The sequence below is a fragment of the Aegilops tauschii genome, chromosome 3, assembly GCF_002575655.3.
Source record: "Aegilops tauschii subsp. strangulata cultivar AL8/78 chromosome 3, Aet v6.0, whole genome shotgun sequence".
Taxonomy (NCBI): Eukaryota; Viridiplantae; Streptophyta; class Magnoliopsida; order Poales; family Poaceae; genus Aegilops; species Aegilops tauschii.
Genome location: NC_053037.3, coordinates 613490789 through 613562877, shown reverse-complemented (window position 1 = coordinate 613562877; position 72089 = coordinate 613490789). Strand labels below are relative to the sequence as shown.

The window sequence follows — 72089 nt, the reverse complement described above, 5'->3', positions numbered from 1 at the left end:
GCGCGCGGGGGTTCTTTGTCGCCCCGTACAGGTTCACGACAGCGTGCCGGCCGGTTCCTCGTCGGCGTTCAGCCCGCATGCCGACTTGGCGTGCGCGGTGGTCGGCGTGTACGTTTGGTTTGGCTGAGGCCACGTACGTCCGTCCGTCCTTCTGCATGCATGCATGCATGCATGAGGTGCATCGCTTGTGCATGCGTCGAACAGCTTGTCCAGCGAGTAGGATCAGGGCGTCGTTGATGCCGTCGTTCGGACGAGCACGACGAGGCCACGCCATCGGCCTTCTTGTTCCGGAATCACGCCTGTCGAGTTGCAAAAAAGAAGAGTGATCGACCGTACTGCATGCACAACATGTTGTTTACTGGAGTAGCTAGCTAGAGGGAGTGGGTGTGGTGGTGGATACAAGGCGGTCCCTCCGTAGGACACGTGACGCGTACGTTCTCATTGCACAGTCCGCGCGTGGCATACACCCCACGCATGCACGTCTTTTTTCTTCCGTTCCGGTGCTGTCACTTCTACCGCACTACAGTAAACGCGTCCGCTACTACTGGAATAGTAAAACAGTCAAGAATTCTACATCTACTGTAGTAGTAACAGTGAATGGACTGGAGCAGCGCAGATGTGCTGCACTACTGTTGCGTGTATACTACGGTCCTTCCTACTTTTTGAGAGAGAGAGCTAGAGAGAGAGAGAGAGCAAGTAATGGACGATGGGAGGAGCTGAGAAAGCCTGCTGCCACCTTTGGCAAGAGTGGAGAGAGAGAGAGCACAATTGCTAAACCTCAGTCGCTGAAAATCCAATTTGGGTTAGTCGATTTTCGCTATAAGGAAGAAGGCACCAGAGGGAAGGAAGAAGCCGCCGGAGTGAAGGAATGAATTCGCTGGAAGGCTACCCCGTCATCTATAGTTAGGGGGTGGCAGCACAATGGTGGTGGGGGCGGCAGCATGGGGACGCTGGTGCAAGTTCGCCGGAGAAAAAATCGTCCTTGCCGGGGCTAGAGGGATGGCCGGCGGCTAGGCGGTCGAATGAGCGCCGCCGACCGCGGGTGATGGTGACGGTGTCGGTGTCCTGGTTTGGGGTGTACTCACCACGTCGGCCTATCATTCATGGCCCAGGCCGAGGGCCACCGACAACCGAAGAATGAGCACGTAAGCTATGTCCCTCGGTATACTCAAGATGGAATCCTCCGAAGACTTGGCGTATACATCAAGGCATATTCAAATATTCGGCATGTTTATCTCTAGATGCAACCGACCATGTGTAACCCTAGGTACCCCTCGGCCCCTATATAAGCCAAGGGTTTAGGTCAGTAGAGGCGAGTTAGATTAATTCATACGATCTCGAGGTAGATCACCCTGTACTTTGTACCCATCCAATATCAATGCGATACAAGTAGGACGTAGGGTTTTACCTCTTCGACACTAGTAGAAAACAGGGCTTTGGTCACAGGGCATTATTCACATTAATCCCGGTTCAGTCACGAACCGGGACTAATGTGAGCATTGGTCCCGGTTCGTGCGGCTAAGGCATTAGTCCCGGTTCACCTGGGCCCTTTAGTCCTGGTTGGTGCCACGAACCGGGACTAAAGGGTGTGATGCCCATTAGTACCGGTTGGTGGCACCAACCGGTACTAATGGGACCTTTAGTCCCGGTTGGTGCCAACCGGTACTAATGGGACCTTTAGTCCCGGTTGGTGCCACCAACCGGTACTAATGGGCTTTGAGGCATTAGTACCGGTTCGTGGCACGAACCGGTACTAAAGGTCCCATTTTCAAACTCTACCACGCCCCCCCCCCCCCCCCCCGGACCGCCTTTTCAGTTTTAGAAAATACAAAAGAAAATGATGGAAATGTCAAAAAAATAAAATAAAATAAGTTTCCCATGTGATATGTGGTCTAGTTGTTAGGAAAATTTACAAATATGAATTTTGACTTTATTTGCAAAATATCTCTGGAATTTGTAAAATGGGCATAACTTTTGCATACGAACTCGGATTAAAAAGATTTTTATATGAAAAATCATCTACTCGAAAAGTTACATCCGAATTTAACCGGGGGAACCCCGTTAAACATTTTCAAAATCCTCAAAAACATAACAGAAAAAAAGTTACGGGGCTTTTAAGATCTAGAGTGGAAAAAAATCGAAAAAATTTCGAACTTACTAGTGGCGCACCATTAGCTAGGTGCGCCACTAGTAACAGAAAATAATATAGTTTCAATTTTTTTTTGGAAAAAATGTGGTCAAATCTGGTCAAACTGTGGTCAAATTAATTATTCTAGAATATTAGTGTTACTAAATAATTATTTCAGTTTTTTTGAATTTTGGTCAAATCTGGTCAAACTGTGGTCAAACTATGGTCAAACAATGGTCAAACTAATTATTCAAGAAATATTAGTGTTACTAAATAATTATTGTTTTTTAAAACAATAGTTTCAAACTCAAACAGTAAAATGTGTCACTTCATGCTCAAGCTAAATTCCTGAGGGTTAATAGGATTGACAACTTACTATTGTCAGGAAAACAACAAGTGCAGACTTGAAAACGAGGGAGAACAGAACCCGAAAGTTAAGCGTGCTTAGGCTGGAGTAGTGAGAGGATGGGTGACCGTCCGGGAAGTTAGATGATTTGAAATGATGAGGGGTGATTACAGATTAGAGGATAAATAAATTGAGCAGTGATGAGGGGTGGTGATTAGAGATTAGTGGTTAAAATAATTCATAAAATTTTCTTTAGTCCTGGTTGGTGTTGGTGTTACCAACCGGGACTAAAGGTGGAGCTCCACGTGGCCGCGGCCTTTAGTCCCGGGACTAAAGGGGAGAGGCATTAGTAACGACCCTTTAATCCCGGTTCAAAAACCGGGACTAAAGGGCCTTACCAACCGGGCCAAAAGCCCCTTTTTCTACTAGTGCGAGGAGGCCCGAATACTGTATCTCTCTACTTCCTTGTACCATCAAGCCGAAACCACCAGATCGGGACCCATACACGAGATCTGCCTGATTTAGCTCTGACATTGTTGGCCTATACAAGTACCGTTGTGTGGTCACGGAGGCTCGATGGAGGTATCGGTTAATGATCATACCCACACTGGCGTAATCTCTACGCCGGAACATCAAAACCTCAGCTCAACCAAGACACAGGAACATTTCGACACTCCTACTCATCTTCTGGACATGAAGCCCGACGTTTCAAATCTGGCTATCGGATCCATGCTGTATCTTTGGATCTGGCCGAGGATCCTCAAGTGGTCGCCAACCGGGACCTAGTTTTGCACTTATCAATGGATAACCGTCACACCTGGTCGGGCCTAGCCTGGAGCTCGCACCCAAAGACTCGTCACTGCAACCCAGTCGACGTGGCCGCGCAGTCCGTCCCAAGGCCGACATTAAGCCCGCCTCGGGAAGACCTCTCCGGGAAACCAACGTTAGATCGGTACGGGATGAAATTTTCTGTCCCCCCCACATGGCGTACTACCCCGATAACTCAGGGCCGACCGACGTCAGGGATTTAGCTTACGTTACAAAAAAAACCAAAAGAAACCATTCTGGATGAGATTCCTATTCGTATAGAACAAAATCCCGGACTGCTGCGATGCGGAGGCTTTAGCAGCGTTCTGATTCAATGGCCAAGACGCAGGAACCGCAAACACTATGGCACGGAGACGCGTTAGAACGTTCCCCGAGCTATCGTACATCGCAACAAGACACTACGTCATGGAAGACGCCTGGCTAGAGGACAAAGAAGAAAAGAATTCCATTCAGGATCTATCAGATTCTGGCGATGATAGGCGCCCGCGTCTCAGCCGACGCCAAAAGCGCTCTAGAGTTGACAAGGCAGTCGATCAGCCGAAACGTAAGAAGAAGAAGCCGGGCAAGGGACCCAAGTCTGCACTGGATGCAATCTTAGATGAACCATGTGCAATGAGGTAATAGCACCCCAGATACCCTAACTTGCATAGAATGTGACGATTTAGTCCCAAACTTGCAAAACTTGACTCGACCATACCCCAACTTGCACTAGATGTGATGATTTAGTCACCGGCCTATCACAGCTCGACAAGTGGCAGCCAGGTGGCTTGACTAGTCTTCATCCACACTTTTGCAGGAAACACCCTGCGGTCTTCTCTAATTAAGGAGATCCTGCATGTATGTGCTTTGCCTTCCTGCTAAGTGACAAAGCTGAAAGTGTGCTTTCGGGCCTACCAATGGGACTTGTTCCTTCCTAGTTCCTTGCTTCCTTCTTACTCATCAATTCTTTCCAGCTGCCATATTTTCCTGCAATATCAATTAATTACCTGCAGGCAATCTACAATGAGAAAGTGATTTATGCAGGGGGTAAAATATATCATTATAGAACATCTTTAGGATATAATGTCGGCGCAGTCAAATCATCCGACTGGCAAACCCCTCAACAATTCTAAAGTAATCCCAAGCACCAGCCACCAGCGCAGCATTACTTGGCGATCTTACTTGTACGACATAGCAAACTGTAATCAAATATGTCCTCTCAGTTGATGTCAGGGATCATGATGTCAATGCCACCTAATCCGTAAGGGATTTCGACGAGCGTCGTCTTCAAAATCAAGGAGTTGCATATAAAAAGCATGCTTTCACAGAGAACTGCACACTAAGTAACATAATGGATAGGGTCAAAGTTATAACGCGGTAGATCATAAACAAAGGAACTGATAAATGGAAACAACATGAAGGAAAGATGGATAGAGACACACACCAGCTGAGCACGGAGGGCAGAGGGGATCGAGACGCGTGTTTAGAAGGTTCTGCAGAAATATAACTCAGAAAAGTTGAGACTGTGACCCAAGACAGCAATGGGTAACTGTGCACAGGACAATGTAACTGGGAGAAAAGAATATGAAATGGGTCTTCGGAGTGAAACAAATTCACTTGAAAATGAGAGCCGTTCAGATACAATGAAGGCGAATGAACTGAAACAGTGATAAGAAGTGATTCCTCTAACTCATCACAATGTCGCACCGCCAAACAATATTATTGTCGCATTGGTATTTAACAGCGATGGCCAGGGGTGACGGCGCTAGGCCTAGTAACTGAATTTGATTTCAGTTAACTGACGCATATATAGGTGCTCCTTTTACCCTTGGCGTGGTAACTGATTCCCCTTACCTTGCACTGCCAAAACTTTTATAATCTGATCTGAAAATTTTAGCCTTGCCTGAAGGGAGTAAATCTGCAAACGTACCCACTCTAGCCTAGTCTAGCTTGCAAAGTAAGCAAGGTATCACAAGGCCAGGGCCAGGGGTGACACAAACATGAGGTGGAGCAAGGGGGGGGGGGGGGGGGGGTTGTTATCACTGCCGTAGCCGCCGGCACCGACGGATAGGCTCGCGGAGCAACAGGCGCGCCGCAGCCGCGGGAGCGAGACGCGTCGTCGTCCTAGACCTAGACCTAGCAGCAGCACACCATCATCCGGCTCAAGCTCTGGCCCGCCGCTGCGCAACCACATGCAGATGCAGGTTAGCTCAAAAAGGCAAAGATGGAATTGAGGCGAGAGGAATCGTGGCAGATACGTACGTACCCGTGGTAAGGCCTTGGGAGCCGCCGAGCGGACGAGCGAGAAGGGACGGCTGGCTCTGGCTGAAGGCGACGGCGGCCTGCATCTCCGTCGCCGACGGGGATTTTGGATGGATAGAGCAAGGCGGAGACGACCAGGTAGGTGTAGGTGTGATGGATACAGAGGCTCAGGCTCGCGACCGTCTCCGGCCGGCAGCCTTTCTCCTCCATGACGATGCGGATGAGGCGGACGCAGTTGATCTTGGTGTTGACGACGCCCTCATTCAGCATGTCCACCACGAGGGACACCTTTGCCTGCTGCATCAGCGCCGCCTTCGCCTCGGCGTCGAGCGGCACGCCGCTCACAAGAATGGTCACCGCCTCGGATCCCATCGAATGAGACGTGAAGGGGCCAAGAAGCGAGGGCAGCAACGACACGCCGCCGGCCTCGGCTATGGCCTTGGCCACGGACTGGTGGGTGGAGGCGAGGGAGCGCAACTCCTGGCCCTTGTGCTTCTTGAAGGGTGTACCGGCGGGAGAACCAGGTGGCGATGAGCTGCCGGAGCGTGGCGTTGGGGGTGAGCGGGTCGTCCCAAAGCTCTTGCATCGTGGTCGGGCAGGTCCGGTGGCCCAGCACCAGCCACCGGGAGATAATGTGTTAACTGCATCTTAACATCCAGTACTGCGGGTTAATTAGAGAAGACCGCAGGGTGTTTCCTGCAAAAGTGCGGACGAAGACCGGTCAAGCCACCTGGCTGCCACTTGTCGAGCTGTGATAGGCCGAGGACTAAATCATCACACCTAGTGCAAGTTGGGGTATGGTGGAGTCAAGTTTTGCAAGTTTGGGACTAAATCGTCACATTATATGCAAGTTAGGGTATCTGGGGTGCTATTACCTCATATGCAATCCACTCTGTCTCATTGAATACAAATCGAACCCACAAGCGTCGAGCATGTTGGGTCGTCAGACAGGTGGCAAAACGAGGATTAATAAACATCCTGGATAACCTCGGTACTCAGAAAAGCTGAGGAAGAGCACCAAGCTGGGAGGAGCAGTCATCTGACGACGACGAGGTCCTAATGCTCTATGAAACTAACCCCTCACATCACGTAACCAATACAAGAGAGCTCTTCCAGAGATCAACTGCATTAATCACGTGGTATCCTGGACAGAAGATGGTCGGACAAGCCGATCACCTTTGGGCAAGAAAACCAACCGGTATCAAGCCATGGCCGAGGAGTCACGGCCTTGGTCCTCGAACCTATCATCGACTGCTATCGATTAACCAAAGTCCTAATGGATGGAGCTAGTAGCTTAAACCTCATTTACGAGGACACCTTGGAAAAAATGTAGTTTGACAAGTCACAGATTGAGCCAAGCCGGATTACCGTCAAAGGAATAATCCAAAGAAGAGAAGCACGATGCATCGGCAGGGTCATGTTAGACGCGATATTTGGAACACCGAAAAACTACCGAATCGAGGAGTTAACCTTCAACATCATACCTTTACGAAGTGGTTACCATGCGCTCCTCGGACGAGACGTTCGCCAAGTTCCACGCCGTCCCGCATTATGCTTACATGAAGTTCAAGATGCCAGGGCCAAACGGTGTAATCACAATCCAAAGCAACGCGCTAGATCGCTTAAAGCCGAGAGCAAATCACTCACCCTTTAGGCAGAAACCGAGGCCCTTGCGACCGACGAATTAACAGCACTACGTGCGCCCGTCAACAAGGATGACATCATCCTCGACAAAAGATATAAATCCACGTCATTCAAACCAGCCGATGAAATAGTCAAATTTCAAGCTCACCCCAATGATCCGTCTAATATGGCTTCCATTAGAACTCGGCTGGACGCGGAGCTCGATGAAGCACTGCACAATTTCCTCTCGAAAAATTGGGAAATTTTCATCTGGCATCTATCAAACATGCCAGGAGTACCAAGAAACCTTGCAGAGCACAACATCAATATAATCGAGGGATTCAAACCTGCTAAGTAGACGCTTCGGTGGTTCTCGGAACCAAAAGACAAACAATGGGAGGAGAACTGGCCAAGCTGCTAGAAGGCGGAATCATCCGAGAAATCAAACACCCAGAGTGGCTGGCAAATTTGTTCATGTTGCCAAAAAAGGATAACGCATGGCGCCTTTGCGTTGACTTTAAAGACATCAACAAGGCCTGCCCAAATGATCAGTTCCCGCTACCACGGATCGACCAGATCGTTGATGCCACAGCCGGGCATGACTTTTCTGCTTCCTCGACACCTAGTCATGCTAACATCAGATAGAGATGAAGGAGCCCAACCAGGCGGCCACTGCGTTCGGGAAACATTCAAAAATCTCCGTGCATACAACATACTCTGATACAAGATCTGAGCACTGGCACGATTAGAAGTGTCAGTGATGACGAGATCTTTTTCCCGGCATCGGCGATGACACCTAGCCCTGGCCAGTAGCGGCGGAGAGGGGAAAGAAGATATACGGTCACGATTGCCCACGATCACGGCCAGAATCAATTATCTCTCCTGCCTTTCCCTCAACACAAGAATTATCTTCTTTTATGCCACGCACGTAAAGAAATGGTTGTCCACTGAGAACGCCCAATCTCTCTCTCTCTCTCTCTCTCTCTCTCATCGTGCGTCTATCTCTCTCGCGCCCTCTCACTGCCAATGGACAGCAGCACTGGGAGAGTACCGTGGGAGGAGGAGGAATGGATCATAAATCATAAATGGGCAGCAAAGCAGCAGCAAAGAATCTTTCTTTTGATCAGCCATGATCACATGCATGGGCATGGCAGAATACTAGAGTGACTTCTCCTAGCTCTCCCTCCCTCCCTACCCTCTTTATAGCTCTCTCCCTCCCCGGTTTCCCGTTGCAGCGCTCTCTCTCTCTCTCTCTCTCTCAAAAAGTAGACGGGTAAGAGTAGTGAGGTATCAGTTCTACTTTTGTTGCTAATCATCTTTACATCATTGTTTGGAGCATGAAAATTTTATACTTTTGTTTGTATCATTATTATTTCTTTCCTGGCAGTATAGTAGCAGCCAACTAATAGGATTAATATATAATGCTGAATTTGTTTCTTGCATTATAGGATGTCCCCGTACTCAAATTTAACTTCGGAGCAGAGGATTTGGAAGTTGAATACAATAGGGTCATCAAAGAGATTAACAAGAGAGCTAGCAAAATAGCCCCTGGGCTGTACATGAACAAACCAATAACATCCATCCAAAATCCACAAAACTGTCCAAAGCCCTATAACTATGATGATCGAACGAAGTGGGGACACAGCTACTATACCGTTGAGATGAGGTTCCACCACAAATGTCAACATCCATATCGTGGATTGAGGATCCAGATCATCTCTAGGGACTATGATGGTTATATGCTGGGGTTTAGGAGGCATAGGGATGGACTCTGGACCAACTGGTACTACTGCAGCAACAAGGAGTTCCCAATCCCTTTCTTTATTCAAGAAGGCGCGATAAAGCTACCATTCCGAGAAGACTATGTCATGAAGTGAGTAAAATTTTCAACATTGTCCTTATCTCATCAGTTCAATTGTGTGTTGTTTGTGCTTAACTAACCATTGCTCCCACTTTAAACATCATGTAGGCCTCTTATTGGTGGAGCTAAAACATTTATGAATATCTTTGAACAATTTGCACAATACCAGGAAGTGAGAAACACGACGGAAATAACAGCAGCGTTTCTGTCCGCTGTGGTGGTTCTGTCTGAGGCAAGGCGCATCATTTGGGTATTTAGGGAAGTGAAGAATCGGATCCGAAGAAATGAAGTACCATCACATCTTGACTGTAAGGTCCCTGGAAAGGAACTCCCCACTGGATTGGCTTGGACCTCAATTGGAGACTGGAGCATGGACTGTAAACAGGTTTTACGTTCTGCGTTCAAGGGAGAATATACTCCACGTACCGGTGAAAAATTCTCGCAAACTGTGGTACCTGTCAAGACGTTTGGGCAACTTATCTCACAAGATGAAGAATCTGGACACCTGAGCCTGTTGATGCGCGTGGAGGATATAGCAGCTCCGGAGGGTGGGTGGGTGCTCACAGGGTTGAGGAAGAAGGTGAATAATCCTGGACTTAAAGTCGTTGACCCAGGATTCCCGGATGATCCCGAATTACCTGAGGATGAGTGACCAGGTTTGCTCTTTGATTACCCACATGTTAATCAAATCAAAGGGATACTGATTCTGCTTGCTTCTTACTTACTAGTACAACCTGTTTCTGTACATGCGAACCTCAGTTTCTCACACATTATCTGTTCCTTTATTTTGCCCAGCTAGCTTGCTGCTGCTGCATGCCCAAGGAGGAGGAAGGGAGAAGAAAGAAGATGGCGAAGAATTGCGAGATGGGCTGCAGTCTGTTCTATCGCCGTGTGTCAACCGTCAAGTCGCAAGTTTAATTTCGTCTTAGTTAGTGTTGAACTCTAAAGTTGCAAGTTTCACTATTATCCTTATGGAAACAATTATGTTGTTTTCTTCCTTGTGTGTACTCGAGAACGTATCGTTATGTGATGCACTTGGTTATTTCTGTATTGTATTGCATTGCTCTGCTTTTGCTTTTGTATAACAGTGAAGCCAACAAGATAGATGGTTTCGATAATGTGTTCCTGTTTATGTGTTTTGTATGTCCCTCTGAAAAGAATTCAGCCTTACCATGAGATTGGCGCATGCTTCTATCCTACTTATTTTTGGTTTGCTAGCCGAACCAGAATGGTACTGTGATAGCAACTGATCGATCATTATCAGGAGCGCGTTATAGGAAGCCCTGTGAAGTTTCTTCAGAACATGTTTTCCTGTTTTTAATGTTTGCATTCTCTTTGTTGCAAGGTGGTTGTAAGGTTGATCTGGTCCTTGATTGAGCTGGGATGTTGATTATTTCTTATTTTTATCGCTTATTATTATTGCTGCGGGCACCCAGTCACGGAGAAACTGTCGATGCCCTGGGCTTCCTGTTTTTTGCTGCCCTGGGTATTGTCTTCAGTACTTGTTTTTTGTTTCTATATATATTCCAACAGTATGATCGCCCGCACTTCCTTGGTCCATTTTGAACATAACATGAATATTGCAGGTTGCCACCTACCATAGATAGCCTATAAGATAATCTGCGGTTGATTTTAGAATCTGTTATTTTCTATCCATGATTCCCAACTGTGGTGATGTTTATGTTGATTAGCATGGACATGGAGAGCGGGATTTAATACCCTTATCTTGCTAGGGGGTAGGCAGGGTGGCCTTAACTTCAAATTCGGGTGCCAAATGGTTAAAAGGCAAAATGCATGAGTTATCTAACTTCATTTCAAGCACTGTATTGTCACTTGAAGCTAAGCTCCCCAACCCTACCCTCTCCCGTGCCGCCACCCGCGAGGCGGCCGGGGAGGGCTCCCAGATCCCGCCGCAGGCTCCCCCTTCCCTCCTTCTCCCCCCTTCCTCGCCGCCACCAGGAGGCGCGGCCGGGAGAAGCCCGTCCGTCGGCGGCGGCGGCGGGGCTCCTTTCCTCCGTCGCAGGCCTCTCTGTCGGGTGCGGGCGCGGGGCGCCGCGGCGTGGCGGTGCGGAGCCTCCTGGCTGGCGTGGCGTGGCGTGGATGGCTGCGGGAGGAGGAGCATGCCTCGTAGTGGCGGCCGATCGGGCCGGCAGGCAACGCCGGCTGCGGTGGCGTTGGCCGGTGGCCTCTGCTCCCCTTCCTGTGGCTGTGGACGTGAGCGGTGGCGGTGCCATGCCCTGCGTGCTTGCTCGTCCGGTGCGGCTCCTGGGCAGGGCGGTGGAGCGAGCTTGGAGGGGCTATGTTGGCACGGCGTCTACGTCCCTTCCGGCGGCACGGGGCCGAAGTGTCGGCCCCCTTCCTGCCCCCCCCCCCCCCCAGGCGCGCCCAGGTGGGTTGTCCCCACCTGGTAGCTGCGCAGACCCTAAAACCGATGCTATAAAATCTTACTTTTCCAAAAAAAAATCAGGGAGAAAGAATTATCACGATCCACGAGACGGAGCCGCCGTCACCTCCCGTTCTTCGTCGAGAGGTCAGATCTGGAGTCCGTTTGGGGCTCTGGAGAGGGGGGGTCTTTGTTCTTCGTCATCACCAACCCTTCTCCATCGCCAATTCCATGTGCTCCCCACCGGGAGTGAGTAATTCCTTCGTAGCCTCGCTGGTCGGTGATGAGTTGGATGAGATTCATCATGTAATCTAGTTATTCTTGTTAGGGCTTGATCCCTAGTATCCACTATGTTCTGAGATTGATGTTGCTATGACTTTGCCATGCTTAATGCTTGTCACTTTGGGCCCGGGTGCCATGATTTCAGATCTGAACAATTTATGTTATCACAATTATATCCATGTTCTAGATCCGATCTTGTAAATTATAGTCACCTACTACGTGTTATGATTCAGCAACCCCGGAGTGACAATAGTCGGGACAACTCCCGGTGATGACCGTAGATTGAGGAGTTCATGTATTTATCGTGTGTTAATGCTTTGTTCCGGTACTCTATTAAAAGGAGGCATTAATATCCCTTAGTTTCCAATTGGACCACGCTGCCATGGGAGGGTAGGACAAAAGATGTCACGCAAGTTCTTTCCATAAGCACGCATGACTATTTACGGAATACATGCCTACATTATATTTATGAACTGGAGCTAGTGCCGTATCGCCCTAAATTATGACTGTCACATGATGAATATCATCCAACAAATTACCGATCCAATGCCTACGAATTTATCTTATACTGTTCTTGCTAAGTTACTACTGCTATCGGTATTGCTGCACTTGCTACAAAATTGTTGCTGTCACTATTATCAAAACTATCATATTACTTTGCTACTGATCACGTTGCTGCAGATAATTAATCTCTAGGTGTGGTTGAATTGACAACTCAGCTACTAATACTTGCAAATATTCTTTGGCTCCTCTTGTGTCGAATCTATAAATTTGGGTTGGATAATCTACCATCGAAAACTATTGCGATCCCTAAACTTGTGGGTTATCAGTACTTGCCTAACCTTTGTCACTGCCATGTTGGGCCCGCTGGCCTGCATCCTGGCCCATGTACAGATGGTTTTCTAGTCGTATGTAGGACGTGGTGGCCTAGTAGGCAACCTTTTTTATTTTTTATGTCATTTTAGTTTGCTATTAAAGTTTTTAAAATAAAATACTTTATGAAAATTCTTTTTTCTATTAAAGTTTTTAACAAAATATACTTTGAAAATTTTAGTTGCATTAATTTTATATAATTTTAGTTAATATTATTTTGATAATAACTAGAGGTTTATAAAAGCTTTTTAGTTGATTCTTTTTGCTATTGAAGAATATTATAGTTTTGTTTTAGTTCATCATAACAAAAAATTTAATTCATTCTTTTTAGTTTATTCTTTTTGCTATTAGAGTTTTATAAAAGCTTTTTAGTTCATTCTTTTTGCTATTAATTCATTCTTTGAGCTAAATGACCCTGAAATTGAAAAGCACTACAAATGAACTCTGGAAAGGTTGAAAGTTGGCATGGTATCATCAGTTCACCCACATAGCATGTGTTAAAAAGTTGCGAGGGTTATGGCAAAAATTGGATGCACTTCGTGTACAAAATAGACAATCTCTTTCGCAGTATCACGGTTTCGGACGAATACTCATCTGTTACAAAGGCATTTCGTTTCTTTAAACTTATTTAAACTCCATACTTTTTGTGCATTCAACATGCACCATTTAAAGACACATCATCAATTTTCAACCCTTTCTGACTTCATTTCCTATTTTTCATGTATTTACTGAAAAAATTAGCTAAATGACCCTAAAATTGAAAAGCATTACAAATGAACTCTGAAAAGGTTGAAAGTTGGCATGGTATCATAATTTCACCCAAATAGCATGTGCTAAAATGTTGACAGGGTTACGGGAAAAACTGGATGCGCTTCGTGTACAAACTAGACAATCTCTTTCGAAGTACCGGGGTTTCGGACGAAAAACTCACTACTACAAAGGGATTTCATTTTTTAACTTATTTTAACTCTAGACTTTTTGTGTGTTCAAAATGCACCATTCAAAGCCCCATCATCAATTTTCAACCCTTTTGTGACTTCATTTGCTATTTTTCATGCATTTAATGATTTATTTTGAGCAAAATGACCCTGAAATTGAAAAGCCTACAAATAAACTCTGAAAAGGTTGAAAGTTGGCATGGTATCATAATTTCACCCACATAGCATGTGCTAAAAAGTTGAGAGGGTTACGGGAAAAACTAGATGCACTTCGTGTACAAACTGGACAATCTCTTTCGAAGTATCAGGGTTTCGGACGAAAACTCATCTACTACAAAAGGGATTTCATTTCTTGACATGTAACTACAGTGATATTGTAGATCAAAGCCATCATCAGAATAGTTGTGGAGAGAAAGTCTTCACTTTTTCTTCGCGTGTGTCCCTTGCTTATTGCGCCGTAACCATGGATAATCTTCATCGTTTAACAGGGCTTGGGTCAGCCTTCACTTTGAAGGGAGGAATTTCATGAAACTTTTCATAATCTTCAGACATGTCCGTCTTGCCCTCCACTCCCACAATGTCTCTTTTCCTTGAAAGAACTATGTAGCGCTTTGGCTCATCGTATGATGTATTCGCTTCCTTATCTTTTTTTCTCAGTTTGGTAGACATGTCCTTCACATAGAAAATCTATGCCACATCATTGGCTAGGACGAACAGTTTGTCTGTGTACCCAAGATTGTTGTGATCCACTGTTGTCATTCCGTACTGCGGGTCTACCTGTACCCCGCCTCCTGACAGATTAACTCATTTGCACCGAAACAAAGGGACCTTAAAATCATGTCCATAGTCAGGTTCCCATATGTCCACTATGTAACCATAATATGTGCCCTTTCTCCTGTTGGTTGCTGCATCAAAGCAGACACCACTGTTTTGGTTGGTACTCTTTCGATCTTGGGCGATCGTGTAAATATAACCGAAGGGGTGTCTTGTCCAACGAGTACAGCTCATCTCCAACAATGTTGTTACCCATGAAATGTGTTTGCATCCAACTGCCGAAAGTACTGATATGTTCACATGTAATCCAGCCGTCAGCGTGCTCCGGGTGTTTGGATAGCAGAATATTCTTGTGTTTATTGACATACGGGGTCACCAAGGTAGAATTATGTAGAACTGTGTAGTGTGCTTGAGCCCAAGAATGCCCTTCCCTACATATTATTGAATCCGCTCTTACCGTGCCTTTTCCAGTCAGTCTCCCCTCATACTACGATTGAGGGAGACCAATCGACTTAAGGTCAGGAGTGAAGTCAACACAAAACGCAATGACCTCCTCTGTTTGATGGCCCATGGAAATGCTTCCTTCTGGCCTAGCATGGTTACAAACATATTTCTTTAAGACTCCCATGAACCTCTCAAAGGGGAACATATTATGTAGAAATACAGGACCCAGAATGGCAATCTCGTCGACTAGATGAACTAGGACGTGCGTCATGATATTGAAGAAGGATGGTGGGAACACCTGCTCGAAACTGACAAGTCATTGTACCAAATCATTCTTTAACCTTGGTTGGATTTCTGGATCGATTACCTTCTCAGAGATTACATTGAGGAATGCACATAGCTTCACAATGGCTAATCGAACATTTTCCGGTAGAAGCCCCCTCAATGCAACCGGAAGTAGTTGCGTCATAATCATGTGGCAGTCATGAGAGTTTAGGTTCTGGAACTTTTTCTTTGCCATATTTATTGTTCCCTTTATATTCGACGAGAAGCCAGATGAGACCTTCATACTGAGCAGGCATTCAAAGAAGATTTCCTTCTGTTCTTTGGTAAGAGCGTAGCTGGCAGAACCTTTATACTGCTTTGGATGCATGTCGTCTTTTTCGTGCACACGTTGCTGGTCCTCCCGTGCCTCCGGTGTATCTTTTGTCTTCCCATACACGCCCAAGAAGCCTAGTAGGTTCATGCAAAGATTCTTCGTCACGTGCATCACATCGATTGTAGAGCGGACCTCTAGATCTTTCCAATAGGGTAGGTCCCAAAATATAGATTTCTTCTTCCACATGGGTGCGCGTCCCTCGGCGTCATTCAGAATAGATTGTCCGCTAGGACCCTTTCCATAGATTACTAGTAAACCCTTGACCATATCAAGTATGGCATCACCAGTATGGAGGATGGGTTTCTTCCGGTGATCTGCATGGCCTTTGAAATGCTTGCCTTTCTTTCTTAAGAGATGGTTGGTTGGGAAAAATCGACGATGTCCCAGGTACACATTCTTCCTGCATTTGTCCAAATATATACTTTTGGTATCATCTAAATAGTGCGTGCATGTGGTATCCCTTGTTTGTCTGTCATGAAATGTTACTAAGAGCAGGCCAATCATTGATGGTTACAAACAACAACGCATGTAAGTCAAATTTCTCCTGTTTGTGCTCATCCCACACACGTACACCTTTTCCATTCAACAGCTGTAAAAGTTCTTCAACTAATGGCCTTAGGTACACATCCATGTAGTTGCCGAGTTGCTTAGGTCCATGGATGAGCATTGGCGACATAATGAACTTCTGCTTGATGCACAACCAAGGAGGAAGGTTATAGATACATAGAGTCACGAGCCAGGTGCTATGATTGCTGCTCTGCTCCCCAAAAGGATTAATGCCATCCGCGCTTAAACCAAACCATACGTTCCTTGCATCACCTGCAAAGTCCACCCACGTTTTCTTGATTTTTCTCCACTGCGACCCGTCAGCGGGTGCTCTCAACTTCCCGTCTTTCTTACGGTCCTCTTTGTGCCATCGCATCAACTTGGCATGCTCTTTGTTTCTGAACACACGTTTCAACTGTGGTATTATAGGAGCATACCACATCACCTTGGCAGGAACCCTCTTCCTGGGGCGCTCGCCGTCAACATCACCAGGGTCATCTCGTCTGATCTTATACCCCAATGCACCACATACCGGGTATGCATTCAAATCCTCGTACGCACTGCGGTAGAGGATGCAGTCATTACGGCATGCACGTATCTTCTGCACCTCCAATCCTAGAGAGCATAGAACCTTCTGAAAGGACATGCGGTGCCCCCATGTGTGGTTTTGGTAATTGATGACACTCTCTATGGACTAATGGTTGCATTGATTTATATTTGAAGGATTTGTACATAGGCTCTTCTTGAATTCCATGTGTTGGTTTCAAGGAGTTTATGAGTTGATCAAGGTGCTATTAAGGAATTATCCAAAGATTGGTTATGTGAGTGTTGAGCTTATTGCAAGCATGTCTTGAAGAAGAAGATTGTGTGGTCATTCATGTTTACCTTCAAGACATCATCCAAATGAAGAGAGTTCGAAAGATTCAAGGTTGATCAAGACTAAGTCAAGAGTGAATCAAGTTGATCAACTCACAAAGCGTAGAAGATGTACCGAGAGGGATCAAGTGATCCCATGGTATGTTAAGCATTGTCCATTGTGCTTTGTGTACTAACCCATGGTCTATGTGAGAGTTCTATTTGGGGTTAGGTACGTGTCCATGGGCTTGCGTCAAGAGGAAGATATCATACAACCCATGGGAAGGATGACATCAAGTGGTGATCGTCATCAAGATTGCCGTGTGCAAGTTCAGGTGGAGCATCACGAAGAGATCAAGTTCTTGAAGCTTGCCATCCATTGTGGTGTCAATGGACTTGCGAAGATGTGCCGAAGAGTGGCTCACCCACAGTGGAGTATGGGGGAGCAATCATCTAGTCTCCATCGACCCAACGCAATCAAGAAAGGTGGTCCATCTTAAGGAGGACAAGATCGTCATCATCTAGCTCAAGTGGATCATGTGCAAGGCAAAGGTTTGCCCTTAATAGGTTTTCTATTTTACCGATCTCATGGTGGTAGTTGGGAGACCGGGTTATAGGATCATTTGCCGTACTATCAAGGGGGGATCTCAAGTTGGTAGCTTGATCGTATTGTTAGTAGAGAGCTCAAACCATTGCATCCTTGCATCATGTTTCTTGGTTCTTGTTTGGTTCTCTTTGTGAGTCTTAGAGCTTATGGTCATCTTGATGACAAGCTTGAGTTCATCGAAAACGGAGTTTGCATGCGTCTTCTATGATGTTTTCGGTGTTGGAGGTTTTACCGGTCTTATCCGAGGAAGGGTTCTCACAATTTTCTTTTGGGCCTTTTATCATTTGCTTCTTATTGGTATTTCTATCAAGATTGTGTTAGCCCTTGTCGCTAGCTTTCCAACAAACTTGGTTTCGTTGAATTCGGAGTCCGTTTGCAGAAGTTGTGTCAGTTTTGGTGTCCTTAAAAGGGGCTGCTGCGGATGTAATTTTTTAGTACCGCTCTTGGGAGCGGTACTACCGCTTGGAGCGGTACTACCGCGACTACTTCCGTGGCTACTTCCGCTCAGGACCAAAAACTCGTCACAAGTCCAGCGGTGGTAGGCACGGATGTAATTTTTTAGTACCGCTCGCAAGCAGTGGTACCGCTACCCTTAGCAGTAGTACCGCTACCCCTAGCGGTAGTACCGTGAGGTCAAGCGGTACTACCGCTCTGACGGTTCTTCTGGCTTTTTTGCCTCCTCGCTGTTGTGTTTGAAAGGGCTACTACCGCCCTAGCGATAGTACCGCTCCTTGGAGCGGTAGTACCGCTCGGTGCGGGCTGTGAGCATAACGGTTGGATTTTCCCCACCTATAAAAGGGGGTCTTCTTCCCCAATGAACCTTATACTTTGAGCTCGTGTTCTTCCCCCATTGTTGACCTTCTTCGAGCTTGCTAACTCTCAATCCCTCCATGGATTCTTGCTAGTTCTTGAGGGAAAAGAGAGAGGAGGTCTAGATCCACATTTCCACCAATCACTTTCTCCTCTATGTGAGGGGAACCCATTGGATCTAGATCTTGGAGTTCTTGGTGTTCTCCTTCTTGTTCTTCCTCTCATTTTCCTCCCTAGCATTAGTTGCTTCGGTGGGATTTGAGAGAGAAGGACTTGGGCACTCCGTGTGCCCTTGCCATTGCATTTGGTGCATCGGTTTGAGTTCTCCATGGTGATACGTGGAAGTTACAAGTTGAGAAGCTTATTACTCTTGGGTGCTTGGTACCCTTGAGCTTGTTCCTCTTGGGTGCTTGGGTGCCCTAGACGGTTGGTGGTGTTCGGAGCTCAATCATTATGGTGTAAAGCTCCGGGCAAGCGTCGGGGTCTCCAATTAGGTTGTGGAGATCGCCCCGAGCAATTTGACGGGTACCGGTGACCGCCCCCAAGGGTTGCCAAAGTGTACGGGTTAGGTGACCGCCCCCAAGGGTTGCCATTTGTACGGGTTCGGTGACCGCCCTCAAGGGTCCCTTAGTGGAATCACGGCATCTTGCATTGTGCGAGGGCGTGAGGAGATTACGGTGGCCCTAGTGGCTTCTTGGGGAGCATTGTGCCTCCACACCGCTCCAAACGGAGATTAGCATCCGCAAGGGTGTGAACTTCGGGATACATCGTCGTCTCCGCGTGCCTCGGTTATCTCTTACCCGAGCCCTTTACTTATGCACTTTACTTTGTGATAGCCATATTGTTTCAAGTCATATATCTTGCTATCACCTAAGTAGTTTTTCTTGCTTAGCATAAGTTGTTGGTGCGCATAGGTGAGCCTAGTTGTTGTAGGTTTTGTGCTTGACAAATTAACCGCTAGGTTTATTCCGCATTTGTTCAAGCCTCCACCATAATTATTTTAAAGCGCCTATTCACCCCCCCCCCCCCTACGCGACATCCACGATCTTTCACCTTCTTTGCTCCGTACGTACAATCGGGCAATTCGTTATCCTTTGGAAGTTTCTTCTTCAATATTCAGTAGCTTCTCAAATCTGTTGTCAGATACACCATTGTCTGCCTTCCATTGCAGCAACTCCAGTGTGGTACCGAGCTTTGTGTTGCCATCTTCGCAATTGGGTTACAACCCTTTTTTGTGATCATCTAACATGCGATCGAACTTCAACTTCGCCTTTTCACTTTGGCATTATCTCTTTGCATCAACAATGACCCGGCGAAGATCATCATCGGGCACATCGTCTGGTTCCTCTTAATCTTCAGCTTTCCCCGTTGCAGCAATACCGTATTCAGGGGGCAGATAGTTGTCATCATCCTCTTCTTCTTTGTTGTCTTCCATCATAACCCCTCTTTCTCCGTGCTTGGTCCAAACATTATAGTGTGGCATGAAACCCTTCTCAAGCAGGTGGATGTGAAGGATTTTCGAGTCAGAGTAAGACTTTGTATTCTCACATCTAGGGCATGCACTACTAGGGAAAAGCCTATACACAGAGGTATAGCAGTAGCGCTGGTTAAAATAGGGTGCTACTGCTTTTTTGTAGTAGCGCGTTCCTGGAAAGCGCGCTATAGCTACAACTATAGCAGTAGCGCGTGTGCAGCGAATAGCGCTACCACTATAAATCCCACCGTGTTGGCGGTAGGCTAGGAATAGTAGTAGCGGTTCCGCACAAAGTGCGCTACCACTATGGCCGTTGTTGCAGCACGTTTCCTGCGTAGAGCGCTACTACTAAGAAAGAAAAGAAAAATGAAAAAAATAGAAAAGTAAATGAAAATGAAAGAAGTACGAAACAGAGAAATGAAAAAAGAAAATGTAAGGATAAGCAAAAGAAATATTTGCTTCCTATAGCAGTAGCGTGTTTTGCTAACATGCGCTATAGCTAATTTAGCTATAGCGCGTTTCCTAATCAGCGCTACTGCTAGTTCGACTTAACCACCTCAAAATTTTACTAATTCCTACTTCCCCCCTCTCTCCCCGCTGTTCCCCTAACTCCTCCGTCGCCGCCGCCCGAGCCCGAGCCTGCCCTCACCGTCGCCGCCCACCGCCGCCCTCAACCTCACCACCGCTGCCGCCCGCCGCACACCCTCGACGCCGCCCCCGACCCCGGATTCGATGCCGCCCCCGACCCTGACCTCGACGCTGCCCCCGACCTCGACGCCGCCCCCGACCTCGACGCCGCCCTCCGCCGCGCGCCCGAGCCCCGACCCCGACCTCGACGCCGCCTGCCACTCCCTCGCCGCAGGCACCCGAGGTGAGCACGCCTGCTCCTCCCCCTCCCCTACCTCTGTCTAGGGTTCTTCAAATTTTAGTTGCATCAAATTAGTTAGGGTTCATCTGTGGGTGGAAACGAATCGGATGCAGATGTTTTCTTAGATGATGAATAAACACTATTGTAATGCATAATAAAATGAGTAAAATTTGACCACTTATTTCACTTTTAAGTTGGATAATTAGAATATCCGCTACCACTTTCCACCCCTAGGTTCACCAAATTAGATGGTAATTAGGCAGTAGTTCCTAGGTAGCTATGGCATTTAGCTATAAACAAAAATAGAATTGTTTTCCTTTTCAAAAACTTGGTTAAACTAATTGTTGCTATGTAAACAAAAAGCAAGATTGTTGTTATATGATATATGTCATTGATGTTCATTTGCATATTCCATTATTGTTGATTATATCTTTTCATTGAAGTGGCAATGTTATATGCAAATTCCTCAATAGTGTTTGCTCATGTTATATCTTTTCATTGAAGTGGTTCGATTGTGCCCAAGTGGCTTTGTTGTTTCCAGGGAATGAAGCCGAGCGGCCTATGTTTTGCCGGAATGTTGATTCATTTCCGTTCCGGCAAATTTCAGGTTCTTGATTTGTCCACTTTTTAGCAAAAGTCATGCCGAAATTTTCCGTGAATTTCGGCATGACTTGTGCTACAAACTAGGACATATCGAGTGCCCGGGATTTGCCGCACCGGGAAGGAGTCAACGTTCCTGCAAAGCATAGGCCTTTTTATGTCATTATTTATTTTATTAGGTATAGAATTAATTGACTAGATTTAATCGTAAGAACTAGGTACTAATTAGGTACTAGTTTATTTTTTATTTATAATAAGTTTATTTTTAGTAAGAACTAGTTGAATTAATAGAACTAGTTGAATATGTCACATTTGTTGTTATTTTTTTAGTTAAAGCAATTATTCCCGCATCGACGTCGACGATGGCTATCCCGCATCCTCGTCGTCGTCGACTCGGCGGAGGACACCTGCTTGACCAGATGGGCCATGTCCGGGACTGGGCTCCGCCGGGAATCCGAACTGAGGACGGGTTTTTGGAGTTAGCTCACCCTCGCGCTGGTACTGGGAGGCGCTACCTACCGGGGGGCACAGGTTGGTGAGGAGTCAGCCCGTCGTTGACCCGAACCTTCTTTGGTGGCAGTCGCGTGGGCCAGTGACGGTCCAGAGGCTCGAGCACCCCGCGGAGGTGGTACGTCACCGTGTCAGGGAGGAGAACGCGCACGTCCGTTGCTACTTGTTTGAGTTGGAGCACAGGTTCTCCAATACCTGGCAGGTTCTTTGGGAAGATGACCGGAGATATGATCCTGTGATGGTTCCTTCTCTTTGGGTGTCCACCGCCCGCGCGGATACCCGTCGTGCGCTAGGGTTTTAGTTGTATTAGTGATGTTATATGTATGATACTATTCGGGATATATTAGTGATAATATTCGACGATGCACGGACGCATGAGATGATTTACTTTTGCTTATTGAATGCATGCTAATTTGAATACTTATTTATTTTATGATTTGGTTTTGCTTATTGAATGCTCATGTCAATATGAGTCCTATAAGATATTTTGAAATGTATATCTTGTGTTGCTCAAATAGGAAATATCGAGTGCACCGGATTTGTGTGTTGAGTATCCTGTTAGTTGCCTTCGATCGATTTTCAATTAATATTTCAACTATAAACATAGGAAATGTCTGACGACGAAAAGGATTTCGGTATTTGCGAATACTGCGAAGACGAGCGCGGCATGTGCGACAGAATCTTCCTAGATGATGATAGGCGCTTCAGCATCAAGCTGGACGAGAACTTTGAAGTGGATACAGTAAGTCACAACAACAAGTTTTGTTTTCGTAATTAAGCATGACATCTGCTTCATTTGCTTCAACTTATAATTTAAATTTTTTTACTATTCTACTAGCGTATCCCCTGCCATGCAAGAGTTTTTGTCTTGGATAAGATAGGTTTCAGTCCTATGCAAACTACTACGGAGGTAAAGAGAGTTAACTTGAAGACCGAGCATGGTTATACTTTCGACGCAAAATTATACAACGCAGACACCTACACCTATTTTGAATGCAAAACTTGGCAAGCACTATGCAAGTCTTATGCATTTGAGCCTGATATGTTTATCACCTTCGATATTCGTCCAGAAGATGATATTGAAGGTAATAGAGACATCTGGGTCGATGTGCAGACGCCTCCAGTTATACCATTATGTGAGTTTCTCAACCTTATTTATGTCTTCAATATTGTTTATTCAAAAATAGTTGACAAGTAATTTCTATTGACAGCTTATTTCCATTCAAGCAAACATGTCCGGCGCTTGGTAGACATGACCGTCCACTGTCCCGGGGCTGAACTAAACTGCGAGGAGATATGTCATTATGTTTCATGGCTTGAGGATCTTCATACTGTCAAGACAAATTATTTTCCTGGACTTAAAAATCTTAGTACTCAAAATGTGCGACCAATAGTGTTCGTACCGAACTACGGTAACATCTATTTAGGAAAGATGGTAAGATTTTTACTATTTGTCCTCAATGCATCTTTTGCATACATTATTTTTTAAGCTAAACTTCATTACTAAGTATGTTACTATACGATGTTCTTCAACAGGGACTCCCGATGAATGTTGTGCCTTATTGGATCGAGACTAAAGGTCGCATGAGAATTGTTAGCTTACGGCCAAGATTTCCTACAATGCACTTTAGTGCATTCAGGATTTCTAATAGCGAGGAATGCTTAATAGTGAAAGACTGGAGCAAAATTATGAAGGATCGCAGAGAATTACTAGGGGGCAGCAATCACAAGCGCAACCCACGATTAGGAGACAGGTTCATCTGCATGCTCCAACTTGATGAAGCAGGAGTGCTACACGTGTTTTATGCTATTTTAGCTGAGAGAGAGCAGCAGGAGTGATTAGCTAGCTAGAAATGAGTTATGATGATTAAATAGCTAGTGTTGGTGGTAATGACTATAATGATTATTATTAGCTAGTGTTGGTGGTGATTAGATAGCTACCGCAGCTAGTGTTGGTGGTGATTAGCTAGCTAGAATGAGTTTAAAGATGATGATGTGTGCTACACTATGACTATGATGGTTAAATAGCTACTGTTGGTGGTAATGACTATGATGATGATTAAATAGCTTGTGTTGGCGGATTAGATTCAAGTGGAGGCAACATGTGGTGCACATCGAAAGTACTACTAGTCTAAACTAGATCAAGTTTGGATTAGTAGTATACTTTTGACATGCACCACATGTTGCCTCCACTTGAACCTAATCCACCTTCATTTGACACACTGTTATGGACATATTGATATAACAACCTCATAATTGGTATTGTACCAAAATTGGTATAACGGCGTATAAATACACTAAAAATAAAAAAAAATAAGAAAAAGAATACTAGTAGCGATGGAGAGTAAACATGCTACTACTAGCTATATTAGCAGTAGCGCGAGAGTGAACAAACGTTGCGGCTATATGTCTTAGCAGTAGCGTTTGTCGCACGTGCTACTGCTAAGGAATAGCAGTAGCGCCTTATTAGTAGCGCGGTGTCCCGCGCTACTAGTGGGCATTAAACCCGCCCTACTACTAGGGTTTTCCTAGTAGTGATGGACAACACATAAAACCATTCTGCTTGTTTGCCTCAGCCACTTTGAGAAAATTATGCACGCCCTTAATGTACTCGGAGGTGCGTCTGTCAACGTACATCCATTGCCGGTTCATTTGTGTGCATTATATATAATTAAGTGTGTCAAAAACCATTACAGAACATCATGAATAAAGAAGTGACCAAATTAATAGAAGTTCGTCATCACATTAAAAACAAAGTAGAGTAGTGATCAAATGTTATTACCGAAAAAAATAAATACATAAAGTTCATACGTAGTTCTCATTGAACAACTAATTAAACCATACATTGAAACTATGTAAAACATTTCAATGCAACAACAAATGAGATCATAATCGCAACTAAGGGAACAATTGATCCAACGGCATAATGATACCAAGCCTCAGTATGAATGGCATATTTCCTAATCTTTCTAATCTTCAATCGCATTGCATCCATCTTGATCTTGTGATCATCGACGACATCCGCAACATGCAACTCCAATATCATCTTCTCCTCCTCAATTCTTTTCAATTTTTCTTCAAGTAATTGTTTTCTTTTCCAACTAAATTCCTCTCGACAATAGGGTCGGTTGGAATTTCCGGTTGACATACCTCCTAGATAAAAACATTTATGTCACGTTGGTCGGCATAATTGTCATAAACACTAAATGAAACAAATAGTTATAAAAGATAATATATACCACATCTGAATCATAGACATGACGAGGGCCGACGGAGGCGGATACCAAAACCATCGCACTATATAATAACAAACAATAATAAAAGTAAGAAAATTATACAAGTATCTATCTAAATCATACAAGTAGGATTTTTTTTCTTTTAGAAAGAAGATAAGAACAAGAGGCTCACCACGGTGGTGCCAGCGACGAGATCGGCGCGGGCAGTTGACGGCGGTGAGGATGGGGACAGGACGGGACGGACCGCCAAACCTAGACAAATCATGAGGAAATGAAGCTTGGACAAGGAGCTTCGAGAGGAGAAAGCATAAGTGTGGCTCGGGCATTCATCGAACACCTCATGTGCATAGGAGGTGAGCTAGAGCACCACAAACCTCTCCCACGGTCGGCCAACAAAACAGAGCAGTGGCTCTGCTCGCGGGCAGGGGTATATATAGGCCTCTCTTTAGTCCCGGTTTGTTGCTAAAACCGGGACTAAAGGAAAACCTTTGGTCCCGGTTCCAGCCACCAACCGGAACTAAAGGTTGTGGGCCAGGAGCAAGGCCCATTGGTTCCGGTTCATATCTCGAACCTGGACCAAAGGGGTCAGACGAACCGGGACCAATGCCCCCCGAGGCCCGGCCGGCGCCCTGGCCTCACGAACCAGGATTGCCCTTACCCAGGCCTCAACCAAAGCCCTGTTTTCTACTAGTGGGTGACAGCGTGACCACCACGCAGGAGCCACCAACCTCGCCGCCAACAAGCGCTAGCGAGCGAGACCCAGCCGCAGGCCAGATCAGGCAACCCGCCACTGCCACACCGCAGCAGAACAAACCGAAGACCAGCACGCCCAGCACCAGGACAAAGAAGGGGGCCACCACCCCGCCCAAACACGTCGGAGATGTCAAGCCGAGAGGAAGGGCTGCCACCCCATCCCGAACTCGCCGGAACGAGCTACCGAGCCAAACCCACGCAACCCGTCGCCCAGATCGACGAGCCGCCGCCGCAGGACTGCCGAGGAAGCCTCCAGAAGCCGGCTTGGTGCAGATCCGCGTGGCGACGAGCATGGCATAAGGGGAGCTGCCATCACACCCTGGCCGCCGAAGAGGAGCCGCCGTCGAAGGTCCGATCCGCGAGCCAGCTGCTGCACCGCAGAGAAAAAAGGCCAACCCCTTCGAATAGCTGGAGATGAGAGCCACTGCGCGAAATTGCCGGAAAAACCGTCCGGTGTAGCCGAGGTGGACGGAGCCTCCCCCACCGAGATCTGCCGCCGCCAGGCGAGAACAGGGCCCCGCTGCCACCATCTGTCGTGCGAGCTTAGCTCGGCAGCGTCGTCCAGCAACGGCGAGGGGAGGGAGAGCGACGAGGAGGGTAGTCGGTGGCGCGGTTTGGGTCTTCCGCCTGTGTCGCCAGGGCAGGAACACGGGGGGACTAGGATGAAGCTTTGCTTTGGGAGATCGTGAATGCCAAGCACGAGTAATGTAATGCCACAAGAGTAATCTTCTTTTTACCCACCTTATGGGATTATGTCTAAGACTCACTTAATCAATGAAAATCACAAATCTTGTCTTGTTTTAAAAAAATCGCTAAGTCAACTACATCAGCTTGCCATGGTTAACACGAGTGCTGAATATGGCGGTACAAGGTACTAAAGGAAAGATCTAAACTGGCCTCATATTTTCACAAAAACAGATTGGTGATTCTGATGGCTTTGAACCCAAGTGACAAGTTTAAGGACAATTTCATTTTAGCCCCAAAATACAATGTGTGCTGATTAACAAAATCTCTGTGAGAGCTTCTAAAACACTAAAATCAGAACAAGAGGCATTTCACGTTACTTAGCAGAATTAGAAAGAGAATCCAAGAACACTTAAAGTGGTATCCAAATTTGCCCATACAAAAGCACCAATCTCCGGTTACTAGTTACTACACAAAGCACGCACCAGTTCACACTAATTGTCAAGCCACTTGTCTACAGTTACATAAACCAGTCTAGCAACAAAAGCAAACATAAATTTAACTTGTCACGAGGATAAGATCAAAGTCTGAAAAGAGACCAGGCAACTGTAACTTCCATCCAGCAGTCGAGCGCCTCCACAGGCATGTAATGAGTGGCTTTTCCGGCATCTTCAGCTTCAATCCAAATACCAGCTATCGCTCGGCCTTCTTCCCCACCATCACCCTGTTGGAAGATAGACAGCCCCAGCTTCCCATCCTTTTCAACACAAATAACACGTCTTGATAGCTTAACAAAGCCATCAGCATTAACAGACAATTCATCATCATTAAGTTGCAGCAGTGAGATTTGGACGTCTCTTTTCTTCAAGGTACTAGCAGTTAGTACACCTCGAAAACCTTGTGGCCATCGCCCTTTAAAGACTCGAACAAAAATCGTGGCCTCCACGGAACTAAAAGCAGTGTAATATTGCATCTCCACTGTGCAAAACTTGCTAGTGTACTCAATAGGAAGGAAGCAGCCCAGCCTGTATGAATCCACAAATTTGTTTAAATCTTTATCTTCATATTCAGTAGTACCCTTCATTTTGAGCATAACCTCCAAATGTGAGTTATCATGCGACATGACAACACCGCGACTAGGACCTGTCAGTGTTAGGTATGAACCCTGTATGCATCAATTAACTAATCAAGTAAACGATGTAATATATTTGTCTTTCATCAATAATTAAGACTCCAATGGAAAGTATTCAATCCACCCAATGTTGATAAAAAATGAGAATGTATTCACTGGAACGTAATTCATCTATTAACTAATTACAAGTAAAAGTAACAAAAAGTTCTGTTCATCAACAATAAGACCGCAGAGAAATATATTCACTTCATCAAACAATGATGGATTATACTGCTACTCGCTCTGTTCCTAAATATAAGTCATTTTAGAGATTCCAATATGGACTACATACGGAGCAAAATGAATGAATCTACACTCTAAATTACGTCGATATACTCCCTCCGGTCCTTTTTACTCTGCATATAAGAATTGTCTGAAGTCAAACTTCGTAAAGTTTGACCATATTTATATGAAAAAAATATTAACATCTACATTTCTAAATTTATATAATATGAAAATTAAAGTCATGACGCATTTAATGTTGTTGATTTCACATTATGAATGCTAGTATATTTTTCTACAAACTTGGTCAAAGTTTACGAGGTTTGACTTCAGACAAATCTTATATGCAAACTAAAAAGGACCGGAGGAAGTACATCTGTATGTAGTCCGTATTGAAATCTCTAAAATGACTTATATTGAATGGAGGGAGTACAAAATAACAAGAATAATAGTATGAAATCTGTATACTCAAACACAGGAAAGCACGTCCAGTTTAAAGACCTGCAAATGCGCTGCAAACAGAGGCATTACATAGATTTTTTTTTTTTTGGGTTAAAACTGGACATATGCATCATGTAAAAAAAATCCGCTGGAACTTTGCCTACTGATCCATGTATGGCTTCGAGATGCTGTTATCTTCGAAACCATTAGGCAAAAGCTACTAGCAGATTTACATCTATGTAAACTCGACTTTGTTTGTAGGCATGAGTCGTAAAGCTTATGACTTGATTCTAGATACACATACACTACACTAGTAAGACCAAGTTTGATAATGAATGTTTGGTGAAGCACAAAAAGATAGTGAATTATGTTCCCATTGCTACTTCTCTATTCTAATCAATCCATGTCCTATAGTGGGAAAATACAGTTTTCACGAACCTGCTCATTGATGCTTTGGCAGTCGTCCCTTTCACGGCTGAAAATCACATTTCGCAAGCGATCCACCCCATCGCGTACGGCGACAACACCGTAGACATCGAGGGGCCATTGCAAGCCACCAGTAAGGTCCTTGACTTGGACGGAGACGATCTGCAGTGTGTCCTCCGGATAGAGGATGTTCCGGAAATCAGGGTGCCTCAAGTCGGCGTCCGTGAAACGCATGCAGGGGATTTGCGCTGCACACAACAATTATACGTATATTACGTGAGCAACTAAGGATCCTGGTAAGAAGGAAACTGAAAGATATTGGCTGCACTGGCCGCTTACTGACGGCGTCGAAGGGAATCATGCCGTGCGACCAGACATCGATCCACCTATCGCGGAACCTCTCCCACGATTCGCTGCAGAACTTCTCCCAGCTCTCCTCGCTCGCGCGCAGCTCCTCGGCCGTCGGAGGGTTTGCCATCCGTTTCTCGAACTCCTCCCACCCAGCAGCTTCTTCTTCCGCCGCTGCCCTAGCAGCTTCCGCAGCCGCCGCCGCCGCCGCCTCTGCTTCGGCAGCTTTTCCACTCGCTTTCCTAGGCCTCTTCCTGCGCTCCATCCCAATGCCCACATCCATCAGCTCCATCTCCTCTTCCGAACAACCGATCTAACCTCGTCACCGCCGTCCGCAATCTGAATTTTTAGTATCGCAAAAAACGGTAAGAACCCTAGACCGGATTGGGGTCGCGTTGTCTAAAAAGTTAAATACTCCAGGGCCATGGTCTGCCCTTCTTTTATGGGCCTACCAAAGAACCGACCCACTAGCCGGTTCCTCCGATTTACTCAAAAATAAATAAAAGCTGGCTCCTCCATAATACGTATAAATAGAAAGAAAAACGAACGGTTAAAATTATGTTTCTCTCAAAAATGAAAAAATTATGGTTTCCCCTAAAGTAAAATTAAAATGATATTTTAATTTCACTAGTTAAAAATACTCCCTCTGTTTTTATTTACTACTACTTACTATATCTTTATCAATTTAAATTTATAAAGTTTGACAATGTTTATTCAAAGTTAAATGAACATTTATAATAAAAAATATATAATATATTTAATGATATATCTATGATATCGATTTGATATTTTAGATGTTAAATATTATTTTCATATTTTAGTCAAAGTTTACAAATTTTAACTTAAGATAAAGTTAATTAGTAGAGTAAATAAAAATGGATGGAGTACATACAGTTAAAAGAAAATGTCAAAATATTGTATTTTTTGTAGCAAACAAAACACGTATAAAAATAATAATGCAACTAAAAAACTTCTTGCATTTTTTAAAGTGTCCATGTAACTAAATTACTTTTTGAAAAAAAATAACAAATGCCTGTGTGTTTAATAAAATATTTGTGTGATTTTAAAAACATGCATACCTTTTTCCAAAAATGTTAATGCATTTTAAAAAGATTACAACTATTCGATCCTACTCCTGCCTCAGTCCAGAGTCTAGAAACCCTTTGTTACGAAAAATCAAAGCAAAACTTAATACTGAAGTTTTAAGTGATGGGTCGCCTCACAGTTTAGTGTTGGTTCTTACTAGGTTGCTAAGCTCAACCCCTTTTACCTGATTATTTTCGCATGTGAACTTTAGGAAGTTCGCCCTTCTGAACACTTACCGAACGGTTATCTTGGGAGGTGGCATGTACCTTTCATTTCGGTCTTTTGGGAAAGTATTTGACAATCTCACTACTAGGGAAAAGCCTAGCAGTAGTGCGGGTCTAAGAGCTATCAGTAGCACCGGATGCCGCGCTACTGCTACGGCGCTACAGCTAATTTTTAGCAGTAGCGCATTTTGGCCCACGCTACTGATATTTGTAGGTAGAAGTAGCGTGGCTGCTGGTAATTGCTCGCTGCTGCTAAAGTCACACCCCTCGCTACTGCTATTAGTTTCTGAAAAAAAAATTGCTGCATATTTTCTTTGTATTTGTACAAAGTATACAAATTTTGATATATTAGCAATTAAGGGATTGTTATATCATTTTGATCATGTTGAGTTATTATATCATTAGGTGGAAGAAACGCGGATTAGATTCATGTGACCAAAAGTTGGACTAGTAGCTATCATTAGGTGGAAGAAACACGGATTAGATTCATGTGACCAAAAGTTGGATTAGTAGGACGACTAATCCAACTTTTGGTCACATGAAATCTAATCTTGTTTCTTCCACCTAATGATATAATAACTCAACATAATCATAATAACTCATCATGATATTCATATAAGAACTCATACATCATCATCATTATAATAACAACTCATCATCATAATCATATAGGAACTATCTCATCATTCTAGCACAATGTAGCACATAACTCATCATCATCATCATCATGATAACAACTCATCATCATAGTCATATGAGAACTAGCTCATCATTCTAGCACAATGTAGCACATAAGTACCTAAGACCTGCTACTCTCTCGAAGGTAAAATAGCATAAAACAGGTAAACCCCCGATTCTCCATTATGGATAATACAGATGAACCTGTCTCCCATTTGTGGGCTGTGCTTGATGTTGCCCCCAAGTAGTTCTCTACGATCATTCAGACCTTTTCTCCAGTCTTTGATTGTGAGGATGACATCCGTTCCATGAATCGTGTATGCACTGCGGTGAATCGTAGGCCAACTTGGCCATAAGTTAACAACTCTCATGTCACCTTTCATTTGCATAAGACTAGGTATACAATCCACTGGGAGTTTCTGTTGAAGAACATCATAATAACATACTTAATTAGCAAAATGTAGTTTAGCTTAATAAGAATATATGCAAAAAAAATGCACTCGTGACATAATAGGAAAAATCTTACCATGATATCTCGATGGATGTTACCGTAGTTCAACACGTGGACTAGTGGCACACATTGAGAATAACTTGGAGGGATATGATAATTCATCTTAAAAGTCTCAACATCATTAATCCATGAAGCAAAATGATTTATATCCTCACAAGTTAGCTCAGACCCATGACTGTAGTAGGTTTTGTCTACTACTTTCCGTACATGTTTTGAAGAATGGAAATAAGCTGTCAATGGAAATAAGATGTTAACTATTTTCAAATAAACAATATAAATTACTTAATAAATATGTTTGAGAAACTCACATAGAGGTAGAAGTGGAAGCATATCAACATATAAACAAAAAAAACCATGATGCAGGGGCTCCTTGATTGCTGCAAAAACGAAATGTAAACAAAAATATTATTATCCTGATTTTAGGACTTAGTGAAACCGAAAATGCACAGGAGCTTTCGGGTGCTACGCCCCCCTATATTCAAAAATAATTTAGTAATTCAACAAAAGTCAAAAGTCACAAAACTTTTTATGGAATCAAACATGACCAAGTATTGCACTCATATAAAAAGTTTAAATAGGAAACGACTTTTATTGTATCCGGGTTAAAGATTTCCCAAAAAATGCTAGATACAAGTACTATTCATGTTATATTGTCGTCATAAATTTGTCTTTTTTTTGCCCTGAAGTCAACGAGAATTATTCCTTGGCCAAACTTTTTATATGAGTACAATACCTACTCATATTTGGTTCAAAAATATGTCCAGGATTTTTTTGACTTTTTTAATTATTAAATTATTTTTGAATATAGGGGGATGGAGCACCCGAGTGCTCCTAATCCGCTTCCTTAGTGAAACCCTATAAGTTATCAACTAAACATTATTATGCTGAATCAAAAGACCTACATTTACTAAAAAATTGTAAAACTAGTTTTTACTAAAAAGAATTGTATTACTAACCCTAACAGCTATCCATCCATCCATCTATCTATCCAAAGCATTACTGAAAAAACCTAGTTTTATACATCTGTCTATCCATCTACCTATCCAAGCATTACAAAAAAAACCTTAGAAGCATACTAAATCTAAGTGTTACATATCAACTAAATCTATTAACTACGTTTGAATTTTTACTAATTCACTCTAAAAACTATAAGCTATCAACTAAACCCTAGAAGCATACTAAATCAAAGTGTTACATGTCAACTAAATCTATTAACTAAGTCTATTTTTTTCCTAAATCACTCTAAACCCTAAAAACGATTAACTAAATCAAAGTGTAGGAGGAGTTGTGCATGTAGGAGGGGTTGTGTGGATGGAGGAGGGGAGGGACTAGGGAGGATGGGCTGTGGATGTAGGAGAGAGAGGGAGGAGGGGTTGTGTTGATGCAGGAGGAGGGGCGGTTAGAGGAGAGAGGAGCAGTGGGAGGGATGAGGGAGGAGGAGAGGCGGCTAGAGGAGGGAAGAGGGGCGGCTAGAGGAGGGAGGAAGAGGAGGAGGAGGAGGAGGAGGAGGAGGCTTACCGAGGCCAGGGGATGGCGGTGACGGCGGCGCCAATGCGACAACGGCAGCGGCAATGCGGTGATGGCGGCGATGGTAGGAGGGGGACGGCTGCAATTAGTAGTAAGATACTATATATTGTGCAATTAGTAGTAAGATACTATATACACCGGAGAGAGGGCCACCCAGCAGCGAGACACGGGCCATCTCGCGGCGTGAGGAAAAAGGGTAAAAAACGAGGGAAACGCAGACTGTTCATTGTAGCAGTGTCACAGTTCGATCCAACGGCTGATATCCAGCAGGAGCGAGATCGAACGGTCCATAACACATTAGAAAACCGATCCGACGGCCAAGAGTCGCTGAGCTCTGAGAACGCTTATGATCTCCTGCTGTGCTTATTTCTGGATTGAAGGAGTTATATCTAATTGCACATTTAATGTATATGGCATTACTTAAAACATAGTGCATTGTGAGTGCCCTCACATCACCATTTGTAACTCACGCTGGCTTCCCGCCTACAGGGGATGCCACGTGGCAGCAGACCGCGAACAAATGTACTCACCTTCATGCCCTTGCAGCTTTCCTAATTTACAAAGAGTGGGCAAGGAGGCAGATGTCTCCAGGACCTGCTCAGCGAGGCACTCGTACAAAAAAGTTTTTGTTGATGCCGAGTTGATGCACGAGGCAACAGCGAGACGCGGCGAGCTGAAGGACGAAGCGTATGAAGGTCGGCTTTTAAAGACATGAGAAAACATCTCGAAGCAGTCCACAGTAGCATGTTGAGGTCCTTTCCAATCCTCCACCTTGTATATGTGCTAAGAGTATCAAGTAGGCAATAAAAATCTCATGTGCCAACGTAATTTAGATGAGAGAGAGAGAGAGAGAGAGAGAGAGGGGAGTTTTGTGATGCCACAAGAAAACGATGCTAGGCGTGTGTAGCTAGGTAGAAACATAATTTACGGTCTAACCATTAATTAAATGCAAAAAAGCTTAGCAAAAAAAAAGCACCTATGCATTGGGTAGTTAGTTTTTTTTAAGGTGCGTTGGAGAGTTAGTTGCTAAAGCCATTTTATGTACTTAGCATCTTATCTAAGCACATATACTGAAAGAAGCCCGAGCAATTGAGCAAAGTCCCATACTACCCAACATGCCTGTAAATTATACACGATCGAACGAGAGTACCGTCGAGATAGAATTTGCGGCGGAATACCCACCGTTGGTGATCACGTTGACGCTATGTGGACACCAAACCAGAAACCACACTGATTCGAGTGGAGGGAGCGCATCGAACTCGGCCCGCATAGCAGAGCCCGTGCGCCAATGGGGTCATGGAGGGCGGCATGCGCTGAGCGTGAGGACAGCGGCGGCGAGGGCGAAGTTGTCGCACTGGCGGGTAGGCCGCGTTAAGCTCGTATGTCAGCATATGGGGTGTGTGTGTGTGTGTGTGTTGGGGGGGGGGGGGGGGGGGGGGGGGGTACAACACATCGATACTGTCGCCTGTTCCCTGTTCCCTCCAGCCGGTCTCACTGCCGCGGCTGGGTGAAGGGCAGCGGGTTGCTCAGGAACACGAGAAGAAAAAAAGCCATGCCGGAATGCATAAAAGGCGTCATTTTGCATGCGGTTGTCCTCCTCTTGCACGGGGTAGTAGCACGCGACCGGCGTCGGGGCTCAAGGGACGTATTCTGCACCTAGGCTGGTTCCGGTGCACTGCACCACTGGCCACCTCGACGCCTCGTCTGGATTTCAACCTCGCCGGAACTAAATGAGAATATCTCAAGCACCATCGTAACTTGCGTATATTGAAAGTCCCTAGAAAAGCTCTTGTGTTGCGTGAAAAACGACAAGACCCTTTTCAAAAACTTAAACATAAAATTAACCTGGTTTGATTTATTTATTTTTTTAAAATTGATCTATTTTCATGAGGCCCGGACCCGGGAGTCATGCCAGACAGGACGATGCCCTGGTCAAAGACGTCATGCATCAGAGTTGACAATGTCATGTCTGACCAGTATATGCCCCCCGGACTAGGGTACCATGCTTAGTAGCATGACGCCTTAGACTGGCCACAATGGATTAGTAACATGCACATGTTACTAGTCTATGTTACTACCTCTATGGTGGGGAGTAATATATGTGTGATAACATGCAACACTTTATTTATTAGGCTATAAACTCATTTTGCTTTGATATGTGTGATGTTACTCATACTACTAGTAACTAGCTATGTTACCACTTTTCTCCATTTCTTTATTTATTGCTTGTCACATTATCTATTTTCTATACTTTTCCTATATAGTCTACCAGTTTTGAATTGAACTCAAAGCCTTGATCGGAACCGTTGATTTTCCAAATCTAGCGGCTGAGGTGATCAGGATTCGCAGTGCACGGTAGCATCAGATTACTCCACGCTACTCTAGAAGCATCCCGTTCTCCTTCCTGGAAAAAGGGCCCCATGCATCGTGTGCTCGTGACCTGGTACGCACGAGCCTCTCGAGATAGCCTGCCAAGAAAACAAGGAGACAGGAAAGTAATATTTTATAAGTAAAATGGGTGCGTCCATGGATATTTTTTTTCTGTATCTATGTTTAGCTTCGCTCTTTTCGCCGAGTAATAAGAATTTGTTTTAAATAACTCTGTTCTATTATCATAAAGGTTCATCCGATATAGAACAAACAGAACAAAATTTACACCGAGATATTTGGACAACCGAACGACCATTATCGTTGTCAGAATGAGCCGCTGACACGGCTGTCATTGTTTTCATACAAGACCTAACTTGACCTTATCGATGACAACCGATAAGTCTTCCTGCACATGCCCATAAGGGCCAACACCCTGTAGCTGATGTCGTCGTCATTCAACCCTTAACTGATCCACACAAGTAGACACCAAATCTCACTGTTGCGTATGCACGATGAGAAACCATAACCTCGCCAGCCCAAGGAGCCAGTAGAATTATACATCGAAGATCCATCTAATTCATATCAACAGACGCACTTGAGGACGATCGAAGCTCGAAAGATCAACACGAAGATGAGGCGCCGCCCCTTGCAAAGATTAAAACCCCGATCTATCTACTAGCCGAAGCTTTATACCAAAACCACTCACTAACTTTAAGACGTGCATTGCACGTGTGTGATGTTACTATCCATGTTACTTTCACTATGGGTAGTCTTAGCCCAAGGGCCATGCATGTACGTGCATTCAAGAAAACCAGGACGTATGCTGGTGTTGTATGAGCGAGCTAGCGGTCGTCGTAGTATGCCTGAAACCACATGATGAAAGGGAAAGCGGACGCGGAGCGTGCATACTCTTGACGCCAAGTCGGTTGCGCGCGTCACGTACGCATGCACGGTCAAGCCCTTTGCTGCGTACTCGTGATTCGCGACGCCAAGCCGACAAGCACGATTGCGCAACAAGAATGCCGGTGGCGTGGCCTCATCGCCAGTGGCGACCCACATTATACCTGTGTAGTCGCGTTTTGTTAACCAATACGACTTTATTTCTCAAATAATAGCCAAGTCATTTACAATGGAGTGAAAAATAAAATCAGGGACAAACGATTCCTAGAAAATAAAAGATTTATCACTAAAGGATTTTTGCGCTAATGTGTGTGCCACCTCATTCGCCTCACGGAAGCAATGTGAGTAATCAACGCTAGCAAAATTCAGAGCTAGTTGCTTACACTCTGCCACCATAACCGCATCAAGTCCAGCATGAGCAGCGGCGGTAATTTTTGATGATTGTTAGTTTTTGGTCTGTGATTTCCCTCTCACTAGTTTTGAGCATTGTAATAGGGAAGCGAATAAGCTAGTTCATGAATTTGCCAGATTAGCTAGATTTTCTGAGACAAGGGCTGGGGTTCGTTTGGGGAGCCTTTGGTCGAAATTGTACAACCTTTGATAGACGATGTAACCGTTATTTCTAATTAATAAAAGTGGTTATTTTTCAAATAAAAAGTCCAACATGAGCATCCGGTTTTTGTACTGATTCAACCACAAAGCAGTTGTCTGATTCAATTAGGACCTTATTGCATCTGATCTTCCCTGCTAAGCATAGGCCATTACGGATTGCCGCTGTCTCCGCTGAGTCAACAGTGCTAACCTGAGGGATGTACCAAGTTGCAGCAGCGATAAACTTTCCCGCCACTGTCGCTTGACTACACAGGATTTCCGAACGTGGTTGACCCCTTAATTAGGCCTGCATATCAGGTTGTTGAACCAGCAAAAATTGGAATTTAACTACACGGGCCCATCTATCCTCTTATTCTCTGCTTGGGTAAAAATTGGTTGGGCCACTGCTGGGCCATATAACAAAGAAGTCTAAAATCCATTACCTGATCGCAGTGAAGCTCAAAAAAGGAAATAAAAAAACTGATCGCAGTAGATAGGTTTGATCCCCAAATTACGTGATCTCATTCAACTTCTTGTAGTACGCATACCTCTCCAATGACCATGGGCGGCCACCTTAGCTGTCTTCACCAGCGTGAGGAACGACCACCTCGGGCTGTCCGGCGAGCCGCGAGTGACGCACCCGCGGCTCCACACGCATTCTCCGTTGGAATCGAGCTGCTAGGCAAGGCCCTCCGCTCTTCCCCTTCTACTCGTAAGTCAAGGAGTTGATGTCGGTCTTCTTGTCTGTTCGCTTTAGTCATGTAAAACGTTTATTGAATGTCGTGGCACATATTCTAGCTAGATCATGAGTCCTCTAGTGACTATTTTTCATGTAACCCCGGATTGTATCCGGGAGGCACTCTTTTTTGATTATACTTGATCAATAAAGCGCGATATTCCTAAAAAAAGACATGGATGTGTTGGGTATATGCCACGCGCGGACTGTGACTTCCAACGATTCCACATCTCTCTCTTGGTCTTCTTCCTCACCAACAGCTGAAAAGGGACCAGGCGACGGTGACTTCCATCCAGCACTTCCATTTCTTCATCGGCATGTAATTAGTGCTTGTTTCAGCTTCCGTAGCTGTAAATGATGCAGCAGTTATCTCTTGGTCTTCTTCCTCACCAACACCGTGCTGCCAGACAGAAACTTTCAGCTTCCCCCCTTTTCTAACAGAAACAACTTGGCGTGATAGCTTCACAGAGCCATCAGCATCAACTGGCAACTCATCATTATTAAAATCCAGTAATGAGATCATCACACCACTTTCAGCGTCCGTGCTAGCAGTAAGCACACCACGGAAATCACGAGGAAACTGCCCTTCAATGACTTGAACACGGATTGTGGCTTCCACAGATGAACAAACAGTGTAATGCTGCAGCTCCAGTGTGCAAAGCTTGCTTGTGTGCTTGATAGGAAGGTAGCAGCCTAAGCTGTACGTCTTAGCAAATTTGCTCAAATCTTTGTCCTCAGATTCAGTAGCACCTCTTACTTTGAGCTTAGCCTCCAAATACGAAGGATCAATCGTCATGACAACACCACGGGTAGGACCGGTCAGTGTTAGGTAGGAATCCTGCATGCATCAGTCATTTAAGTAAACAATAATAAAAATAGATTCATTCATCAATAGCATGAACTGCAGTGGAATATATTCAGTTTATCCTTTGTTAATACAAGTGAGAGTGCATCTATCAAAACACAGTTAGTGTATCAAGTGGAACTTCATGATGGTGACTTGAGTCCAAAATATGCCGATGACAAACATGAAATCTAAAATATGACTTCCCCATTAGCAGGATTTGCAAGGGGAAATTTGAGATGGGAAGTAAACATGATAACTATTTATAACCCTTCAGCTTGCAGGAACCAATTGAAAAATTAAACTCTCTAGCTGCTATTCTATTCCGGTCATTCATATCTATGTATTAGAGTGGGGCAAAATACAATTTTTTCGAACCTGCTCGCTGATTCTTTGGTAGTCATCCCTTTCACGGTCGAAAACCATAATGCGTTTGCGATCCACCACATCACGCACAGCGACAAAACCATAAACATCCAGTGGCCAATGCAACCCACCGGTTATATCCTTCACCTGGACTGAAACAATCTGCAGGGTTGGCATGGTGCGGACAAGGCGTGGATAATTAGGGTCGTTGATATTGTCGTTGGTAAAGCGCATGCAAGGGATCTCCGCTGCAACAAATACAATCTAGTTAGTTACAAGAGGGATGGTGGATGGGTGGAATCGAAAACAACATATCAATCAAAATTTAATATATCAAACGAAATAGTATAGGAGATTTTCGCTGCATCAATCCTATCCAATGAATGGAAGTAAACATACAAGGGATGAGGAACACTAGGCAACTCGGAATAATTAAAACGACAATCACATCCAGCTATCCAGACAAATGTGTGTAAATAGCATGGCAACTCAGGACAATCCAGTAATAATGAAACAAATACAGGTAAACCGCAACGAGGTAGTCAATCACAAAATACCATCATGACACAATTGTGTGGCAACATCCAACATGGCAATGAGGAGAGGGGGGGGGGGGGGGGGGGGGGTCAGCTTTTGAGTAGTACAATAACATTTTGCCTGTAGCCGAAAAGTGTAATCTCATGAAGTCATCAGTATCCATACTTGTTTATTTAATTTTCCTATTCTTTTAGGAAAAACCTGCAAATTTTACAAAAGACAAACTCTCTGTCCTTTTCACTTATGTTTAGATCTAAGACGCCAATGGTACAATATATTTTTATTGGAGCACAAATGTTTGAATTGGTGATTTAGGAGAGAATAAGCTTGATCGTGATCGTGCCGGATGCAATCGGCAGCACGCTCCAAAATTAGTAGGGCAAGAAAGAAACTAAAGATAGAGGGGATTAGGATAAGATCCTTACTGACGGCTTCGAAGGGATGCCAGATCCAGTTGTCCCGAGCCCTCTCCCACGACTCGTTGTTGTACTTTTCCCACGCGGCTTCCTTGCGTTCCCGCAACTGCACGGGCGTCAATGGATTCGCCAGCAGGTTCTTCCGGAATTCAGCCGCCTTCGCCTCATGCACCGCCATTTCTTCCAACCACGCCGCGTACTCGGCCGACGCCGCCGCCGCCAGAGAAGGGTCCTCCGCCGTCGCCGCAGGTTCCTCCTCCGCCGCCGCCGCCGCCACCCTCGGCCTTTTCCTGGACTCCATCTCCATCTCCATCTCCGTCTCCGTCTCCATCTCCATCTGCGCTTCCGAAGAATCTATCTAACCTCGCCGCCGTCGCAGTAAAGGTTTTGGTAACGCAAATGGAAGGAAGGAATCCTAGATCGATTTGGGGTCGAGTTGGTTTTATTCTCGGGCCGAAACCCATATGGGCTGCCGTTCTTGAATGGGCTACCTCAATCAACAACAGCGAAAGGACAAAGGACAAGAGGGTGTAAAGATGAGAAAGGTCTTTCTCCAGAAAAAGAAAAAGATGAGAAGGTGTAAAGATGGTTACCATTTTCCTATGTTTATATTTTATTTTTATGTCTTTTTTAATGTATGGTTTTTTTCTCCACACATCATGAATACAGTGGAGAAATCTCTTACATGCATAGGCAAGGCCATGGCATAGGTTCTGGGCTAGGGGGGGATGGCATATGTAGGCCCTTGTTAACCTCCGCCGCTAGCTATAGTCAAGGCCAGCTCCTATTTGGCGCTTCAGACGCCGTTTGAAGGCATTTTCGTTCAAGGCATCCATGGATATTTCTTTGTTTATTTTCGTTCAAGGCATCCATGAGAAGGTGTGAAGATGGTTATCATTTTTCTTTGTTTATTTATTTTTCTGTATTTTTTAATATATGGTTTTTTTCGTCCACCCATCCATGGATGCAGTGGAGAAATCTCTTGCATGCATTTGAGCACATGGTCACACTGAAAAACAGTTGCGTAGCTAGAATTTGCTCACACCTCATGCCAACTCAAAGTTACAGCAATGAATAGTAACTACTCCTACCACACAACAGCTGCAATCGGTGGCAGAGCTTTAGCCTAAATGTTGGATGGGCGATGGGCTAGGGGGCGTCCAGACAAATGTATGTCCAATTTACATGGACCAACTACTCGGGGATTGTCAAAGGAATCTTCTGAGCTAGGGGGGGGGGGGGGGGGGGGGGGCAGGTTGGCCCTTGCTAAGCTCTGTCATAGAATCTTTATGGGTCGGTCTATATAAGGCACCAACGGGAAGCTCCTGTTTCTGGTTTTGGGAAGTTCGCGGAAGCTTCCTGGACATGTTTTGAGCAGCTTCTGGAAGCTTCCATTTGGGGTTTTTCCCGTTGTTTTAGTTTTTTGGACCAAATTTGTTTTGTTTTGTTTTTCCTTTTCTTCTTTTCTTTTTTTTCCTTTTCCCTTTCTTTTTTCTAGTTTTTTTCTCAAGTGTGTAGAACTTTTTTAATTCATGTACTTTTTTCAAATCCATGAGCATTTTTCTAATCTGACAAATGCATGAATGTTTTTCAAATCCACAAACTTTTAATAAATTTACAAACTTTTTTTTCCAAAATCCGTGGACTTTTTTCAAAATTGACGATTTTTTCCTTTTTCATTTTACTTTCATCAAATTTCCATTATTTAAATTCATGAACCTTTTTCCCAATTCATGGGCTTTTTCCAAAATTGTGATTTTTTTCGAATTCGTAAAAAAATTCAAACCCATGAATTTTTTTCAAATTCGTGAAAGCTTTTTCAAATTTGCAAACTTTTAAAAAAATGATGAACTTTTTTCAAATTTACAAACATTTTTCAAATTTGTGAACTTTTTCAACTCGAGTTCGTTTTTCAAAATTGTGCACTATTTCTCACATGCATGAACTCTTTTGATTTATGATTTTTTTACAAAGTCAACGGTCCATGGTCAACAGTCAACGGTCTGAGGTTAACTAGTTAGTAGTGAATAGTGAACTAGTTAGTGTTCACTCACCATGGACGAGTTGATAAATTAAACTGTCAACCGAGCAGGGGCACGTTTGTTGGGTCGACCCATACCTTGCTCGAGAGGGCGCTCGTTTGTTTACATGGTGCAATAGGCGTTGGCAAGGAGCACTCGTCTCAAGGAAGGGGCATGTTGCCTGGGCCTGACTACACCCTGCTTCGAAGATCGTTCTGGTACAGAGTTAAAGAATTGACAGGAGTATAAATTACACAAACTGCCACAATCTCTACTCCTAAACCCTAAACCCTAAACCAGTTGGTACACGTTTTTCTTTCAATATGCACTCTCACAATAATATATTTTTTCTGTTCTTCAAATTGATTTGTTGATGGTACAAGGGAATCATTGAAAAAATGTCTTCTCATCAAGGATTGGATTGTGTTCTCATTATAGAACATAATTTATTATGTGAGGCATTTGCCATTGCAACATCTTGTCTAGGGTATATATTTTTCCATTAAACTGAACTGCCTCGCAAAAAAATTGTATGTAATACCCTCTTCTCCATAAATAAATGACATCTACTTGGGCAGTAGGTCATGCTTGGCAGAATCGCCTCCTCCCGGTCTTCAGCACTCCTGCAGGAATTGAGCGCCAGTGTGGTCGGGACACATATAACACCAACAAGCGACAAAAACGCACCACTCCGTAAGTTATTTTGGCTCATGCTTCGCTAAATTTGAAGGCGCAGACCCGCATGTGTATATAACTATATATACTTGTCCTCGTGGAAATCCAAGTTGCTATTCTTCATAGCATTAAACACAATAAATTTTACAGGAATATTGATAGAGGGATTCTATAAATTTATTTATGACTTTATGATTATGTTTTTACTATAGTTTATGTTTCAATTTGTACCTTGCAAACTGGCAAGTAAAATATCACTTATTTAAGAAACAGAGTGCTGCTAAAATGTGGCGGATTACCTTTTAAATGTTTTACAGGATTCAACGATATATGAGCATACTTCCATGTCTACTTGATCCTTTTATACAGAATATGCAGCCAGGGTTTGGGCAATGATCAAAAACATGGCTTGGTTTACACGATGTTCATCCTACGGACTGGGGAGGCATGGTTTCCGTCAAGGAGTGGTGGCGCAGCAACACTTAAGGGAGGTCGCAATCTCGAAGGCCGCTTGTTTCCCTTATTCCTATCTCTTGGGAAATCTGGAATGAGCGAAATGCTCGGGTGTTCCGCAACAATGCGACTCCGGTCGTTGTGCTTGTGACACATCAAAGCGGAGGCATCATCGGGGTGCCTTGCCGACGAAATATTTGTGTAATATAATGCCGCGAGAGTGATTCTTAAAATCTTCGTCTTATTCAATGAAAATGACAAGCCTTTTGACTTGTTTCAAACATAATATGGACCCGAATGGAGTGAAATATTTAATATGTACATACCATTTCTCGATTGAGAGATCTATTTACTGATGGCTGGTTTTTAAAGATGTCTTATAAAGTTGTGAAATTCTACGAGAAAAGGCTTGTGAGTGGAATTAATGAGTACGGTGCTTGTGAAGTTTCCTCCATAGCTCTTTTGCAATCAATCATTCGTCTGTTATTATGGGTAAATGGTCGTCCAAATCCGAAATACACAACAGATTATAGGTTGAATATATCTGTGTCTTACAATCTATTTCTTTCATATTTTCAGTTGTTCCATTGTAATGCATGCACATTGGAAGGCAGAAAGTAATGTTGGCTGGTCGCCAGAGAAGTAAAAAGGCCAACATCTTGACCTGTATGGAGCATGGTTGTTTTTCTTGAAGTTTTTGATGCATTGTATACCATTGACTAAGAGGAATCGTTCATTCATGAGAATGGGACAAGAGCATTGCTAGATGGAATTCGGCTGAGTGTAAGTACACATGAGAGGTGTGTTTTCATTGATAGAGGAAGGGTGAGAGCATGACACTTGTACAGGAAAAAGAAAGAAATGGAAACCAAAATTTAAAAGTAAAGAGAAGAATGCTATGATCTCATGATAAGATGTCGGTCACCAGCGAGCACCCACATGAGCAAACCTATAATAGGTCCTAAGACACATAATATGTGATTAAGGGGCATAATTGGATTATGAGTTTGGACCAGAGATACTTCCTAAAGTATATTCGAAATAGCCCAGGCAACAAGTATGAGTTGTCACACCTTTCTATATATCTCATGGTTTTGTGGCTTATGCCTTCCTAAAGTATATGCACCAGAACAGGAATCACCGGCGACAAAGAGAAACGTAGATTGGAAGGATCTAACCTGTGGACACACGACCACTCATGAATGAATACCTTTTCAACATGGACCCATCAAAGACAACCGATGATTGAATCCCACGAGATCCATTGAAGACAAACCTCCACATGCCATCCGACGATATTAGAAGCATCGCCAGAACAGGGGCTCCCGGAATATATTTTTTCTACAGCTTGTTGAATTAATTTGATGGATTTTCTCATTTCACCAACATACTAAATAGCGAGCTAACGAATCCCCTTCTTTTTGCCATCGGACTTTCCAATCACATTGGTTGTAAGAATCATAAGTATCTACTTTATGAAGATTCCATTGTATTCCAGAAGCTCGTAACATCGGTCCCAATAAGCCCCAATTTACTGCTTCTTCTCTGCTAATAAAACCTAGAGGTACTCGTAATTGTATGCTTAGAAAAAGAAATATCTGCGTCAATACAACAACGTATTAGTCCTGCTGGCCCCCGGGCCTGCTTCAAGCTATAGCAGATGGGACTAACCTATTTTTTAAAGAAGATATTCTGCCATTCCGAGGAGATATTTCTTTGTTTAGCATTGGACCCTCAACAACAGTCACATCAGTAGGCGGAGAGAACCTTATTCCATCTTCAGAGAGCTGCCTCGTCCTTGCCTCTCTGAGTAGGATACAAACCCTAATAAAACTAATAAAACATGAAAAAACGAGGCCCTCCCATTGGCACGAGCGGGGATCCACCGCGCCTCCATGGCCCTAAGGCCACAGAGGACGCCGCAGACCGGTGGCAGCTCCTATGGGAGGCATAAGAAACCCGAGCTCCGGTGGTGGCTACGTTTAGGAGGTGGCCAGGTTGTGTGCGTATTTCGGCGTACGAGAATGACGGGAATATCTTAAGCACATCAAATAGATCTTAGTTTGTAACATATTCTTAGTTGAATCATTATCTATACATATACATAATTTAAATACATTTTTTAATCAAAATATATTGCAGGTGAAGTGGATTTCAATTGCTTTTCAATGGTTGCGGGCTATGTTTTCCCATACATGCACAAAATCACATGCATGATATTTATATATGTAAGTGGGAAAATTTGAAAGGCCCGTGGCAACGCACGGGCGTTCTACTAGTTAGGATAGGATACCAAATTGGCACCACATATCAATTTTTTCGCAAATTGTTACCGGTTCTGGGACATGGCTGCAAATAGCACTAGTAGGAGTATGAAGACGCTTTTGACAACTCTTGCCCAATGGGGGCCGTCTATTAGGGACTACATGGAAAAATAGCCACATGGGAATGTTTGAATCTTCTATCTTCCTCCCTTACCATCTATCTATCACTGGTTCCATTCTTGCGGTGAGTACCACCTGCACCTGCGTACAACTCTCCCACGTTAGGGGGGCGATGAGATACATGGAACCATAGTGGTCGTGTGCCGCTGGTCTTCGTTGTCGGCACCAGAACTGAAGATGAGATTAGTGTGCATGAGAATGGTGATTGACATGCATGTCCATAGTGTCGACGAGACGACGATGTCGAAGGTGCATCCCTGCCCTAACAACCTCCACCACCAGTGCATGCACTACCTAGGAATCCCCACCTTACACATAGAAGATGTTCACTGCCTGCTCCGCGCACCGCCCCCTCAACGTGCATGAGTTGGTGAGGTCCTCGTCGATCGGGAGCTATGGCTCGAGCCTTGCTTTCTGTTTACTCTTGCCTAGGAGGGCACATGGGCATGCATCGGGCTTGATGGGATCGGTGACGGGTACCTCCGCGATGGAAGCAAGAGGGGTGCCGCCCTGAGCCTCGATCGATGGAGGGATGGCCTTTGACAGTAATGCGCGGGTAGAGGAGGAGCGAGGCGAGTGTAGTGTGTGGGCATTTTGTGGCCATCGAGACCATCATATGCATCCCAACCAACAGATCACAACAATTTCCAACGATGGACACGCGGTCGACACCATCGAGTGGGCGCCCCTTGATCTACCTTCTACATAACCAGATCCAACTTATATAACCGTTCCTACCAGTCTGATTGTTGCAGCATGCAACATTTTGATACATTTTGCCATGGCGGGGCCACGACAAAGTGTTGGAATGATTCCCACGAACAACCATGGCGAGGTGACGTTTGCCTCATGCCATGATCTGTTTTTTTTTTTTTTGGCAATTATGGAGATGTCACTATCTATTTAGTAGCCGTCTCTTCTAGTCATAGTGCAATCAGACTTATATCCGCTCTCCATGACGAGTCACTTGCCAAAGCTTTAAAGTAACGGCGGGAGTTTATTTCGATGAAGATAGCAATGTCTTAATATATGATTTCACGTTGTCTAGCTAATTATGCTTGGACGGAGCTTAGTAGCGCTCCCTTTATTTACGATCTTGTATTAGCAGATTGTAAACTTGTTACCGTGGAATAACAGCCCCCCCCCCCCCCCCCCCCCCCCTCCTAATTTCCCTGCAAAAAAAATTGTATCAACATTTGTGTACTTGGTGTTTTGAAACATGCAAAAGAAATGTAGTGGCGTTTCAAACTCACCAATGCAACATTTTACTGTATGCAAAAAATCTCCGTTGGTGATAGAAAATTGCCGAGAAAAACAATCAACATAGTATGCAACATGGAAGTCAACACTACATTTGTAGCACACATCCCAAAGTTATTGCAGCATGTCACCAGTGTATATCTAGCAAAAATGTACATGAGCTTGAAGCTTCTCAAAATAACCTATGCAACATTAAAATCCGCAAATCACTAACATTCCACTGTCAATATTTGGGTCTGCGAGCTCGTTGGCAGCAAATCTGATTTGCTATAGCCCTACCGTCATCAGATTTGGTGATCCTGAACTCATACCCCTAGCCCCGCTGACTTTTTTTGCGGAAAGGATCAGGCCTATATTAAATTTCATCAGAAATACAAAGCATCTCAAACATAATAAAAATTACATTGAGATTCTGAGACCATCAAATGACCACTACAGCCGGTAGAACAAGCAGTTGGTGCTGGAATTTAGTCTATTTTGGGACAGCCCAATAACTATTTCAGAAATTCCTAAGAAATCCTAGAGGCCCACTTAGCCCATTCGTGCAAGGCAAGGGATACTACTAGTTTAGTCCCACAATGCTAGTTTAGTGGGAGTTGGACCTCCTTATAAGGGAGGTTCTTTCCCCACTTGTATGAGCATGAGAACAAGAGGGACATCCACGCGCGCTCCTCCTCCGTCGCCCGCCTCGTCACGTCGCGGCGCGGCGTGCCGCTACGGGTATACGCACCAGAACTTCTTCTTCCTCTCACCACAAGTTCCTGAGCACTGCGCTCCCCATCCTTGCTTGCGGCATGCACCGCAGGTCGGGACAGTAGGCCGCATAAACCTCTTTGAGTCTTGTACGGGAGAAGGGTGATAAGGTTTTTGGGGAGCGCTTCGCGCGACTACTGACTTCTTCGTCACGGACGCCCCGGACTACTTCGACTTCTTCCCGGACGTCGACAACCTCTTCGACGACATGGCTGGTGATACGTCTCCAACGTATCTATAATTTTTGATTGCTCCATGCTATATTATCTTCTGTTTTGGACATTATTGGGCTTTATTATCCACTTTTATATTATTTTTGGGACTAACCTATTAACCGAAGGCCCAGCCCAGAATTGCTGTTTTTTGCCTATTTCAGAGTTTCGCAGAAAAAGAATATCAAACGGAGTCCAAACGGAATGAAACTTTCGGGAACGTGATTTTTGGAACGAACATGATCCAGGAGACTTGGACCATACGTCAAGAGATCAAGCAGGAAGCCACGAGGTAGGGGGCGCGCCTACCCTCCCTGGGCGCGCCCTCCACCCTCGTGGGCCCCCTGTTGCTCCACCGATGTACTTCTTCCTCCTATATATACCTACGTACCCCCAAACGATCAGATACGGAGCCAAAAACCTAATTCCACCGCCGCAACCTTCTGTACCCACGAGATCCCATCTTGGGGCCTGTTCCGGAGCTCCGCCGGAGGGGGCATCCATCACGGAGGGCTTCTACATCAACACCATAGCCTCTCCGATGAAGTGTGTGTAGTTTACCTCTGACCTTCGGGTCCATAGTTATTAGCTAGATGGCTTCTTCTCTCTTTTTGGATCTCAATACAATGTTCTCCCCCTCTCTCGTGGAGATCTATTCGATGTAATCTTCTTTTGCGGTGTGTTTGTTGAGACCGATGAATTGTGGGTTTATGATCAAGTTTATCTATGAACAATATTTGAATCTTCTCTGAATTCTTTTATGTATGATTGGTTATCTTTGCAAGTCTCTTCGAATTATCAGTTTGGTTTGGCCTACTAGATTGATCTTTCTTGCAATGGGAGAACTGCTTAGCTTCGGGTTCAATCTTGCGGTGTCCTTTCCCAGTGACAGTAGGGGCAGCAAGGCACGTATTGTATTGTTGCCATCGAGGATAACAAGATGGTTTTTTTATCATATTGCATGAATTTATCCCTCTACATCATGTCATCTTGCTTAAAGCGTTACTCTGTTCTTATGAACTTAATACTCTAGATGCATGCTGGATAGCGGTCGATGTGTGGAGTAATAGTAGTAGATGCAGGCAGGAGTCGGTCTACTTGTCTCGGACGTGATGCCTATATACATGATCATACCTAGATATTCTCATAACTATGGTCAATTCTGTTAATTGCTCAACAGTAATTTGTTCACCCACCGTAAAATACTTATGCTCTTGAGAGAAGCCACTAGTGAAGCCTATGGCCCCCCGGTCTATTTTCCATCGTATTAATCTTCCATCAACAAGCTATTTTCGTTGCCTTTTATTTTGCTTCTATTTTACTTTTTCATCTTTATCATAAAAATACCAAAAATATTATCTTATCATATCTATCAGATCTCACTCTCGTAAGTGACCGTGTAGGGATTGACAACCCCTTATCGCGTTGGTTCCGAGGATTTATTTGTTTTGTGTAGGTGCGAGGGACTCGCGCGTAGCCTCCTACTGGATTGATACCTTGGTTCTCCAAAACTGAGGGAAATACTTACGCTACTTTGCTGCATCACCCTTTCCTCTTCAAGGGAAAACCAACGCAGTGCTCAAGAGGTAGCAAGAAGGATTTCTGGCGCCGTTGCCGAGGAGGTCTACGCAAAAGTCAACATACCAAGTACCCATCACAAACCCTTATCTCCTGCATTACATTATTTGCCATTTGCCTCTCGTTTTCCTCTCCCCCACTTCACCCTTGCCGTTTTATTCGCCCTGTCTTTTCCGTTCGCCTCTTTTTCTTTTGCTTGCCTTGTCATCATGGCTAGTCCTTTATCTTCTCCGTTGTCTCCCGAAAATGAAGTTCTCAATTTTAAACAAAGGGAGGGAAAAAAATCTAAAAGATGCTTGGTATAGAATTTGCAATGCTCAAAATAGATCTACCAGGAAGCAATCTACTTCCGTTCTTCTTCGCAATTTTTATGTAGGCGCTAATCCTTGGTATAGATATATTCTTGATACCATTACCGGAGGGAATTTCTTGGGTGGCCATACTTTTGAGTCTTATAATGCTATGATATATTTATTTGGCTCACCACCTCTCTTGGTTAATGGAACTATGTTAACTTTGGAGCATGTAATGCAAAGACTTGAAATTATTGAAAATAAAGTTGCTACCGTAGAGTTAATTGAAAATCTGGATAAAAAGATCCACAACCAAATTACCCAATATGGATCTAAGGTAGGAGTCACTTTGAAAAATATTAAGGATAAGGAACCCATAGTTAATGAAAGAATAAATCAAGATTCCACTAGAATCGATAAACTTGAGGGTATCATTACCAACTTGGGAACCGCTTTTTCTTCAGTAAAGAATACTCCAAGTCCTCCAACTAAAATTGCCAAGCTTATGTATGTTCCTAAAAATAAGGGTGAATCCTCTAGTAAAGAAACTGCGGATCTTAAATCTATAAGTATTCATCCCAATCTTTTTGCTATCATTAAGGAACCATTTGCTACAAATGAATTTTTCGATCTTGTTCCCAAAAGTTTTATAATTAATAGAAAGAAAGAAACTCTAAAGGATGATAGATGTCTTATTGAAGAATTGCCCACCAAAGATGGCAATACCTAGATCTATCCTTGCTTTTATGCCTAGCTAGGGGCGTTAAACGATAGCGCTTGTTGGGAGGCAACCCAATTTTATTTTTAGCTTTTTGCTTTTTGCTTCTGTTTAGAATAAATATTTGATCTAGCCTCTGGTTAGATGTGTTTTTATGTTTTAATTAGTGTTTGTGCCAAGTTAAACCTATAGGATCTTCTTGGATGATAGTTATTTGATCTTGCAGAAATTTCCAGAAACTTTCTGTTCACGAAAACAATTATTAAAAATCACCAGAACGTGATAAAATATTGATTCCAATTGCTTCTGTTCAATAAACAAATTGTCTAGGTCGTCATATTTTGTCTGATTTTTTGGAGTTCAAGAAGTTTGCGTTAGTTACAGATTACAACAGACTGTTCTGTACTGTTCTGTTTTTGACAGATTCTGTTTTTCGTGTGTTGTTTGCTTATTTTGATGAATCTATGGCTAGTAAAATAGTTTATAAACCATAGAGAAGTTGGAATACAGTAGGTTTAACACCAATATAAATAAAGAATGAGTTCATTACAGTACCTTGAAGTGGTCTTTTGTTTTGTTTCGCTAACGGAGCTCACGAGATTTTCTGTTAAGTTTTGTGTTGTGAAGTTTTCAAGTTTTGGGTGAAAGATTTGATGGATTATGGAACAAGGAGTGGCAAGAGCCTAAGCTTGGGGATGCCCATGGTACCCCCAAGATAATCTAAGGACACCAAAAATCCAAAGCTTGGGGATGCCCCGGAAGGCATCCCCTCTTTCGTCTACTTTCATCGGTAACTTTACTTGGAGCTATATTTTTATTCATTACATGATATGTGTTTTGCTTGGAGCGTCTTGTATGATTTGAGTCTTTGCTTTTTAGTTTACCACAATCTTCCTTGCTGTACACACCTTTTGAGAGAGACACACATGATTCGGAAATTATTAGAATACTCTATGTGCTTCACTTATATCTTTTGAGCTATATAGTTTTTGCTCTAGTACTTCACTTATATCTTTTAGAGCACGGTGGTGGATTTGTTTTATAGAAACTATTGATCTCTCATGCTTCACTTAGATTATTTTGAGAGTCTTAAATAGCATGGTAATTTGCTTAATATGCTAGGTATTCAAGAATAGTAAAAATTCTTATGAGTGTGTTGAATACTATGAGAAGTTTGATGCTTGATAATTGTTTTGAGATATGGAGATGGTGATATTAGAGTCATGCTAGTTGAGTAGTTGTGAATTTGAGAAATACTTGTGTTAAAGTTTGTGATTCCCGTAGCATGCACGTATGGTGAACCGTTATGTGATGAAGTCGGAGCATGATTTATTTATTGATTGTCTTCCTTATGAGTGGCGGTCGGGGACGAGCGATGGTCTTTTCCTACCAATCTACCCCCCTAGGAGCATGCGCGTAATACTTTGCTTTGATAACTTGTATATTTTTGCAATAAGTATATGAGTTCTTTGTGACTAATGTTGAGTCCATGGATTATACGCACTTTTCCTCCTTCCACCATTGCTAGCCTCTCTAATACCGCGGACTTTTCGCCGGTATCATACACCCACCATACACCTTCCTCAAAACAGCCACCATACCTACCTATCATGGCATTTCCATAGCCATTCCGAGATATATTGCCATGCAACATACCACCGTTCCGTTTATTATGACACGCTTCATCATTGTCATATTGCTTTGCATGATCATGTAGTTTACATTGTATTTGTGGCAAAGCCACTGCTCATAATTCTTTCACACATGTCACTCTTGATTCATTGCATATCCCGGTACACCGCCGGAGGCATTCACATAGAGTCATATTTTGTTCTAAGTATCGAGTTGTAATTGTTGAGTTGTAAAAAAATAAAAGTGTGATGATCATCATTTTTAGAGCATTGTCCCAAGTGAGGAAAGGATGATGGAGACTATGATTCCCCCACAAGTCAGGATGAGACTCCGGACGAAAAAAAAGAGGCCATAAAAAAAGGCCCAAATAAAAAAATGATGAGAGTAAAAGAGAGAAGGGACAATGTTACTATCCTTTTACCACACTTGTGCTTCAAAGTAGCACCATGATCTTCATGATAGAGAGTCTCCTATGATATCACTTTCATATACTAGTGGGAATTTTTCATTATAGAACTTGGCTTGTATATTCCAAAGATGGGCTTCCTCAAAATGCCCTAGGTCTTCGTGAGCAAGCGATTTGGATGCACACCCACTTAGTTTCTTTTGTTGAGCTTTCGTATACTTATAGCTCTAGTGCATCCGTTGCATGGCAATCCCTACTCACTCACATTGATATCTATTGATGGGCATCTCCATAGCCCGTTGATACGCCTAGTTGATGTGAGACTATCTTCTCCTTTTCGTCTTCTCCACAACCACCATTCTATTCCACATATAGTGCTATGTCCATGGCTCACGCTCATGTATTGCGTGAAGATTGAAAAAGTTTGAGAACGTCAAAAGTATGAAACAATTGCTTGGCTTGTCATCGGGGTTGTGCATGATTTAAATATTTTGTTTGGTGAAGATAGAGCATAGCCAGACTATATGATTTTGTAGGGATAACTTTCTTTGGCCATGTTATTTTGAGAAGACATAATTGCTTAGTTAGTATGCTTGAAGTATTATTATTTTTATGTCAATATGAACTTTTGTCTTGAATATTTCGGATCTGAATATTCATACCACAATTAAGAAGAATTACATTGAAATTATGCCAAGTAGCACTCCGCATCAAAAATTCTGTTTTTATCATTTACCTACTCGAGGACGAGCAGGAATTAAGCTTGGGGATGCTTGATATGTCTCCAACGTATCTATAATTTTTGATTGCTCCATGCTATATTATCTTCTGTTTTGGACATTATTGGGCTTTATTATCCACTTTTATATTATTTTTGGGACTAACCTATTAACCGGAGGCCCAGCCCAGAATTGCTGTTTTTTTTGCCTATTTCAGAGTTTCGCAGAAAAAGAATATCAAACGGAGTCCAAACGGAATGAAACCTTCGGGAACGTGATTTTCGAAACGAACATGATCCAGGAGACTTCGACCCTACGTCAAGAGATCAAGCAGGAAGCCACGAGGTAGGGGGGCGCGCCCGCCACCCTCATGGGCCCCCTGTTGCTCCACCGACATACTTCTTCCTCCTATATATACCTACGTATCCCCAAACAATCAAATACGGAGCCAAAAACCTAATTCCACCGCCGCAACCTTCTGTACCCACGAGATCCCATCTTGGGGCCTATTCCGGAGCTCCGCCGGAGGGGGCATCCATCACGGAGGGCTTCTACATCAACACCATAGCCTCTCCGATGAAGTGTGAGTAGTTTACCTCTGACCTTCGGGTCCATAGTTATTAGCTAGATGGCTTCTTCTCTCTTTTTGGATCTCAATACAATGTTCTCCCCCTCTCTCATGGAGATCTATTCGATGTAATCTTCTTTTGCGGTGTGTTTGTTGAGACCGATGAATTGTGGGTTTATGATCAAGTTTATCTATGAAGAATATTTGAATCTTCTCTGAATTCTTTTATGTATGATTGGTTATCTTTGCAAGTCTCTTTGAATTATCAGTTTGGTTTGGCCTACTAGATTGATCTTTCTTGCAATGGGAGAAGTGCTTAGCTTCGGGTTCAATCTTGCGGTGTCCTTTCCCAGTGACAGTAGGGGCAGCAAGGCACGTATTGTATTGTTGCCATCGAGGATAACAAGATGGGTTTTTTTATCATATTGCATGAATTTATCCCTCTACATCATGTCATCTTGCTTAAAGCGTTACTCTGTTCTTATGAACTTAATACTCTAGATGCATGCTGGATAGCGGTCGATGTGTGGAGTAATAGTAGTAGATGCAGGCAGGAGTCGGTCTACTTGTCTCGGACGTGATGCCTATATACATGATCATACCTAGATATTCTCATAACTATGCTCAATTCTGTCAATTGCTCAACAGTAATTTGTTCACCCACCGTAAAATACTTATGCTCTTGAGAGAAGCCACTAGTGAAACCTATGGCCCCCGGGTCTATCTTCATCATATTAATCTTCCAACACTTAGTTATTTCCGTTGCTTTTTACTTTGCTTTTATTTTACTTTGCATCTTTATCTTAAAAATACCAAAAATATTATCCTATCATATCTATCAGATCTCACTCTCGTAAGTGACCGTGTAGGGATTGACAACCCCTTATCGCGTTGGTTGCGAGGATTTATTTGTTTTGTGTAGGTGCGAGGGACTCGCGCATAGCCTCCTACTGGATTGATACCTTGGTTCTCAAAAACTGAGGGAAATACTTACGCTACTTTGCTGCATCACCCTTTCCTCTTCAAGGGAAAACCAACGCAGTGCTCAAGAGGTGGCGGCTGGCGAGGACACCGACCCCAAGACCGGTGCTTTTGCTCCCGTTCCGTACGTTCTCATACTCTTTCTGTTAGAGGTTCTGTCACAACTTCTTGCTGTACTATTTGTCCTAGATGTGTTCGGTTCTAGTTCATATATACAGATGCTATTTACCTTCTCTCTGTCGAATTGCATGACTTGTTTTATCTCTGCTATATTAGTCATGCTTTATCTAGTATTTCTGTTAATAAAATCATTCGGTAAATTGCTCATATTTCCAACAATCCAAAAACCTTATTATAGGCAATTTACCCCGAGTGGTTTTGCTGCTTCCATCAGACCTCCTATGTTTGAGGGTATCCACTATAAGAGGTGGCGCGTGAGAGCAGTCTTATGGTTTCAAACCATGAGTTGCTATGACGCCACTCTTGGCAAACCTGAAGGAGAGCTTGATGCTCAACAGGCACATGCTTTTCCGAAAATGGATACTCTATTTAAGGCTGCTCTCTTGAGTGTGGTGAGAACATAGTTGATGCTTATGCATCAATTGATAATGGAAAAGATATGTGGGATGCACTCGAGGCCAAGTTTGGGGTCTCAGATGCTGGCACTCATCATGGAGCAATTCTATGATTACAGGATGACTGAAGAGCGCTCCGTGGTTGAGCAAGCTCATGAGATACAGTCATTTGCTAGAGAACTTGAGCACTTCAGTTGTATGCTACCAGACAAGTTTGTTGCCGGAGGTATCATCACTAAGCTTCCTCCTTTGTGGAGGAACTTTGCCATCTTACTGAAGCATAAGAGACAGGAGTTTTCCGTCCCGGATCTCATTGGCATTCTTGATGTGGAAGAAAAGGCGAGAGCAAAGGACACACGTGCTCAAGGTATTGAGGGAGTATATAGTGCCAATCTGGTACAGAAGAAGAACTTCCAGCCCCACAAGTTCAAGAACAAGGGCAAGTTTGATGGTAAAGCAAAGTTTGATGGGAAGAACAAGGCTGTGCAACACACGAACTTCAAGAAGAAGAATGGCAAGAAGAAAGGTGTTTGTCATGTGTGTGGGGATCCTGATCACTGGGCTCCTAGTTGCCCTAATCGCTATCACAAGCGTCATCCTGGGAAAGGCGGCAAGATAGCTAATGTTGTCATTGGAGACACTGACATGAAGGATGCTGGGTATGTTATATTTCCCACTATTCTTTCAGTATGTCATTTGAAGGAAATATGCCCTAGAGGCAATAATAAAGTTATTATTTATTTCCCTATTTCATGATAAATGTTTATTATTCATGCTAGAATTGTATTAACCGGAAACTTAGTACATGTGTGAATACATAGACAAACAGAGTGTCACTAGTATGCCTCTACTTGACTAGCTCGTTGATCAAAGATGGTTAAGTTTCCTAGCCATTGACATGAGTTGTCATTTGATGAACGGGATCACATCATTAGAGAATGATGTGATTGACATGACCCATCCGTTAGCTTAGCACTATGATCGTTTAGTTTGTTGCTATTGCTTTCTTCATAACTTATACATGTTCCTATGACTATGAGATTGTGCAACTCCCGAATACCGGAGGAACACTTTGTGTGTTACCAAACATCACAACGTAACTGGGTGATTATAAAGATGCTCTACAGGTGTCTCCGATGGTGTTTGTTGAGTTGGCATAGATCGAGATTAGGATTTGTCACTCCGATTGTCGGAGAGGTATCTCTGGGCCCTCTCGGTAACGCACATCACTATAAGCCTTGCAAGCAATGTGACTAATGAGTTAGTTGCGGGATGATGCATTACGGAACGAGTAAAGAGACTTGCCGGTAACGAGATTGAACTAGGTATGGTGATACCGACGATCGAATCTCGGGCAAGTAACATACCGATAACAAAGGGAACAACGTATGTTGTTATGCGGTTCGACCGATAAAGATCTTTGTCGGTGTCAAAACCGGCGGATCTCAGGTAGGGGGTCCCGAACTATGCGTCTAGGATCAATGGTAACAGGAGACGGGGGACACGATGTTTACCCAGGTTCGGGCCCTCTCTATGGAGGTAATACCCTACTTCCTACTTGATTGATCTTGATGAATATGAGTGTTACAAGAGTTGATCTACCACGAGATCGTAATGGCTAAACCCTAGAAGTCTAGCCTATGTGAATATGGTAATGAGTCTCCTCTTATCTAGACTACGCTCTCCGGTTTATGTAGACACCGGAGAGATCTAGGGTTACATGGGGTCGGTTACATAAGAAGGAATCTTCATAGTTGGTCGCCTAGCTTGCCTTCCACGCCAAGGAGAGTCCAATCCGGAAACGGGTATAGTCTTCGGCCTTCACATCTTCACGGCCCATCAGTCCGGCCCAATGAATAATAGGCCGGACGCCCGAGGACCGCTTAGTCCAGGACTCCCTCAGTAGCCCCTGAACCTGGCTTCAATGACGAGGAGTCCGGCACGCAGATTGTCTTCGGCATTGCAAGGCGGGTTCCCTCCTTCCGAACTCCAGAATAGTCTTCGGATGCGATGATTGTATCCGGACCTGTTACACACACCACACACAACCGCAGAGAGAGTATATATATATATATATATATATATATATATATATATATATATATATATATATATATATATATATATATATATTTACACGAGTTCCATCCGCTGACAGTTTTCTGCAACGTAACATCACGTCTATCCGGTCATAATTTCGAACCGTTTTTCGTCTACCATCCCGCGTTTCAAGACGCGGTTGTTATTGGTGTGTCTTGTCGAAGCAGAGATTGTGTCCCCTTATTGCGGGATTCTCATCAATGCGGGCATGGGTAACCCAACCGTGCCGTTTATACAGCCCTTGGGAATAGGCGGATCTTAAGGCGAGTGAGGAGGCGTTTAATATATGCTGCTTTTATAAGGGGATAAGGATTCCCTCTTCCTCTTCTCACGCTCTCTCTCTCTGTCTCCGCCTCTCCAATCTCGAGCTCCAGAGCCCAAGTTCTCATCTCCTTTCCACTCAAGCAACCATGTCCGGATCCGGCGGTCAGGGCAACTAGATGGTCTCCTCCGTCAAGGAGGAGGACATTACTGAGCTCCGAGCGGCCGGATATTTGGCGAAGGGAATCGCCCACCGCTTGCCGGCCGAGGGACAAATCGTCCCCAAGCCGGAGCCCAACGAGAGGGTAGTATTCCTCCCTCATTTCTTCCGCGGGCTAGGCTTTCCACTCCACCCTTTCGTCCGCGGGCTAATGTATTATTACGGGGTAGATTTCCATGATCTGTCCCCGAATTCCTTCCTCAACATCTCGGCGTTTATCGTCGTGTGTGAGGCCTTCCTCCGCATCCAACCCCACTTCGGGCTGTGGCTCAAAGTCTTCAACGTGAAGCCGAAGGTGGTGGATGGCCAGCACGCGGAGTGCGGAGGAGCCATGGTGAGTAAGCTGTCCAATGTCTCTTGGCCCAAGGGCGCCTTTGTGGACACGGTAAAGGAGTGGCTGAAGCAATGGTTCTATATCACTGAACCTCGCGGCACCACCTGGGCCGCAGCTGCCGAATTCCGCCCCGGCGCTCCCATGCGACTCACCTCCTGGGTCGAGAAGAGTCCGGACTGGTGTTCGCCTGACGAGCTGATAGCGCTGCAGACACGCGTCCAAAGCATGGTGACCAAGAATGTCAAGCTCGTCGATGAAATCCAGGTGATGCTAGTTCGTCGGATTCTTCCGTGCCAGCGCCGAAGCCGCCCTTTGTGGGAGTTCACTTCGAAGAAGCACCAGACCTTGGTGAGGCTCTTCGAGACTACTCATGAAGGCGCCTCGAAGTTGCTTTTTAAGGGCAACAAGAAACCTCCGGCCACGGATTCGGACCGTGGTCACGATTGTAAACACCCCGCCAGCGAGGTATGGTATTTTTGATGTACCCCCAACTTAATTGTTTCGAGGATGATGTGTGAGCTTTTATTATTGCCTTTTCAGGACTGGATGGAGAGGGCGAAGCGGATCTAGTGTCCGGCTCCCCTGCCTGAAGAACCAGTCATCCCGCGTCTGGCGAAGATGCTGGTGCCGGCGCCATACAAGGCACCGGAGAAGAAGGCCAAGAAGAGGGCAAAGGGGGCCAAGAGTGGCCCCCGTCGCAAGGGCACTTCGGACGCGACGTCCGAAGACGACGAATCCAATTCCTCTGTCCCTGAGGATAATGACGAGGAAGAGGAGGAGGAAGAAGAAAACAACCCTCCCCCTGAGGAGAAGAAGAAGAAGAGGGCGGCTTCGGCACATCTAGAGGCGGAAACTCCCAAGAAGGGGAAGGGCGTCCCGGCGGTCAACACCGCGTGGGATGTTGACAGCAGTCCGGAACGACACCCCTGTGCTAAGCCCCAGGTCGCATCGTAAGTGACATGGCTCGCTTGTGTGCACATCCGGCCCTTTCTCTCCATTATCTTGACATAGTTAACTGTGCTATTGCAGTCCGGCCCGCGACCTAATCCAACGATCCTCGTCTGGAGGTTCGTTGGCTCCATCGGAGATGGCGAGCATGTCGCCACCGCCCACTTATTCGCCCGGGGCCAGGGATGACACCGAAGTGTTGTCCCGGAGGGCTGCTCCTAGCCGGGGAGGAGCCCAGGACGCTGTCTGGGAGGCGCCACAAGGCAAAGCCTCCACTGCCGGACATATGGGGGAGCCGACCCCCATGGAGACTGGCGAAGAGGGCCGCATCCAGCTCGGCCCTCAGCCGAATACGATTCCGGAGACCCATATGGCTCCGGAGTCGGACAAGCAGCCCCCTTTGAAAGAGGGAGGTGCGCCGCTTCCGCCGGTGGCCCCTGTCCATCCAGGGACGCCGGATAACCTGATGGAGGCGCTACGAGGCGCCTCTGTTAAGGACGAGCACCGTGTCCTTATGGGCGCGGTGGTCGAGAAGGTTCAGTCCGCCAAGAGTGGACTGAATGAAGCCTGCAGCAACCTGTTGACAGGTTTCTTGGTAAGTGACATAGAAAGAGAAAAACCCCCTGTAGTCAGTAGCCCCTGAGACACTGTCCGGTGCTCGGCGAGGAGAACCGGACAGGGGATCAATCTTTTATTGTAGGAGACTAACGTGATATGTATGCATAAGCAGGCGTCGCTGTTGGCCGCAACCTCGCATGCTGCCGAAGTCTCTGAACTAAGGCAGAGGCTGGAGCGGACCGAGAGCGAGCTCGGCGAGGTTAAGGTTCGGCTCCAGGAGCAGCAAGGTAAGTAACGACTTGTTGTGTATTCGGAAAGCATAGGCGTTGTGTATTGACTGTAGTGTCGTAATATGTGCAGAAGCCGCGACCGAGGTCGAGGCCCAGAGGAAGGCACTGGGCGAGGCCGAGGAGAAGGCTGTCCAGCAGCAAGCCGCCCGGAAAAAGGTCAAGGCCCGGGTCAAGGAGGTCCAGCAGGAGCTCCAGGATGCGGTGAAAAAATGTGAGTCCTTGGATCATGATGCGTCGGTTCAAGGGGCCGAACTCGCCAAGGCTCGTCAGAGCATGGATACCGCACGGAATGAGGCCCAAGCCGCCCTCCAGGAGATCCAGGAGGCCAAGAAGATCACGGCGGGTAAGGCATTTAAGATGCAAAGCAAGTATGCGGAGAAGCAGTACCTTTTACTAACCCGGGTACGGAGTTCCCCAGGGGCTTTTGCGGATCTGCCACGCAGCGTATCAGACGCTGCGGAGTTCTACCGAGCCGAAGGAGGGGGTTCTACAGAGAAGCTATTCTGTTCGCAGTATGCGGCGCCAGAGCATCCCGTGTCCTTCACGGATCAGCTGAAGCAGCTGGTGGAGCTGCACAGGGTGGCCGAACTAGCCATGAGGGATTTGATGATCCGGCTGTGGCCAGCCGAAGCTATGCCCGGCAACTACTTCGGACTCGTGAGGCGGCTAGTGGAAGCCTATCCGCGGCTGGACGTTTTGAAGCGCTCTGCCTGTATTGAAGGTGCTCGTATGGCCTTCGCTCGTTGCAAGATGTGGTGGGCGAAGATGAACGCCGTTGAGGTTGCCAGCGGGCCGCCTGAGGGCAAGGAGCACCGCACACCCGAGAGATATTTTGCGGATGTCATAGAAGGGTCTCGACTTGTGGCAGCTCAATGTTCGCAGGACATTTTATTTGAATAAATGTATTCATGTTGCCCTTGCCTTGTATTATGGAAACAAAGCCTGTAATGTAATTTTGTTGTGCTTTAATTGTTTCCTCCTGTGCGGCCGTGTTATTTGTAATCTGAGTGTTGGCCAGTCGTCGGCTTCTACCCTCGCGTAGGTAGTACGGAGGTGTTTGGGATGGAATCTAAACAATGTTGATCCAATTATATGGTCCTTTGAAGGAGTTGTTTAGCGCAACGAACAAGGCAATCAGACTATACGGCTTAAACGCCCTCACTTAGCCATAGGAGTTTTATAATAAAGCCAGTGCACAGCCCCTGGTCCAAGCCAGGGGGGCTGTCAGCATGTGATCGGGAAGTGCCGATCCTTCGCATAACGCGGAAAAAATCTCCAACGATTTTGTAACCCTTGAACAGCTGACCGGCTCTCGCCGTATCATGACAGTCACTTTTCGGCTTTCCCTACTGAGGTGCTCATCCGGTCAAGGCCAGGGCACAATCGCAGTAGTTCTCCCTTACTACCCTAGCCGATGGAGTGATACGTCTCCAACGTATCTATAATTTTTTATTGTTCCATGCTATATTATATTCTGTTTTGGACATTATTGGGCTTTATTATACACTTTTACAGTGTTTTTGGGACTAACCTATTAACCGGAGGCCCAGCCCAGAATTGCTGTTTTTTGCCTATTTGAGAGTTTCCCAGAAAAAGAATATCAAACGGAGTCCAAACGGAATGAAACCTTCGGGAACGTGATTTTCGGAACGAACGTGATCCAGAGGACTTGGATCCTACGTCAAGACATCAACCAGGAGGGCACGAGGTAGGGGGGCGCGCCTACCCCCCCCCCCCCACCAGGACGCGCCCTCCACCCTCGTGGCCCCCCTGTTGCTCCACCGACGTACTCCTTCCTCCTATATATACCTACGTACCCCCAAACTACCAGATACGGAGCCAAAAACCTAATTCCACCGCCGCAACCTTCTGTACCCGTGAGATCCCATCTTGGGGCCTGTTCCGGAACTCCGCCGGAGGGGGCATCCATCACGGAGGGCTTCTACATCAACTTCATAGCCTCTCCGATGATGTGTGAGTAGTTTACCTCAGACCTTCGGGTCCATAGTTATTAGCTAGATGGCTTCTTCTCTCTTTTTGGATCTCAATACAATGTTCTCCCCCTCTCTCGTGGAGATCTATTCGATGTAATCTTCTTTTGCGGTGTGTTTGTTGAGACCGATGAATTGTGGGTTTATGATCAAGTTTATCTATGAAGAATATTTGAATCTTCTCTGAATTCTTTTATGTATGATTGGTTATCTTTGCAAGTCTCTTTGAATTATCAGTTTGGTTTGGCCTACTAGATTGATCTTTCTTGCAATGGGAGAAGTGCTTAGCTTTGGGTTCAATCTTGCGGTGTCCTTTCCCAGTGACAGTAGGGGCAGCAAGGCACGTATTGTATTGTTGCCATCGAGGATAACAAGATGGGGTGTATATCATATTGCATGAGTTTATCCCTATACATCATGTCATCTTGCTTAAAGCGTTACTCTGTTCTTATGAACTTAATACTCTAGATGCATGCTGGATAGCGGTTGATGTGTGGAGTAATAGTAGTAGATGCAGGCAGGAGTCGGTCTACTTGTCTCGGACGTGATGCCTATATACATGATCATACCTAGATATTCTCATAACTATGGTCAATTCTGTTAATTGCTCAACAGTAATTTGTTCACCCACCGTAAAATACTTATGCTCTTGAGAGAAGCCACTAGTGAAGCCTATGCCCCCCCCGGTCTATTTTCCATCATATTAATCTTCCATCAACAAGCTATTTTCGTTGCCTTTTATTTTGCTTCTATTTTACTTTTTCATCTTTATCATAAAAATACCAAAAATATTATCTTATCATATCTATCAGATCTCACTCTCGTAAGTGACCGTGTAGGGATTGACAACCCCTTATCGCGTTGGTTGCGAGGATTTATTTGTTTGTGTAGGTGCGAGGGGCTCGTGCGTGGCCTCCTACTGGATTGATACCTTGGTTCTCAAAAACTGAGGGAAATACTTACGCTACTTTGCTGCATCACCCTTTCCTCTTCAAGGGAAAACCAACGCAGTGCTCAAGAGGTAGCATGGAGCGGAACGTAGGGTAGCAAGCACAGGAGCCGGGCAACCCAACTATTGACCAAAGACGTGATTCGGAGCCAATGCATATAATGCTAAATTCGGGGTGCCGAACTTATATATAAGAAGTGTTCGGACTTTGCTGCCGTATGATGGGGCGATGGGGAGCCCCTGGGGAATATGAAACGTACCAAAGTGTACGGGTGCAGTCGATAAGCAGATCAAAGTAAAATGAAGTAAGAAGCGCAAACCACAGGAACTGGGCCGCAAATTGTTTTCATTATAACTTGATGGATACGTCAAGGCGCATCTAGTACAAATATTGCGATAAGCATCCGGGCTATTTAACATGCCGGAATCAAGAGGGCGCAGCGTGCGGGTCCTAAGAAATGAATGTAAATACCGTCAAGAAGATGTATAGAGGTTACTCTACGCACCTATGCTGCTTGCATCCTTTATATGCCGATCCTTCAAAGGGACTGGTCAGCAGGCCCGTGGGGAAAGGAACCTGAAAAAAAAGCAGGTGAAAGTATGTGTGTCCGGGATCGGTCTAGCCGAACTGTAGATCCCGGGTTAGCTTCTGCCTCCGCCGATGTCCATGGGATTTTGAGTGCGTAATTATGTACGCGTGGTGCGAGTGCCACTACTTCATTGGGACTGGGACGGAGGCCGAATTGCTAATCGAGCTCTTGACGAGCCGCGCTGTCCTGCTGAAGTGTAGTCCGGAACCTCTTAATGATGTCCAGGGGCTCGCCAGTCGCACTATGGTGCTGCTTGAGAAGGCCGCTCTATACCTCTACTGCTAGGGCGGCGGTGTGCTCCTCTGTTCGGAGGGAGCGTTCTGTATTGCCATTGACTGTTATGACGCCGCGTGGACCGGGCATCTTGAGCTTGAGATAAGCATAGTGTGGCACTGCGTTGAATCTAGCAAACGCTGTTCGTCCGAGCAGTGCGTGGTAGCCGCTGCGGAAGGGGACGATGTCGAAGATTAACTCTTCGCTTCGGAAATTGTGCGGAGAACCAAAGACCACCTCCAGCGTGATTGAGCCTGTACTGCGGGCCTCTACGCCTGGTATGACTCCTTTAAAGGTAGTCTTTGTTGGTTTGATTCGTGAGGGGTCAATGCCCATCTTCCGCACTGTGTCCTGATAAAGCAGGTTGAGGCTGCTACCACCGTCCATCAGGACTCGTGTTAGGTGAAACCCGTCAATAATTGGGTCGAGGACTAGTGCGGCTGAACCGCCATGGCGGATACTAGTTGGGTGATCTCGACGATCGAAGGTGATCAGGAACGATGACCACGAATTGAATTTTGGGGCGACTGGCTCTACCGCGTAGACGTCCCTAAGTGCTCGCTTACGCTCCCTTTTGGGAATGTGTGTGGCGTATATCTTGTTCACCGTCTTGACTTGAGGGGGAAATTTCTTCTCCCCCCCAGTGTTTGGCTGCCTGGGCTCTTCGTCCTCGTCCTCACTTTGTGATCCCTTTTCTTTGTTTTTGGCATTTAACTTTCCAGCCTGCTTGAAAACCCAACAATCCCTGTTGGTATGATTGGCCTGCTTATCCGGGGTGCCGTATCTGGCACGGACGGTCGAGTATGCGGTCCAAGCTGGAAGGTCCTTCATTGTTTCTTTTGTAGGGCTTCTTCCGTTGGCCGGACTTGGAGCCAGTGAATCCGACGTTTACTGTGGTGTCATCAGTGTTGTCGGCGTTTGTGTCTATTGCGCCGGAGCTTGCCAGTGCTATTCTTGGCCTCGGAGGGGCCTATCTCACTGGCTGTGTTATTACTACGAGCCAGCCAACAGTCCTCACCCGCGCAAAAGCGGGTCATGAGTGCCGTGAGGGCTGCCATGGACTTCGGCTTTTCTTGGCCGAGGAGGCGTGCTAACCATTCGTCGCGGATGCTGTGTTTGAAGGCTGCTAAGGCCTCGGCATCCGGACAGTCAACGATCTGGTTCTTTTTGGTTAGGAACCTAGTCCAGAATTTTCTGGCTGATTCTCCAGGTTGTTGAACTATGTGGCTTAAGTCATCGGCGTCTGGTGGCCGGACATAGGTTCCTTGGAAGCGGTAGGGCAGGCTGCTGTTCGGCCTGAGTTGCCGCTTTCCCGACCGCGGGGTGGCTGGTCGGCTGCCCTGTCTCGACCACGTGGTGGTCGTTCCGCATTACGCGAGGGAGATGTGCGCTCTGGTGCCTCCTCATCGAATTGAGGTAGTAGTCTGCGTTTCGGGTAGCTCTTGGCTGGGCGCTTGAGTGTTGGGGAACGTAGTAATTTCAAAAAAAATCCTACGCACACGCAAGATCATGGTGATGCATAGCAACGAGAGGGGAGAGTGTTGTCCACGTACCCTCGTAGACTGAAAGCGGAAGCGTTAGCACAACGCGGTTGATGTAGTCGTACGTCTTCACGATCTGACCGATCAAGTACCGAACGCACGGCACCTCGGAGTTCAGCACGCGTTCAGCCCGATGACGTCCCTCGAACTCCGATCCAGCCGAGTGTTGAGGGAGAGTTTCGTCAGCACGACGGCGTGGTGACGATGATGATGTTCTACCGACGCAGGGCTTCGCCTAAGCACCACTACAGTATTATCGAGGTGGACTATGGTGGAGGGGGGCACCGCACACGGCTAAAAGATCAAACGATCAATTGTTGTGTCCTTGGGGTGCCCCCCTGCCCCCGTATATAAAGGAGCAAGGGGGGAGGTGTGGCCGGCCAGGGAGGAGGCGCGCCAGGAGGAGTCCTACTCCCACCGGGAGTAGGACTCCCTCCCTTCCTTGTTGGAATAGGAGAAGGGGGGAAAGAGGTGGAGGAGAGGAAGGAAAGGGGGGCGCCGCCCCCTCTCCTTGTCCTATTCGGACTAGGGGGAGGGGCGCGCGGCCTGTGACACCCAAAATTTGATTTGAATTTTTTTTTAAAAATTATTTGACTTGAGGGAGGTGATTTAAATTTTCCTTCAAAAGAACCCTCCCTTACAAAATATCTTTTTTTATGGCAAGAGTTTTATTTGGATGCACCCAAGACTTGTTTTTGGTCTTGGAGGTTTTTGCTTTTTATTTTGACTCAAACCAAAATGCTTTTCACTTGAGAAAAATGTCTTTTGAAGATTTCTTTGAAAAATGCACTATGGCTTTTGGAATAATCCTTTACCACTTTCAACAAATCTCCCTTGCCATGGCCTTAGTGCAAATCCACTCTCATAAACCTTCCCTCATCTTTGGATTTTGATCTGCATCAAATCCAGCAAGTTGGACCTCTCCATATATTTATTTTCCATTTAAATCTTATCAAAACAATTTCTGTCTTCTATTCTAGCCCTTGGAGATTTACAAAGGAGCTACCATTTCTGTTGTGATTTTTGCCCCCCAACCAATTCCCCTCCCTAGTCCTTTGAACCCTCAACCAAGATCCATGAAGATCCACTGGTCTCCAGTTCAAAATTTTCAAACTATACTTGCTGCAAGTTTGGACCAGATTTGTCAAATTTGATGAAATTCATTCAAATCCTTCTCCTAAAAATCTGAGAAAAATCAGACACCCTCTAGGTGCATTGAGAGGTCACCTCACCAAGTCCCAGCCCCAGGAAAAATTTTCTTCACTCCAAATCATTTCGTCGAACACCTACTGGATACTGTTGCTGTCATTGTTCAGTTAAGTTCAGAGAACAGTTTCAGTGCACTGTTGTTTTCTTCAAAACATGTTGTCGATCTCGACAGTGCCGCGTTGGCGCCTTGCTCCCCGTCCCCTCCCCCTTGTTCCTGCGCCGCACGATCCCCTGGAGCCTTGCGGACGTCGGCGACGAGCTGGAGGAGGTGCGCCGCCCCGTGACCGACGCCAGCGGCGGCTTTGCGGCCGCCAGAGAGAGGCGCAGCGTAGACGGCGCCGCCCAAGCCACCGGAGGCCGCCGCGTGGCCACCCACTCCCCCGTTCGCGCTGCCACTCTCGTCGTGAACCGGTGGGCGCGGAGCGCGCTCTCTGCCGCCGTCGTGCCCGTGCGGCCACCCCACCGTGGACCGACGCCGTTACGCCAAGACCGACCGGGATTAGCGGGGGAACGGCACCAGAACACCTCACTGATGCTGCCTGGCCACCTAAACCCCTCGCCAATCCACTGCCTCGCCGTAATTGCTCGCCGGAGCAACCCCGTTCACGGCCACCCCCTCGATCCGCCTATAAATAGAGGCCCCGAGCTTCAACTCGAACCCACACCAGCTCTGCACTCCACCTAGACCACACCAAGCCACTGGAAGAGCCCCGAGGAGGTCTCCTTCCTCAACTCCGGCCGCCGCGACCCGCCACGGGATCCAGCTCGATTCGCTCCCGTGCGTGCGCCTCTGCCTCCCATCTCTTGCCAGTAGCTCCCCTATGCATCCACTCTCCTGACCCGCGCTTCAATTCGGAGTTTGCAGCACCCACCGGAGTTCTCCACCATCACCCGAGCCGCCGTCCGCCGGAGAAAGTGTCGCCGTCGACGTGGTGCTCTCCGACGCTCGAGTCCACCACCCACCGACGCGGAAGGACACGCTGAAACTCTTGGTACACTCCGATCTCCCTGTCTCGCCGTGGTTCGACGCCGGCGACCACCGCAGTCTTCGGGCGCCGGCGAGCTGTTTAAACCTGACATGTGGGACCCCCATGTCAGCCTCTATTCTTTCCTCCCTCGAAACGTTTTCTGTTGGCGCCTTAGGGCAAAATACGTTTTCCCTTTTGAGCTGGCGCGTTTCTTTCCGAAGCATTTTCTGTTTTCTCAGTTTAGCCCCTGGAACTTTTCTGTTTCATTACAGATGAGTCCCTGGACAGAAACCTTTATAACTTTTAAATAAAAAGTGATTTTTGAGTGATTCTTTTTCTGACAGTCTTAAAATTTTGTCTAGTTTTTTATGGGATTTATTTGGAAATTTTTTGGAACAACTTTTATGCACGCGTTGGTTTTCACGTTAGTGCCCGTTTTCGTTATGCCGTAGGTTCCGGAAGAGGTGACGGAGCTGCGAACTTCGCCGAGCTAGACTCCGACTTCTCCGAACCAGGCAAGCATGTTTGAACCTTTGATATGATAGGTGTTTTGCATGTTTGCGTGTAAGTTTGTGCGTGGCATATGAGTGTCGGTGAGTACCTCGTTGCTTGTGAGGCAACTACCCGTATGTTCCAAAGTTGCGATGATCTCTGGTGAGAGATGGCCTAATCATGTGGTGACATGAAGGGCAGCAAGGTGGTACTGTTGTAGCATGCCAGCCTTGCGTCATCCGACTAATTCCGACGTTAACGTGGACGGAGTCACGTTATCGCTCTTTTCCCTTCCGTGCTACCACATGTTTCTTTTGCCAGGATGCGGTTTAGTAAGTTGGTAACCTCTTTCCGTGTACACACCAAACAGAGGGGACGGGATGATGGTTCCATGGCCCTGGATTAAAGCCAGTCATCCGGTCAGGGGGCATGGGTGTTTCCGGTTGGGACCGAGAGGGGGGGCACCCCCTTAGAGCGCGCGTATAGAAATTCGATCCCATGCTACGCGAGGTTGTAGCCTCCCCGTCTCAAGGTTTTTCTTGAACGTTGCCGAGGGTGATCCCTGGCTTCGGAATGTTGAATGTGTTGGGAATCGTAGCATAATTTAAAATTTTCCTACGCTCACCAAGATGCATCTATGGAGTATACTAGCAACGAGGGGAAGGGAGTGCATCTACATACCCTTGTAGATCGCGAGCGGAAGCGTTCCAATGAACGTGGATGACGGAGTCGTACTCTCCGTGATCCAAATCACCGATGACCGAGTGCCGAACGGACGGCACCTCCGTGTTCAACACACGTACGGTGCAGCGATGTCCAAGGGGAAAGGAGAGGTTGATGGAGATCCAGCAGCACGACGGCGTGGTGGTGGATGTAGCGGTTCTCCGGCAGGGCTTCGCCGAGCTTCTGCGAGAGAGAGAGAGGTGTTGCAGAGGAGGAGGGAGGCGCCCAAGGCTGTAGGTTGCTGCCCTCCCTCCCCCCCTTTATATAGGCCCCTGGGGCGTGCCCCAGCCCTGGGAGATGGGATCTCCAAGGGGGGGGGCGGCGGCCAAGGGGGAAAGGGGTTGCCTTGCCCCCCAAGGCAAGGGGGAACTCCCCCCTAGGGTTCCCAATCCTAGGCGCATGGGGGGAGGCCCAAGGGGGGCGCCCCAGCCCACTAAGGGCTGGTTCCCTTCCACTTTCAGCCCACGGGGCCCTCCGGGATAGGTGGCCCCACCCGGTGGACCCCCGGGACCCTTCCGGTGGTCCCGGTACAATACCGGTAACCCCCGAAACTTTCCTGGTGGCCGAAACTGGACTTCCTATATATAATTCTTCACCTCCGGACCATTCCGGAACCTCTCATGACGTCCGGGATCTCATCCGGGACTCCGAACAACCTTCGGGTTTCCGCATACATATATCTCTACAACCCTAGCGTCACCGAACCTTAAGTGTGTAGACCCTACGGGTTCGGGAGACATGCAGACATGACCGAGACGCCTCTCCGGTCAATAAACAACAGCGGGATCTGGATACCCATGTTGGCTCCCACATGTTCCACGATGATCTCATCGGATGAACCACGGTGTCGAGGATTCAATCAATCCCGTATGCAATTCCCTTTGTCAATCGGTATGTTACTTGCCCGAGATTCGATCGTCGGTATCCCAATACCTTGTTCAATCTCGTTACCGGCAAGTCTCTTCACTCGTACCGCAATGCATGATCCCGTGACTAACGCCTTAGTCACATTGAGCTCATTATGATGATGCATTACCGAGTGGGCCCAGAGATACCTCTCCGTCACACGGAGTGACAAATCCCAGTCTCGATCCGTGCCAACCCAACAGACACTTTCGGAGATACCCGTAGTGCACCTTTATAGTCACCCAGTTACGTTGTGACGTTTGGCACACCCAAAGCACTCCTACGGTATCCGGGAGTTGCACGATCTCATGGTCTAAGGAAAAGATACTTGACATTGGAAAAGCTCTAGCAAACGAAACTACACGATCTTTTATGCTATGCTTAGGATTGGGTCTTGTCCATCACATCATTCTCCTAATGATGTGATCCCGTTATCAATGACATCCAATGTCCATAGTCAGGAAACCATGACTATCTGTTGATCAACGAGCTAGTCAACTAGAGGCTTACTAGGGACACGTTGTGGTCTATGTATTCACACATGTATTACGATTTCCGGACAATACAATTATAGCATGAATAATAGACTATTATCATGAACAAAGAAATATAATAATAACCATTTATTATTGCCTCTAGGGCATATTTCCAACAGAATGGGTGTGTACTGGTTAGATGTGTTTCTTCCAAAATACCGTAAACGGAACTAGTCCCCGTGACTACTGAAATCTGTTGGCTGTGGTTAAGTACAAACTCTGCAGAGTCAAATCCTTCCAAGTCATTGTATCCATGATCAAGTAAGGTGATCAGTATATCCATATCTATCCTCGTGGAAATTTATCCCCGGTGGACAAGCTCAAGTGGTAAACCCAGTTAGATTGTTATTCCTGTAGATGGACTAACCTTATATTTGTCTCGTGCTCGTAATAATTTATGTTCTCGAGCTACTGAATTATTGCGCTACAATATAAGCCCTTTATGTGATGTCGCTCAGACGTCCGACTGTGGCATGTTTGTCTTTAATTTTCTGTTATAAGCCCTTTATGTGGTGTCGCCCCGACGCCCGACTGCGGCATTATTATTCTTGCAGTTTCCTCTCGAGGAGTCATTCAGACCCTCGTTTGGCACCAGTATAATTATTCTTGCAGTTTCCTCTCGAGGAGTCATTCAGACCCTCGTTTGGCACCCAGTATTTATTTTGGGATTTCGGGAGGACTACCGCCCGACTTCTCTGCTATTTTTCCCATGCATTATTGTCTCCATGCCTGAACGCACTTGTTAATCTGTTCATATGCTTCATGTTTACATTTTTTATATCTTATGTCCGAACTGTCTTGCGAGTACTTTCATAGTACTCACCTGGCTTGTTGATTTGGCCAGATGTTGACGAAGGCGATCTCTTGGATGAAGAGTTTGATAGTGCGTCCGACGCCTAGAGGAGTCCCAGTCAGTCCTATGCGATCCTGGATATTGGTCACTTGTATTATATACGCTTCCGCCACCCGCAATAAGTCTCCTCGAGCCTCACTCCGACGCTCAAAGAGCTGTAGTTTTCAGGAGTCATATCACCCGCTCCGCTGTGATATATTCCTCCCCCCCCCCCCCCCCCCCCCCCCCGTTGTTATCGTGAGTTAGTAGTTGTGCCACCCTTTTCGCCGTTATGTTTTATCGGCGTAGTTGTAATAAATTGTTGAGCAGTCCCCGCTCAACCTTATATTATATTCAGTACTCCTGGTATTTTCTTCTGTGACCAAGATATTGTCTACCAGTGAGAAGGAATTCTTCTTTACTGGTCCGTAAAAGGGATTGGTCTCTCAATAAATATTTTTATTGAAAAACCGGTCGTGACACGGCCCTTGCCCTGGCTGCCTCTCCTCATCTCCACTAAGGCCCACTATGGCCCATTAACCCCCGGGGGGTTCCGGTAACCCCTCCGGTACTCCAGTAAAATCCCGATTTCACCCGGAACACTTCTGATATCCAAATATAGGCTTCCAATATATCAATCTTCATGTCTCGACCATTTCGAGACTCCTCGTCATGTCCGTGATCACATCCGGGACTCCGAACAACCTTCGGTACATCAAAATATATAAACTCATAATATAACTATCATCGAAACGTTAAGCGTGCGGACCCTACGGGTTCGAGAACTATGTAGACATGACCGAGACACGTCTCCGGTCAATAACCAATAGCGGAACCTGGATGCTCATATTGGCTCCCACATATTCTACGAAGATCTTTATCGGTCAGACCGCATAACAACATACGCTGTTCCCTTTGTCATCGGTATGTTACTTGCCCGAGATTCGATCGTCGGTATCTCAATACCTAGTTCAATCTCGTTACCGGCAAGTCTCTTTACTTGTTCTGTAATACATCATCCCACAACTAACTCATTAGTTGCAATGCTTGCAAGGCTTAAGTGATGTGCATTACCGAGAGGGCCCAGAGATACCTCTCCGATAATCGGAGTGACAAATCCTAATCTCGAAATACGCCAACCCAACAAGTACCTTTGGAGACACCAGTAGAGCACCTTTATAATCACCCAGTTACGTTGTGACGTTTGGTAGCACACAAAGTGTTCCTCCGGTAAACGGGAGTTGCATAATCTCATAGTCATAGGAACATGTATAAGTCATGAAGAAAGCAATAGCAACATACTAAACGATCGAGTGCTAAGCTAACGGAATGGGTCAAGTCAATCACATCATTCTCCTAATGAT

General features: G+C 45.4%; 1 protein-coding gene and 1 long non-coding RNA gene across 3 annotated transcripts; one reads left to right on the top strand and one right to left on the bottom strand.

Annotated features, from left to right (window-relative positions):
- Positions 1-37569: 37569 nt before the first annotated feature.
- On the bottom strand, positions 37570-40140 carry LOC109747346 (uncharacterized). 2 transcript variants are annotated; one of them, XM_045233961.2, is made up of 3 exons: positions 39726-40140; positions 38911-39011; positions 37570-38391 (listed from the first exon to the last, which is right to left on the bottom strand). In XM_045233961.2, the coding sequence occupies exons 1-3, from the start codon at positions 40051-40053 to the stop codon at positions 37804-37806; spliced, it is 1017 nt and encodes a 338-aa protein (XP_045089896.1). In that variant the 5' UTR covers positions 40054-40140; the 3' UTR covers positions 37570-37803. The 2 variants fall into 2 exon arrangements, with proteins under 2 accessions (XP_045089896.1, XP_020162012.2); XM_020306423.4 differs by having other exon boundaries at positions 38776-39011; positions 39726-40133.
- Positions 40141-41495: 1355 nt separating this feature from the next.
- Positions 41496-43145, top strand: LOC141021096 (uncharacterized). Its single transcript, XR_012181102.1, has 2 exons — positions 41496-42430; positions 42782-43145. It is a non-coding gene; the product is annotated as an uncharacterized lncRNA (long non-coding RNA).
- Positions 43146-72089: the final 28944 nt, after the last annotated feature.

Coding starts and splice junctions, on each gene's coding strand:
- LOC109747346 (XM_020306423.4), bottom strand. CDS start 40,053: ATGGAGATGGAGACGGAGACGGAGATGGAGATGGAGATGGAGTCCAGG. Junction 39,012..39,725: donor GCATCCCTTCGAAGCCGTCA/GTAAGGATCTTA, acceptor TATTTGTTGCAG/CGGAGATCCCTTGCATGCGC. Junction 38,392..38,775: donor ACCAAAGAATCAGCGAGCAG/GTTCGAAAAAAT, acceptor TGATGCATGCAG/GATTCCTACCTAACACTGAC.